Below are 71,285 nucleotides of genomic sequence, written 5' to 3'. Positions count from 1 at the left end.
CTTCCACATGATAAAGGCAGATATGAAAAACCAACCACTAACATCATACTCAATGGTGAAAAAATGAAAACTTTCCTTCTAAGATCAGTAACAAGACAAGGATGCCCACTGTCGTCACTGTTAGTCAACAATGCATTGGAAGGTACAGCTAGGGAAATTAAGCAACCCAATTTTTAAGAAATATAAGGCATCCAAAAAGAAGTGAAGTGTTCCCTATTTTCTGGTGACAAGATCATATATGGAGAAAATCCTAAAGTATCCACAACAAAGCTACTAGAACTAGTAAACAACTTCAGCAAACTGGCAGGATAGAAGTTCAACCTGCAAGTGTTTCTATACACTAGTAATGAATGACCTGAAGAAAAATTCCATTTACAACAGCAACTCAAAGAATCAAATATCTAGGAATAAATTTAACCTAGGGTGTAAAGGACCTATGTTCAGAAAACTACAAAACATTGCTAAAAGAAATAAAAGAAGACCTAAATAAATGGAATTATATTCCATGTTCATGGATTGGAAGATGAAATATTGTTAAGATGTCAATTCTACTCAAAGCAACTAACAGATTCAATACAATCCTTATCAGAATTTCATTCTTTGCAGAAATGAGAAAACCAATCATCAAATTTATATGGAAGAGTCCCCTAATAGCCAAATCCATGTTGAAAAAGAAGTGTGAGTTGGAGGACTTACACTTCCTGATTTTAAAACTTATTAATCGGTCACAGTAATCAAAATAGCATGCTACTATTACGAGAAGAAACACATAGACCAATGGAATCAAGTTGAGAGATCAGAAATCAGCACACATATATGGCCAACTGACTTTGACAAAGGGTCAAAGACCACACAATGGAGAAAGAATAGCCTCTTCAACAAATACGGCTGGAAGAACTGGATATTCATATGCAACAAGAATGAAGGTGGGCCCTATATCACACTATATATATAAATTAATTCAAAATGGATCAAAGACGTAAATATAAGAACCAGGGCTATAACTTCTAGAAGAAAACAGAGAGAAACATCTTTAGGAACTAGTGTTAGGCAATGGTTTCTTAGACTATACACTCAAAGCAAAAGCACCCAAAGTATAACCAACACAGGAAAAAATAAAGGGAACTGCATCAAAATGAAAAAAAAATTGTGCCTCAAAAGACTTTATCATGAAAGTAAAACAACAACCTATATCTGACAAAGGTTGATTATCCAGAATATAAAAAGGAATCCTTCAATTTAACCAACAAAAAGATAAACAACCTAATTTTTAAAATGGGCAAAAGACATGAATAGACATTTCTCCAAAGAAGATGTACAAACAGCCAAAAAGCACATGAAAAGAAGCTCAACATCATTAGCATCAGGGAAATGCAAATAAAAACCACAGTGAGATACCATTTCACACCCACTAGAATGGCTGCTATATAAAAAATGGAAATTAACAAGAATTGGATATGATGCTGAGAATTAGGAACATCCATGTATTGCTGGTGGTAATGTAAAATAGTTCAGCTACTGTGAAGGACAGTTTGGTGGTTTGTCTGAAAGCTATGTATAGAAATACCATAGGACCCAGTAATCCCACTACTAGGTATATACTTAAAAGAATTAAAAACAGGGACTCGAGCAGATATTTGCACACCAGTGTTCATAGTGGCTTTATTCATAATTGCCAAAAGATGAAAGTGTCCATCAACTGATGAATGAACGAAGTGTGGTATATACATACAATGAAATATTATGCAGTCATAAAAAGGAATAAAGTTCTGATACATGCAGCAATATGGACGAACCTTGAAGACATCATGTTGAGTGAAACAAGCCAGATGCAAAAGAACAATTATTGTACGAGTTCACTGATATGAAATAATTAGAATAAGCAAATTTACAGAATCAGAAACTAGAATACAGTTTAGCAGGGGCTGGAGTAGATCTAGGGAATGGGGAATTAATGGTTAAATGGTTATTTGTGTCAATGGAAAGTTTTGATAATAGATGGTGGTGTTGGTAGCCCAACATTGTGAATGCAATTAACAGCACTGAATTATGTATTTAAATGTAGCTAAAAGAGGAAATCTTAGGTTGCTATATATGTTACTAGAATGAAAATTTTTAAAAAATCAGAAAATAGGATGGAGTAACATAAACAATGAACCCTAATGTAAACCATGGACTGTAGTTAATAGTGCCATTATGTAAATATGCCTTCATTCTGGATTTTGGAATGAATATTAACATTCATTAATATTTCATTAATGTTCATTAATGACATTTTGAGTGTTAATAAAGCTGATATTTATTTCCACTGTGAAAAAATACATGCCTTCATAAATTGTAATAAATGTACCACATAATGCAAGGTGTTTTTATAGGGTGGTATGTGCAAACTCTATATTTTACATATACTTTTTCTGGAAACCTATAAACTTCTCTAATAAAAGAAAAGAAATGAAAGAGAAGACATTACTACCAGCCTTACAAGGAAAAAATATAAAGAAATACTATGGATAATTATATGCCAGTAAATTAGATAGCTTAGTTTATACCAACAAGTTCCTAAAATGACACAAACTACTGAAACTGACTCAAAGGGAAATAAAAAATTGAATAGACCTATAATAAAAGGTAATTTAAAAACTACTCATGAGGAAAATCCCAGGCAATGATGGTTTCACTGTTGAATTCTATCAAACATTTAAAGATGAATTAATATCAATCATTCATACACTCTTTCAAAAAGAGTGGGACATGACTCCCAGGGGTGTAAACCTTTCTGGCAATGTGGGACAGAAATCCTAGAATGAGCTGGGACTCAGCATCAAGGGATTGAGAAAACCTTCTCAACCAAAAGGGGGAAGAGAGAAATGAGACAAAACGAAGAGTCAATGGCTGAGAGATTTCAGAGTTGAGAGGTTATCCTGGAGGTTATTCTTGTGCATTATATAGATATCACCTTTTTAGTTAAGGCATATTGGAGAGGCTGGAGAGGAGTGCCTGAAAATGGAGAGCTGTGTTCCAGTAGGCATGTTTCTTGAAGATGATGGTATAATGATATAGCTTTCACAATGTGACTGTGTGATTGTGAAAACCTTGTGTCTGATGCTCCTTTTATTTATGGTATGGACAAATGAGTAAAGCATATTGATTAAAAATAAATAAATAATAGGGGGAACAATTGTTAAAATAAATTGAGTACGTCAAAATGTTAGTGATCAGTGAAAGGGAGTGGTAAGGGGTATAGAAAAAAATTAGGGGAAGCAAAGGCTAAAATATATTGGGTAGATGAAAATACTAGCAGTCAATGAGCGGGAGGGATAAGAGATATGATATATATGAGTTTTTTCTTTTTATTTCTTTTTCTGAATTGATGCAAAAGTTCTAAGAAATGATCATGTGATGAATATACAACTGTGTGATGATATTGTGAGTTATTGATTAAATACCAATAATGGAATGATCATATGGTAAGAATGTTTGTGTTTGTATGTTGTTAACGTTTAAAAAAATTTTTTAATTTAAAAAATAAAAGAGGAAGTTACAAGTCCAAACTCATTCTATGAAGCCAGTAGTATCCTTATATAAAAATCCAGCAAAATCATCACAAGAAAACAAAAGACCAGTATCCCTTATGAAGAGCTACACAAAAATCCTTAAGAAAATACCAGCAAATTGAATCCAGCAAAATATGAAAAGGATGAGAAACCATGATCAAGTTGGGTTTATCCCAAGCAGGAATGCAAGGTTGGTTTAATATATGACAATCAATAAATGTAATATACTATATCAATGTAATAAATAAACATCTAAAACCACATGATCATCTTAATTGACAGAAAAAAAATTTGACAAAATCCAATGTTGTATTAGAGACATAAAATATATCGAATAATTTGCCATCTTTCTCTTCTTTAAACTATTTCATATAAAATAGAGGTCATTTGTGAGAAGTTTGGAATATTTACTTTAAAAATTTCCAGGCTCTGATGATTACCCCATTTTCCAGATAAGGTTCTTGAGGTTCACAGGAAGTCATGCCTCAAAGTTACCAAGTTATTGGCAGAGCTAGGGCTACACTCCAGGACCTTCAACACCTTTCTGTGCACACTCCCTCACAGCAAATGAGTGAATAAAAAACTCTTCTGTCTCATAGGAAATGATGCTTGAAGGCCAGCATTTTTTTTGTTCTTTTTATTTGGAAATAAAGTTAAAATTTATAGAAAAATCTCAATAACTTTTAGCACAAACTTAGTACAAAGAACCCCTCTATTCCCTTTACTCAGATTCACCAATGATTAATATTTTACTCCCTTTGCTTAATCATTTTTCTCTCTTTTTCCTGGATTATTTGAGAGTAGATTAGATTGTATACGTCATATCCCTAAATACTTCTGTGTATATTTCCATTGAACAAGGTGTTATCTTATAAAACCAAAGCACAGTTATCAAATTCAGGAAATGTAGCACTGACAAAATATTAGTATATCATCAGTGGTGTATATTCCAATTTTACCAATTGTCCAACTGATGTCCCTTATAGCAATTATTTTCCCAGTCCAGAATCCAATCCAATACCGTACATTGATTTAGTTGTCATGTTTCTTCAGTCTCTTTGTCTTGAAACAGTTATTCTATCTTTATTTTTTATGACATTAGCATTTTGAAGAGCATAGACCACTTATTTTGTGGAATATCCCTGATTTTGGGCTTCTCTGGTGTATCCTCAAGGTTATGCTTGGATTATATATTTGACAAAAGTGATGTCTTCTCAGTGTGTTTTAGTTTGCTAAAACTGACTAAATGCAAATGCAAGAAATGGGCTGGCCTTTTTTTTTTTTTGCATGGGCAGGCACCAGAGAATCGAAATTGGGCTGGCTTTTAACAATGGGGATTTATTAGCTCATAAGCTTACGTTCTGTTTCTGAAGCTGTGAAAATGTTCAAACCAAGGCATCATCAGAATGATACCTTCTTCCTGAAGACAAACTGATGGTAATCTGGGACTCTTCTATCACATGGCAAGGGACATGACAATGTCTTCTGATCTCTCCCTTCTCTCTGGGTTTTGTGGCATCCAGCTTTGGCTTTGGTGACTTCCTCTCTGTTTCTGTGGCTTTCTCTTTCTCTTTTCTTCATCTGAATTTCCTCCTCTTAAAGGATACTGATAAAAGGATTAAGACCCACCTGGGGCACACCTCACCTAAAATATCTTAATCAAAAGGTTGCACCACAATAGGTCTAAACCCACAGGAATATTGTGCTGGTCTGAATCTGTGGTGGACCCCAGAAAAGCCATGTCCTTTAATCCTCATTCAATATTGCTGGCTGGGAGCATTTGGATTGTTCCCATGGAGATGTGACCCACCCAATTGTAGGTAACTTTTGATCAGATAACTTCCATGAAGTGGTGACTCCACTCATTGATCCTTTAAGAGAGGAATCATTTTGGAGAGAGTCCCTTTTTAAGCCACAAGAAAGCCACAGCAGAGCTGAGCAGAGCCACGAGGCCAAGAGGACCACAGAGTCCACCAGGCAGTGACTTTGGAAATGAAAAAGGAGAATGCTCCCATGGGAGCCTCCTGAAATAAGAAGCTGGGAGAGAAAGCTGCCAGACTTCACCATGTGCCCTTCCAGCAAAGAGAGAAACCCTGAACGTCATTGGCCTTCTTGAACCAAGGTAGCTTTCCCTGGATGCCTTAGATCGGACATTTCTATAGACGTGCTTTAATTGGGACATTTTCTTGACCTCAGGACTGTAAACTAGCAACTTATTAAATTCCCCTTTTTAAAAGCCATTCTGGGGCCGGCCACGGTGGCTCAATGGCAGAGTTCTCGCCTGCCATGCTGGAGACCCGGGTTCATTTCCCGATGCCTGCCCATGCAAAAACAAAAAGCCGTTCTGTTTCTGATATATTGCATTCTGGCAGCTAGAAAACTAGACCAAATGTATTAGCCTTAAGAACATGATCTTTCCTGGGATCCATTCAGCTTCAAACTATCACACATTGTATTACACTAAGATGCACAGAATATCAGTTGGTCTTGTTGATCATGTTTGGTTAAGGTGGTATATCATATTTCTCCACTGTAAAATTACTATTTCCCCTTGTAATTAATAATGATTTGTGGAGAGCTTCTTTGAGTCTATCCACAAATTTTAGCTTCCAATGATGACTCTTGCCTGAATCAATTATTACTACAATCATTGTAAAATGGTGATTTTCTAATTCCATAACTGTATTGTATTTTGATGGTATTTTATTGAGGATTTTGTCGTTATATTCATAAGGGATTGCCTAGTCCAGCTCAAGCAACTGTCCAAACAGGGTCAGAAGGGGCAGTGGGAGATGGAGAAAAATACAACACAGAGTTAAGAGAAAGTGGGGGGCTAGGTGGTTCATTGCCTGACTGAAAACAACGACCCCGAGAAGCCAGTACAAGTTTATTTTATGCTGTTTAACAGTAGATTCTAGATAAGGCTGTGCAGTACGTGAGAATGTGCTTGACGTAATGAACAGGGATACAGAACTTTCTTGGGAACAGAGTGAACATTACTTAGCCTGCTCGTAACTGCAGAGGCTGAACTTTCCCACAGTAAGGCCAGATTAGATAAGGCGCAGCCTAGGCTGACCTCATTCCACAGGAGACCAAGGGGCCTTGCCTCCAAGGTTATACTGATGTGGCTTTGTCAGCAGTCAGAGGCCTGCTTCATGAAAAACCTGACCTGGGCCCCAACAAGGGAAAATGGTCTGCAGAGATCATAATAAAATAATTGTTATTTTAAGCTATATTGGTTTTTTCAACTTTTTTTTTTTTTTTTGGGAAAAATAACATATATTCAAAAAAGCAATAAATGTCAAAGCATAGCACAACAATTAGTTGTAGAACAGACTTCAGAGTTTGGTATGGGTTACAATTCCACAATTTTAGGTTTTACTTCTAGCTGCCCTAAAATCCTGGAGACTAAAAGAAGTATCAATTTAATGATTCAGCAATCGTATTTGTTTGTTAAACCCTACCTTATTTATGTAACTCTACCCATCACCTTTGATATTTCTATCCCACTCTTTAAGGGTATTTGGGCTATGGTCATTCTAACTTTTTCACGTTGGAAGGGGTTGTCAATAATATGGGGTAGGGAGATGGAACTAGCTGATGCTCTGGAGAGGCTGGGCCTCTAGGTTTCAGGACTTATCTGGACCAGGGACCCATCAGGAGGTTGTAGGGTTCTGGAAAGTTACCCTAGTGCATGGAGCCTTTGTAGAATCTTATATATTGCCCTAGGTGTTTTTCAGGATTGGCTGGAATGGTTTTGGTTGGGGTTTGGCAAGTTAGTAAGACATATTGTTTTATGATGATTTGTTACTCAGCAATAGATGGCTAGAATAAGAGATGAGGGAAAGGTTGACCAAAAATGTCATCCAGATATCTATCTGGCTTAAGTAGTTGTGTGATGCTTTTGGTTGGATGTGGAATTTGGGGTGGGGTATATGATGGGGTGGGAAAGGAACAGGATTTGAAGAAAAGAACAAGAGCCTTGCTTTGGCCACTTTAAGTTTGTGCTGCCATGAGTCAATCACTTCAAATATTGAAGTGGAGATAATGCAGGTGGAGAGTTCCAGGTGATGACATAGGAGAGTTGAATGTGGTGGAAATCAATACCCCTGTGTCCTTCAAGTCCTTAGGAGTGGCAGTAATCTCTGCAATCCCTCCAGGAATCTGGTATTGCTTCTGATTGACTATTTTGCTAGGAAGGGGGCAATTCTAGTGGCTTCCACCTGGCCTTTCCTATCCTGAGTGTTTGCACCCAGTGCACATTAAGGGAGGAGGTCATTTAAGGTGAGTGGCCAGAGGGATAAACTCATCATTGACCTTTATTGAGTTTCCCTTGAGGTGTGGGGAAAGTCCATGCTACAGGGTTATACTACATGGCATAAAACTCTGGGAAGCATGCACTTTGCAGAAGGGTAAGGAAGACACATTTGAGAATGCACAGTAAGGTGGAAGGAGGACTTCTAACCTGGCTTTGCATGTGCATAGGAAGATCATGTTGTTCCCACCCTCCAAGGAGCTATGGCACAAATACAACATCTGCTCCACGCCCATTCGCAAGGACGACAAGGTCCAGGTGGTTCAAGGACACTACAAAGGTCAGCAAATTGGCAAGGTAATCCAGGTGTACAGAAAGAAGTATGTCATCAACATCGAGAGGGTGCAACATGAGAAGGCTAACAGCACAGCTACCCATGCGGGCATTCATCCGAGCAAGGTAGTTATCACCAGGCTAAAGCTGTACAAAGATTGGGAAAAAAAATCCTGAACACAAAGCTAAATCTCAACAAGTTGGAAAAGAGAGAGGCAAATATAAGGAAGAATTTACTGGGAAAATGCAGGAATGAATGCATCCTGTGGCACAACCATGGTTTAACTCTAAATTTTAGCAAACTGTTTCTGGTGGTCCTTATTAAGAGCTATTGAGAAAAAAGCATTTTCTAGATTAATAGCTGCATACTGGGTTCCAGGGGATGTGTTGATATGCTCAAGCAATGATACCGCATCTGGAACAGCAGCTGCAATTGGAGTTAACACTTGGCTAAGTTTACAATAATCCACTGTCATCCTCCAAGTCCTATCTGTTTTCTGCACAGGCCAAATAAGAGAGTTGAATGTGGTGGAAATCACCACCCCTGCATCCTTCAAGTCCTTAAGAGTGGCAGTAATCTCTGCAATCCCTCCGGGAATCTGGTATTGCTTCTGATTGACAATTTGGCTAGGAAGGGGGCAATTCTAGTGGCTTCCAACTGGCCTTTCCTACCATAATAGCCCTCATTCCATAAATCAGGGAATAATGTGGGGATTATGCTAGCTGCTGAGTATGTCTGTTCCAATTATGCATTCCAGAACTGAGGAAATAATCACAGAATGGGTCCAGTGACCCAATGGATCAACTGTGAGACAGAGCTGAGCTTAAGCTTCAATCAATCACCTGATCTCCATAAACCCGTACTCTGACTGGTGGATCAGAGTGACATTTTGGGTCTCCTGGAATTAGTGTCACTTCTGAGCCAGTGTGTTATAATCCATGAAGTATCTGATCATTTCCTTTTCCGCAGCGTACAGTCACCTTGGTACTTGTACCTCGCCTCTCAGGGCCTGTTGGGACTTTAGTCTAGTTATGTGTCTTGAAGAAAGAGGGGTGGTGTGGATGGGTCATGAGAATAATGAGAAGTGTCTTAAAAGCCAATTACCTCAGGGCAGTCTGTTGCAGTTTCATCTGATGAAGCAGGATTAATCGCTTCAGAGGAGTGAGGGCTGTTTCCATGGGGGAGGTGATTACAGGTTTAGCAGGTGCTGAAGGGTTAATCTCTTTAGGTGGAGGTTGGATGGTAGACTCCTCAGGGCAGGCTGGAGGTGGGGCAGCTATTTCCTCAAGACAGATCATTATAGGTCTATCTAGGTAAGACTCAGTAGAATCCAGGGTCTCCACGTCCCCACTGCCATTTTTATCAACCCATTTGTCCCCATCCCAAGTTTCAGGATCCCATTCTTTTCCAATAAAAGACTTACTTGAACAGCAGACATCCTGCAAAGCTGAGATTTTAGTTTATGTTGTAAATCTGCTACTCGCACAATGAGGCGCTGGGTTTGGTTTTCGGAGATCTCATGTCTGCAATCTCAAGAAATAAGATTTTCTTTCAGGACACACATGAAAATTTTTACATTTTTCATAAGGTATTTAAGTTGCAAGTTTGAAGCCTTCAGCTCATCCCTTTCCCTCAGCACGTTATCCAGCATATCTAAGAGCAACCAGATAGATATGCAACCAGCCAACAACTTTATACGTCTTAACTCCATAAAACTCCTTTAAGATGTCAAAAACGCTCTCATCCACAGCCCTGCCTTCTATAAGCATACAAGTATCAGAATCAAATGGTGGTATTTTGTTTATCTCTATTGCCAACTCACACTATGGACTGTCAGTGTCATCTTGATTATTGGAAACAGAGTCATTCATGCCTTTGATTTCCAATCTACTAATCAGAGTAGAAAACCAATTGTAAAAGCCCATTTTTAAGATTCTATTTTTCAAGAACCACTCCTGGTACCAAGCTGTCCTAGTCAGGGTTCTCTACAGAAACATTACTAATGGGAAATATCTGTAAATATAAAATTTATAAAAGTGTCTCACACAGCCATGGGGATGCAAGAGTTCAGAATCCATAGGGCAGGTTGCGAGGCTGGCAACTCTTATAAAGGGTATTGACCCACTCCACAGGAGAGGATCACTGGCTGAAGGAGCAGGAAAAATTCTCTCTCCTCCCCTAAAAGTCTCCAACAGATTGGATCAAATCCAATGGGTTGGATTGTCTCATTTGTGGAAGACACACCATTAGTTGATAGTAGATGTAGTCAGTCACAGATGTAATCAACTGACTGGTGATTTAATAAACCAGTTTTTTTTTTATTTCATTTTTTGTTTATTGCTTGCCTGACCAGACAACTGGGCTCTCTCACCTTGCCAAGTTGACACCCGACTGCAGCCATCACACGTTTTCTTTTTATCTTCCTTTGTCCGATGCATCACTCCCAATCCTCTTACTTTCAACACCTATAATTCACTTGAGTTTGATGTGTCTCCTTGTGTACAGCACAGAGCTGGGCCATGTTATTTTCTGTTAGAATCTTAAAATCTTTTTGTGTTACTCCCATCTATGCTCATTAAATTTGAAGAAGTGCTTGGTCTGAACTCTTATTATTTTATGTAAGAGTTTCTGTCTATTTTCAAGTTTTTCACTAGGTTGTCTGTAGTCTTTGCATATTTTATTTGCCTATGGTTTTTATGATGCCAGTTTTATATTATTGTTTCCAGAGTGGACCTTATAGCCATTCTCTTTCTTAATACCTGTGGCCTTTTACACCTGCAGACGTCACCTTTTAAACCTTGCCACATGTGTGGTGTCTGTGTCTTCCTTCTCCTTCGTCCCCTCCCTCTGGGCCCAACATTGAAATGTATCCAATGATATTATCTTATTGACCTTTGTTCTTATCAATAGGCTTTATTTGTAATATTTCATATATCAGCTTTAAATGATATCCTTGACTTTCAACAATTACTTATGAGCCATTAGTAAACTCACTCTACTTCTAATCTTCTCTACCCTTGTACCTAACTCACGAATATAATCACTTTAATCTCTACCCTTGTCTGAATTTCAGTTCCACTATTGAATAGATTCACTGCTCATTGCCCATGGACATTTTGTCAGTCCTTTTGTTGAAGTTTCTTCAACCATTTCTTGGTTGACTGGGCAAAAGAAGTAAAAAGCATAGGGGAAACCTCCATCTTCTTTCTTGCTCTGCTGTAGCAATCCTGGAAGCAACGTGCGTCAGAAGATCTTGTCACAAGGTATCAGAGTCTCCATCGGACTGGACCCCTGAGGGACTAGGTAGGACAGAGCTCACTGCATACTTCTGTAGAACATGCTGTTTGAGCAATAGATAACCTGTAAAAAAGGCATTGGAATTTCAGAGCTAATTTCCTCCTGTAGCATAACCTTAGCTATCCTAATTATACAAGCCTCAACCCACATCAAAACAAATCCATTAAAATATGTCTACAGAAAGATCATTTCAATAGAAGATGCCATCTACGAGCCAAGCTGAGCATCCAACATGTCAAATTTTAAGATTAAAAAATTATGAATATTTCTATTTTGAAATTTTCATAGTTTGAAGCTTACACATATTAGCAGGTATCAAACATATTTCTCTCTTTCTTTACTCCCTCTCCTTCCCATTCTTATAAAGCTGGAGTGATTTTGCACCTCCAGGATACATTTTGCAATGTGTGGTGACTTTTTTTTTTGGCATGGGCAGGAACTGGGAATCAAACCCGGGTCTCCAGCATGGCAGGTGAGAATTCTGCCACTGAGCCACCATCGCACCGCCCGTCTTGTGACATTTTGATCGTCACAACTAGGGAAGATATTACTGGCAGATATTAGTGGGTAGAGGCCAGGAATGCTGTTAAGCTTCTACAGCATACAGAAAAGGAGTATCCAGTCCAAAATATCTGAAGCTGCCCCACCTACTTATTTGACTGTCAGAATTGCTTTTTTTTTTCTTTCTTTTTGTGCATTGGTCTCATTGGTTTCTCTTATCTTAGCTTGACAAGCCATGGCATTATTAGCTTCAGTGGCAAAGTCAATTAACCATTTTGTGTGTCAGCAGATGGAGATGATTATCATATATTCCTGGAAGTGGGCATCAGGCAGTGTAAGAGGCTGAGGCTGCTGCTTCTGCATCTGTCTCAGGGCTCATAAATGACTTATTTTGGCATTTCCATATAACCAAGAGTGAGAGCAAAATGATGGGACCTGGGAAACACGTTTAATTACATTAGCCGAGTTGAGCAGAGGGTCTTACCATCATTGGTGGCCTCTTCCAGGATATTGTCTAACCCTGAAGACACCACTGCATGCCTTAGAGATGCCCAACTCATATTGAAGTACATTCCGACAGTCTCCGAGTCTTTGTGAATGTTGACATTCTTCCTGCATGTACTTTGGGTAAAGGAAAATTGATGTGGTATGAGCAGCAGCTGATATGTGAGTCATCTGAGACGGCGGGACACCAATCATAAAGTCAAACTGCTGAAACTATACAGTGGGACGTGAGACGGGACCTGTGGGGGTGGGTGAGTGTGACACAGAAGACAGTCAGGCAAGTCCATGGGGAGCGGCCCTGATGGATGGTTCAGAATCATGTGGAGGAAGAGAAGGTGCTGTACTCAATGAAACACACGATCTTCTGCCCTCTCCTAGTTAGCTTGCTTGTCTGGTCTTGTCCTAGTTTGCTAGCTGCCGGAATGCAATATACCAGAAACGGAATGGCTTTTAAAAGGGGGGAATTTAATAAGTTGCTAGTTTACAGTTCTAAGGCCGAGAAAATGTCCCAATTAAAACAAGTCTATAGAAATGTCCAATGTAAGGCATCCGGGGAAGGATACCTTGGTTCAAGAAGGCCGACGAAGTTCAACGTTTCTCTCAGCTGGAAGGCTACATGGTGAACATGGCGGCGTCTGCTGGCTTTCTCGTGGCTCTACCAAAAAAGGACTCTCTCCAAAATGTTTCCTTTTTTCAAGGATTCCAGCAAGCAACTCCTCTTTCAGTGGGTGGAAACACATCTCTATGGAAATCATCTGATCAAAAGTTACCACCCACAATTGGGTGGGTCACATCTTCATGGAAACCATCAAAATGCTCCCACCCAGCAATACTGAATGAGGATCAAAAGGCATGGCTTTTCTGGGGTCCACCACAGATTCAGACCGGCACAGGTCTTTAGGTACATGCAAGTACAAAGAAGCTACAGTAGCACCAACGTGTAATTTCATGAATCTCAATTAGATCTTTTATCATTTTTCTTAGGCGTTCTTCAGTCACATTACCCACAATATATATAACAACCTGGTTGATTCTTCAAATAAGTCTCAGTAAGGATCTCAGCTATCCTGAGAATAGTTCCACTCTCTTCTCGTGCTTGTGTGCAGGGAGCGTGATGCTGTATAAGGCAGACATGGGCACAGGTCTCTGTGTTCAAGCACACATCTGCTACACCTCTAAGAGAACACAGGCCAAATTCTCCCACGCAGACTCTCCTTACTTCTTTTCTCCACTCCGCTAGATACTTCAGGACATGCCTTCAGATTCCACAGCTCAAAAAATAGGCAGAAAGGGAATAAGCTCCACTCTCTCCACTTAAAGACGCTTAGATCTTTATGGATAATTTGCTGAAAACTGCCCTCACTTGACTTTGTAGTTATTATGGCAAACACTGTGTTCTTCCCTGAAGAACAAACTCCAGACCACAAATACCACAATCCATAAAAGACCATTGACACAGGGCTCTGACAAGTCTCCCTCTCACCTCCCCACCCCCATCACTTACCACCATCTTTTCAGACCAGAGGGGCGCAAAGAAGATTGTGGTGATGGTTCCTTAGGGATTGTTCTGCTGCTTCTGAAAAGCTCTAAGGTAAAATGTTGCTTCATTTAGCTATTGTTGCATAACAAACATCACCTCAAAGTTTAGTGACTTAAAACAGCCATCACAAATAAGAAAAAAATATATATATATAAAAACAAAAAATAACACAACACAAAACAAAAAAACAACCATCACAATGCAGTGTGTTGGATGGTTGGTTTTTCTGCTAGTTTGACCTGAGCTTACTCTTGTGACTACGTTCATTTAATGGCTCAGTTGAAGGAGTTAGGGGCCTAAAGACAAGAAGCCATTTAAAATTCAATCAAGCCTGTACAAATTTAAAAAATGTCTTTGCATGAGAAAGAACAAAGGAACATCATTACTGTAGGATGTTGAAAATAGATGGTAATTAATATTTAAAAATTTTAACTTATGTGTGAGACTAAAGCAAAAAATGTTTATTTGGTACAAAATTTATATTTTGACTAGTGCATTTCCTAATATAACTTATATAGACAGCTTAATTGAACACCATAAGTACATGGAACCTTGAGTAGGGCATGAAATTTTGTTGGTTTTGTCCAGAGTGATGCCCTGATAAATCCCAGAGTGATCTGAACAGTGAATAAAAAAATATTCGCAAAGTCCTCTTTGGGGAATGGTGAGAAAGGGGGAAAATTCAACTTCCCCAAGTTGAATTCTTGATCTTCTCACAAGCAATGGGGACAACCAAAGCAATAGGCTGAGCCCCCAGTCTTGGGATTTGTTCATATGAAACTTAACCCCACAAAGGATAGGTCAAGCCTACTTAAAATTAAGCCTAAGAGTCACCCTCAAGAGAACTTTTGTTGTTCAGATGTGGCCTCTCTCTCCAGGCAACACAACAAGCAAACTCATTGCCCTCTTCCTGACTATGTGGGACATGACTCCTAAGGGTGTGGACCTTCCTGGAAACATGGGACAGAGATCTTGGAATGAGCTGAGACTCAGCATCAAGGGATTGAGAAAACCTTCTCAACCAAAAAGGGGAAAATCTAAATGAGACAAAATAAAGTTTCAATGGCTGAAAGATTCCAAACAGAGTAGAGAGGTTATCTTGGAGGTTATTCTTACACATTAAATACATATCACCTTGTTAGTCAAGATGTAGTGGAGAAGCTGGAGGGAACTGCTTGAAAATGTAGAGCTGTGTTCCAGTAGCCATGTTTCTTGAAGATGATTGTATAATGATATAGCTTTCACAGTGTGACTGTGTGATTGTGAAAACCTTGTGTCTGATGTTCCTTTTATCTACTTTGTCAACATTTAAGTAAAACATATGGAATAAAAATAAATAATAGGGGGAACAAATGTTAAAGTAAATTTAGATTGAAATCCTAGTGATCATTGAAAGGGAGGGGTAAGGGGTATGGTGTGTATGAATTTTTTTTCTGTTGTCTTTTTATTTCTTTTTCTGAATAGATGCAAATGTTCCAAGAAATGATCATCATGATGAATATGCAACTATGTAATGATATTGTGAATTACTGATTATATATGTAGAATGGAATGATCATAAGTTAAGAATGCTTGTGTTTGTTGTTATATATATATATATTAATTAAAAATTAAAAGAAAGAAAAAAATAAAATAAAATTCAGTTAAGCTAAGGAGATGTTAAGACAGCCTTGGTCAGTAACACAGTATAGGATACACATATATCCTCAGGTTAAGGGATTTCTTAGCCTAGACTGTTTTCCAGGATCACAGTGTTCAGTTAAAATTCAATATTGTTAGACACCCCCTTTTGTTCAAGGCAAGTGATATTCATTCAATGCAGAGGAATCATAAATTTGAGCAGAGAGAGTTAGGGACTAAGAAACAGTCTCCTGAAGACTTGTGTGGGCTTTGTTCTTATAAAATCACTTGAACTACCTGCTGAGAGGTGGTGGTAAAAGCCAATTTTTTAGGGTCAGGCATCTTAAAAGAGGGGTGCCAGACTTTCTCAGCAGCTCAGTCAGGGCTTGCCAGGGAAAAATCCAGCCCATGCCTGGTCTGCTGCTGTGATGAGTCCTTCCAGATACATAGAAAATCTCACAGTGCTTCTTCAAATCCTGGGGTTTAAGGCCAGCTACAAGGCAGCCTAGAATTTGATAAGCGTAGGCAGTCAAGTTTTAGTTCTCAATGATGCTGAGTCAGGAGGGTGGGAGAAAAATTTAAAACTTTAGTTTGGAGAGTTTTAGTTGATACTGAAGGCAACTGGAAGAATTGAAAATTTGGTAAGGGTTGACAATGTGTGCAAGAGGATAGGGTCCAGTCCACTTGCCAGGTAGCAACAAACCCTGCAGTTAACAAAGGGGTACAAAATAGCTCAAAGACAATGAACAGGAACAGAATTTGATAACCCAAAAGAGTATGCTTTAGTTTTCTTCTGAAGCACAGAATTCCTCTCTACAGTCATCCCCTTTTGATCAGATAACCCCAAGGAAAGATTATTCCTGATCATAAAATGTCTGGTTTCAATAGATTTAGCCCCATCACTTACATAGGTGCAGTAAAGGTGGTGCCTTATTCTGCCTTTAAGAAACGGGATTTTGATTAAAATACGTTTTTTCCAGGGTCCATACACCCTTTCAAACCAGCACACTTACCATATGGGCCTTTAAAGGTTTGCCTTGCTGGAAGTTTTTATGAGGAATCTCAGATTGGATTTTTGAAATCCTCTCCAGGATAGGGAGCCAAGCCAAGAACTCACCATCAGATTTCACTTGCAGTAGGTATAGATTTGGGTGAATTCCTTTTTCTCAAGGTCCCCAAAGATTCATATGGTTCCTAAACCTGCCAGGAAGTGACCTTACTTATCCACCTATAAGGCTGGGAACGCTGTAAGGAGGTACCAGGCTGGGTTTTCCAGGGGTTTTGTAAGCATTGGGTTCCATAAAGTCAACTGTAGTTCCTTAAAAGTGTCTTGTCATATCAGATTAAATGAGCATCGGTCACAACATGACATTCCAGTCAAAGCCTTTGACATATAACCAACGTTTCCAATTATATCCTGTTAACAAGGAGAACAGATTCTCACTGAACTTATGCAAACAATCATATTGTCATGAAGATAAGAATATTCAATAAGAGCTTCCAAATGCTGGTGGAATCAGATAGAGAGAAAATATAAACATTTTGTGAGTTACAGGTAACCTACAGGCAAAGAGAAAGGGATTCCTTACATTGAGAAAATAGAATATTAAAACATCAGCAATATTCCATACAAAACCCATAATCATTCTTCTTCAGTTCATTCAATCCTATATAATTAATTGTTGCTCCACTCGATATTGTGTTAGCAATCTCATATACCCATCTGCTTCTCCACGAGACTTCTAGAAATCCTGGCCCAGACCTGTGCTATGGTCTCAAGGCTCTTTCAGCAATGTCCTTAGAAGCCTGTGCCCTGGAGTCCTTTGAATCTCTGAGACAATCCCTTTTTTAAAAAAATCGAATAATTTGTTCTAACAAAAATACAAAATATGGAAAACTAGTATATTTGAATAATTTCAGAGGGGAGAAAGTTGCATACTGGCAGATTTCTGTTTTTAGCCCTTTTGAAATAAATATTCAGAGGTAAGACAATTGACACTACAGGCTTCTGACCACCTATGGCGAATGACTCATCTGACTTACAGGGTGCAGTTCATGGAACAGTGTAGGTATCTTGGTGTTTTTCTCTACACTTTGAAAATGACACAAAAAGCACACGCCCAAAGAGAACAAGAAAGGCGTTCACTGAATTCATAGTTGGTGGTTAGAAAACAGAATAGAAATGTTCCGTCTTCTAGGAGAAAGGAGAAAAACCCAGAGGCTGGAAAAGGAAGTGAAGCTGACAGTTCAAAGGCACTGTCTGTGCAGCGTATGGTCTTCTCTCCCACCTCTTAGTGCAGCACCCATCGGTGGAGCTGTCCCACAAACCAGGATTGCCATGTATAATCCAGCTCCAATCTTATACAAGTCATGGCATATTTAAATAGTTTTTCCAGCTTGGTGAGTTAGCTTGAAGTTTATTCTACACCATCTGTGGTCTACCGATTCCCTTTGCTGTGTTGATAAGCATTGTCACCAACCGCACTTCCATAGCCTTTTACAATGCTGCTCTTTCAACAACCAAAGCAGTCTCCTCAAAAGTTGGTAATTTTCCATCTTTCCTCCTGCACCACATTTCCACCTAGGACACATCCTTTTTGTTGAAGATGAGGCACTCTGGCTTGTAGTTGACTGCAAGGGTTTTCAGGGCAGTATCAGAGTAAAACAAAAAACTATCTGTGGATGACAAAAGGCTTAAAATGGCCATGGTTAATTTATTACTGTTTTACAAAGTGCAAGATTACCAAAATAATGCAATTGTGAAGGAGTTTTGGTTGTTTCTGTGGCATGTAAGATTTTTAAAAGAATAACTGAAATTATGACCAATAACACTATATTGTTGTTTAATATCAGGCAGAGCAGTACTGGACATATCATGGACACTGAGGGCATTGGCAAATCTCTAGGAACTTCATAAAATATCTGAAATATTTATATTAATAGCATTTTACCCTTTTACCTAGGGAAACTTAAGTATCTCTGATCTGACAGTGCTTCCCAGGCAACTCATAACGTGTCAAATAAATTTAATTACTTCTAGCACCTTTGTTTTTTCAAGATGAAAGATCCTTTGTGATTTTCCAGGGGCCCTTTGGGAAATCCAAAGACAGTTTGAAATCAGGAAGATATCATTCAAGGCTCTCTCCATTCTCGTGGTCAGGCTGGAGATGGAGCCCACTGAGAAGCAAAGCCTCGGTCTTCAGCAGCCTGTGTGACAGACCTGAAGTGGCACCTTGAAAACATTCACAACCTCTGCTGCAGATCCCCCCCTAAAAATCAAGTGGTGTGGAGTTAGGCGTTTCTCAGTTAAAAGCTGATGGGACTAGAAAGAGATGATGTGGCTCAACATGATTCCTAGATAGAAGCTGGTCATTTGATACCAGACAAATGAAATTTCAAGCGTCCAAAACTAAAATCTGAGTCTTCTTTCCCAGCACTTCTTTGGGTGCTGTAATTCTTGGATATAAAATCGATGATGACTGACTTTTTCTTTTATGCATGAATGTAGATTATTCTTCACATTAAAGATGGAAGCTGACATTTCACACTAGAAGTGGTCTCATAGAATTAACTTGCAAAAATATAAGAGGCAGCAAAGGAAAGAATAAAATACTTTTTCTTCCATCATTCTTACCCCTCCTAGATCGTAAGCTCCATGAAAGCAAGATACTTTCCTTATCTGTAATGCCTGGCTCAGAATAAATATTCAAAAAATATTTGACATAAAGTGATTTGAATTCTTCCATTGATTTTATTTAATTTCTGGAGAATTAATTCCATTTTAGTTGTGTTTCAGCAAGACCTTTAGCTGGAATACCTGAAACTTAAGCGCTGATGAAAAACTGTTTATATGTGCATACTAAACTGTTTGGATATCCAAGATTCTACCGGGTAGAATCTGATTGTATTTGATTATAAGGCTTACCCCTTCTATGAGGCAATGGAGAATGATTACCAAAAACAACCCATACGAGGAATAGATACATAACCGTTTACTGGTGGAAGATCTTTATTGTGAACATTTTGTTCATAGTCTTACTGAATATTTAAATCTTATATTAAAACAATTACAGAGTAGAATGCTTGCCTGCTGTGTGGGAGACACAGGTTCATTTCCCAGCCCAAGCACTCACCCCCCCACCCCCCCCAAATCAAACAGACAAATCAGAAACAGCAAATGAGTTTTAGAGTAGATTCAAAGATAATAGGAGGGAAAATTACTATCTGAAACTTTTAGAGAAATGTGTACAGAAATACTCATAGGGACGTAGGTATCTATACAAGAATATTATTTTTAAATTATATGACGTTTTAAAAAATTTTTATTATAAACAATGAATAAACATACAAACATTCTTGACATGGTTACAATCAGTGACTCACAATATCATCACATAGTTGTGTATTCATCACTATGATCATTTTTTTGAACATTTGCATCTCTCCAGCAAAAGAAAGGAAAAAAAAAGAAAAAACTCATACATGCCATACCCCTTACCACTCCCTTTCATCGACCACTAATATTTCAATCTACTGAATTTATTTTAACCTTTGTTCCCCCTATTATTTGTTTATTTCTTATCCATATTTTTAACTCATCTGACATATTTTTTGAAAGGTGAAAGTAATCTGATAATTAAAGGGTATAAGGGACGTATGAGCACAAATTGTGCTTTCAGTTTAGAAAAGAAATCAAATGCCCTTTAAGTTACTTCATGGAGAATGCGCAATTCATGAGCATTCAAGGGTTGGTATAAAAACATCGAACTGCCGAGTTAAAGTATTTCAGAAATGAAAAGAAATATGACAGGACTCAAGGTGCCAGGTTTTTCTGTTGAAATTCTCAATTTTTGGCTAAAAACAAGGTATCAACCAGTGGGGAAGTTACTTTTGTTCACGTATAGCAGAATTACCACTGAAAACCCAATGCTTCTTCATTATGATACCTCTAGGCTGTTTTTGTAACTATGTTCTTGCAAAAACCTTCTCGTGTCTGTTCTAAGAAGTTTTGCCATTGAGGTAGGCAATAACATCTCCAAGTACTACTTTATAGGCAATAGTAACTATTAAATCTTATGACATACTCTATTTCTAGTATGCTGTTAACTTTCATGTTAAAAACAACGTGGAAAAGGGACTGGACTACCATTTCCATCAGAGGCTGAAGCTGTTGGAATGTCTGCTTTCTAAATGGCCACTCTTTCCTTGTGAGTCTTATTGTTACCAGGACTCCTTTTAGAAAGAATGGATTAAAGATCTCCATATATCGGGGGGTGTGAGCGTAGTTCAGTGGTAGAATTCTCGCCTGCCACGTGGGAGACCCGGGTTCAATTCCCCCCAAAACAAACGAGCAAAGCAAACAAACAAAAAACACAACCAAACAAAAATTTGACAAATGGTGCTTCAATAACGGGATACTCACATGGAAAAAGAATGCACTGTGACCCCGCCATACAGCATACAAATAATAATAATAATAATAATAATAATCTATATATATCCAAAGCAAAACTTTAAAACTAGAAAAATACAGAATATTTTAAATATTAAAATAGAATATCATGTTAAAGTACACAAGCACAAAGGGAAAGGTTGCCAAATTTGTGCACACTAGGATTTCAAATTGGGATTTCCATACCATGTAACTGACAAAGGACTCCATATAAATGGAGAAAATGAGGAAAGGATATAATAGGCGGTTCACAGATGAGAAGCCCTGAGTAGTCATTCACATGAAAAGATGCTTAATATTACTAGTAATTAGAGAATTGTGTATTAAAACATTGGGATACCATTTCAGTGCCGATCAGACAGGCAAAAGGGAAAAAGAAAACCAAAAACCCAAACTGACACTTGCACATGTTGGCGGGCCCAAGCATGGAGGCCTCTCATGCTTTGCTGATGACAGTGTAAATTTATCATCTTCGTTAACATCTTATTTATGGAGATACTTGTATTGTAGCCCAGCAATTCTGCCCAGGCTACAGGCAGTGTTATATTCTATAAGAATTCTTGCATGTGTACTCAAGGAAATGTACAGAAGGTTCATTGCAATGTTGTTGCTTTTTTTTTTTATTTTGGTTTTTGTTCGTTCTTTTTCTTTTTTCAGTACTGTTTTTAATTGCAAAAACCTGGAACTAATGTCCATTAGAAGAATGGATAAATTATCATATATATACAATATATGGCTGATAAAATGAATTGATGAGAGTGTATTAACTTGGATAAATCTCAAAAACAATGATGAGTAAAAGTGACCCAATGGGTGCTATGGTGGCTCAGTGGCAGAATTCTTGCCTGCCATACTGGAGACCCAGGTTCGATTCCCAGAGCCTGCCCACGCAAAAAAAAAAAAAAAAAAAAAGTGGTCCAATGATACTTGTTAAAATGTACTTGAGAATTTATTGCTTTTTTTTTGTATATATGTTATTTTTCACAATCAAAAGAACATTTTAAAAAGTGGCCCAGTGTATTAAGTTGTATGATAAGATATAGTAGTATTAAAACATGGAAAGTTAATACATGCATAAGTGTATCATAAAAGTGTGTGAACATGCATGAAAAGGATAAACACAAAAACTTGGTTTGTTTTTTTGCTTTGGTTTGTTTTTTTTATTAAAGGTAAAACTTTATTCCCAGAACTTACAGTTTCCTCTCTCTCCACTATTTTACTTGGTCATTTTATTATTTTTATATTACCAAGATATATAGCATCTGCATTCTACTCTGTAACTATACTTGAATCTTCTATACATTGTGTGTATAGTTCTAAAATTTTTAATTCAACAATGTCATTTACAGTCATGACTATGTGTCAATAATTTCGTATAGCAGTAAGCTGTGTAAGTAAACCCAAAAAGCCACAAATCCTTTATCACTAAAACCTTGATCGTAGAAAGGAAAGGCTCTCAGAGTCAAGGTCCAATATATCTTCTTTAATTTTTTCCCGTCTCTTTGCTTTTAGGTTATAACCAAGTTTCCTTGAATTCCAGGTCATCTTCAATACTCCTGTCTTGAGTAAAATTGGCAAAATAAAACTAACAATGGGAATACTGGATTGGACAAAGACAAGCTTGTAATGTGATTACTGATTTTGAGAAAAGTCTCCATAATTTCAAGTGAATAAGGTAACAGGACACAAAAATAAAAGGCAAGTACTATCTATAGATATGCCTAAGAGTCACCTCCAGAGGGCCTCCCCTGTTGCTCAGATGTGGCCCCTCTCTCGCTAAGCCCAACTCTGCAAGTGAAACCATTGCCTTCCCCCCAAGCGGAACATGACATCCAGGGGCGAAAGTCTCCTTGGTGATGTGGAAGAGGATTCCCAGGGATGAATCCAGACCTGGCACCATTGGATCAACAATGCCATCCTGACCATAAAGGAGGGAAAGAAGTGTAACAAACACAGTATTAGTGGCTGACAGGGTTCAAACAGAGTCGAGAGGCTACTCTGGAGGTCACCCTTATGCAAGCTTCAGTTAGACATTGTGGCTATTATAACTTGTCTGGCTTGCTCTTAATCTCTGGAGAGGTAGAAAATAAATGGAATTGAGACATACACAGAGGAAGTTCCAATTGTATTTGTAATGTGTCATTTTGGTTAAGAAATAAGCAAATGTGGGAAAGGTTTGGGTTTATTAAAGCTGAGTGATGGTCATTCACACTATGTTTTTTTTTGTATATAAAATATTTAACAATAAATCAATCTTTTAAAAAGCAAAAAAAAAGATATCATTCAGGGCTTGGATTTTTGAAAAGATAAAATGTCAAAAGTTTTCAGTTTTGAACATTTGGTTAAATAGGATCACAAACAAACAAAAAACAATACAAAAAATTTTCAAGTGAGAAGATTTGGTTCTCTTAAACAATAAGAATCTGATAAAGTCAATATAAAGTATAGTGTATCATTCTGATAAGACCCAGAATCTTTGTTTTCTAGGCAGATTACTCAGAAGGTAAAGAAAAACATTTTGCAACTTCTTATTAAGAACAGACCAATAATCCACAAAATTTTTGTCATTTTAACAGAGAAAATCAATTTCTAGTTTTTTTTATTTGAGAACAGTTACTGTTTGATACAAAAGCTCTTTTGAAATCTTACAAACTATAAAATCTTAACCAACTTTGACCTTGAGAAATAAAATTCCTTTTTGTGAACTTTCTACAATTTTCCGTATCCATTCAGGTTTGTCCTACTCTTTCCTCCTTTGCATTTGGGAAAACCAGTCATTCTACTTTATGATAAGAATACTCTTTTTTTCCTCAACGAAAACACATCCTGCATACCTTACATACTTAACTGAGCATAAATCTAGGTTACCAAATTTAAGTTACCAAAAAGAGCTCATAAACTACCTTTAAGCTGACATATTAAACATAATTACTTTTGAAGTAAAGTCAAAATAATGATTCAAATTTGGTTAAATGCAAATTTTATCTTTTTATCATTGTTCTAGTTTGCTAGCTGCTGGAATGCAATATACCAGAAACAGAATGGCTTTTAAATTTCAGCCATTCTAGTAGGTGTGTTATGGTATCTCACTGTGGGTTTAATTTGCATTTCCCTAATGACTAATGATAGTAAGTGTCCTTTCACGTGCTTACTTGACATCTGTGTATCTTCTTGAGGAAGTGTCTGTTCAAATCTTTTGTCCATTTTAAAAATTGGATTGTTTGCTTTCTTATTTTGCATTTTAAGAATTTTATATATATTTTGGATACAATTCCTTTACCAGATATACATTTTGTAAATAATTTCTCTCAGTCTGTAGCTTGTCTTTTCATTCTCTTAGTGGTGTCTTTTGAAGAGCAGACGATCTTAATTTGGTTGAAGTCCAATTTATCAATATTTTTGTCTTATGGTTTAAGCTTCTACTGTTTTATCTAAAAAATCTTTGCTACCAAAAATCACAAGAATTTGCTTCCACGTTTTCTTCTAGAAGTTTTATAGTTTTACGATTTACTTTTTAGGCTTATCATCCATTTTGAGTTAGTTTTTAAAAAATATGCAAGTTTTGTATCCAGGTTGATTTTTCTGCATATGGATAGCTTTTTAAACAAAAAAGCTATCCTATCTCTACTGCACTGCCTTTGTGCCTTTGTAAAAAACTCAATTGTCACATAAGTGTGGATTTATGTTTAGACTCTATTTTGTTCCATTGATCTATTTATCTATCTTTATATCACTGTATGCTGCTTTGATTGCTGTAGCTTTATAATTCTTGAAATTAGGTAGTTAGTGCTTCAACTTTGTTCTTATTTTTAAAAATTGTTTTCGCTATGCTAGGTCCTTTGCATTTCCATATGAATTTTAGAATCACTTACCATTTCTACACAGAGAGCCTGCTTAGATTTTGACTGATACGGATGGCACCGAATCTATAGATTAATTTGGGGAGAATTAATATCTTAATTTTGAGTCTTCCAACCCATGAATAAGGTATATTTCTCCATTTATTTGTCTTATTTAATTTTCTGCAATGTATTGTAGCTTTCAGTGAACAAATTTCTCACATCTTTTGTCATATTTATGCCAAGTTTTTAATTTCAATTTCTGATTATTTGTTGCTAGTACAGAGAACTACAATTGATTTTGTATCTTGCTCTTGTATTCTGTAACCTTGCTAAACTCACATATTGGTTCTAGTAGTTTTTTTGTCAATTCCGTCAGGTTTTCTGCATAGATAATCATGCCATCTGCAAATTAAGAGAATTTTATTTCTTCCTTTCCAATTTGGATTCCTTTTTTCCTTTTCTTTTCTTGCCTGACTGCTTTGGCTAGAACTTCCAGCAAATGGTGAATAGAAGTGGTAAGAACAAACATCACTGTCTTCTTGATCTCAAGGGTAAAACATACAGACTTTTGCCATTAAAATATTAGGTTTAAAAAAATACGTTAGGTTGGGAAAGTTCCTTTCTATTCATAGTTTGCTAAGAAATTTTATAAATAGTGGATGTTGAATTTTGTTAAATGCTTTTTTTTTTTTTTTGCATGGGCAGGCACCAGGAACCGAGCCCAGCTCTCCAGCACAGCAGGTGATAACTCTGCCTGCTGAGCCACTGTGGCCTGCTCTCAAATGCTTTTTATACATCTATTGATAGAGTTTTCTTTACGTTTATTTGCTAACATGGTGAATTACATTGATTTGTAAATGTTAAACCCAACCTGTATTCCTTAAATAATCACCACTTGATCATGATTATCCTTTTAATATGTTGTTAGATTCGATTTGCTAAGATATTTTAAGAATTTTTGCATCTTATGTTCATGAGAGATTTTGATCTGTAATTTTCTTTTTTTGGTAACATCCTTGTATTTTTGTTGTTGTTGTATGGTTTTTCTGTGATTCTATGACAGAGATGTTGATCTCAAGCTAAATTGGGCAGTATTTCTTCCTTTTCATTCTTTTTGAAAATTCTGCGCAGAACTGGTATTACATCTTTCTTTAATGTTTGGTAGATTTCTCCAGTGAAGCTACTTGGGCCTGGAGCTTTCTTTGTGGATAGGTATTTAACTACAATTTCAATTTCTTTAAAGAGAGAGAGAGGGACAGCTATTCAGGGTTTCTAAAATAAAAAGACTATTTTTTAAAGTCTCCTCCCCCCGCCCCCCCCCCCAAAAAACAACCAGAAATGTTAAAAGTTTAAAAACTTCTCAACATCTCTGATTAATTTGTAAAGGTTTTTTTTTTTTTTAAAAAAAAACAGTATTTATTGAAAAACGTGAATCTTCTTAGAACATCCAAATCCACTCTTGTTTCCCTCGCCCTTTCCCTTCTCATCTATATTCAGATAGTCTTTACATCATGCACCAATTGTGATTAAAGACTTGATCTCCTTTTTTTTTTTTATGTCCCGTCGACTTTTCGCATGTTGCTCCACTGTTTGCTTAAAGACCTACCTTAATTCTCAGGAATTCTCAGATCGGTTCATCACACTGCTTTAAGGAAAGAAAACTGTCTAAAGCTCAGGGCAGAGGGTGCCAGCGCTCAAGGTGGTGATGTCCGGAGCCACCTGCTGTCTGACTTTTATAATATGTTCTCCTTTGACAGTTTGAAGCCCACCAAGGAAGGAAGACCTGGAGGGGGGAGCCCTGGCAGTGATGGGGAGAGGACAACTAGGGGACCGGACCTCTACTTCATGCCTCAGAAGTGTCAGGAGGTGCCAGGGCAAAGCTAGCTACTTCCCCTCTGCTACCCAGCCCAGCCACTTAGAGCCATAGTTTAGAGTAAGGACCGTGGAGCCAGACAGACTGGATTTAACTCCCGTCTCTGCAACTTCTAGTTGGGTGACCTTCAGGAAGTGGTTTACCTCTTTGGGCCTCAGTCTTCTCATCTGTGAAATGGAGATAATGTCTTCTTCACAGAGTTGTCATGAGGACTGTATGAATTAACACGCATACAGTTTTAGAACAGTGCCTGGCACATATTAAGCCCAGTATAGGTGATTTTTTTTTTTTTTTTTTTTTTTTTTAAGAGAGAGGGAGGAAGGGAAGGAAAGACAGAGAAGGAAGGAAGGATGGAAGGAAGGAAGGGAGGAAGAAAGGGAAACATTTTTAAACATTTTCTTGTTTTATTATATTTTGTTTGTTTGTTTGTTTTTTTTTACATGGGCTGGGGCCGGGAATCGAACCGGGGTCCTCCGGCACGGCAGGCAAGCACTCTTGCCCGCTGAGCCACCGCGGCCCGCCAGTATAGGTGATTTTTAAAGTGTATTATTTTTAGAGATACATGCTGTTCAGTGTGTTAATTTCGTTTCCAGATGAGACATAATAAAATGAAGTTAAAAGAAAGACTTTTGCTTTGCATTTTATATCCTCCAGTCCTTTTAATTTTTTATTATCTTTTTACCCACTTTAGTGTATTGCTTTATTGAAATGAGATTTTTGAATCCCGGGAAGTTCTTTTTCTGGCAGTGGAAATATCAAACCCTCTTGGAACAAACCTTCTGTGTTCTGGAAAAGTCCTTAGGATGGTTCTTCAGTCACACAGATGTAAAGCAAATACTTATCCCAGATTGCTGAGGAGAGGAAAAGAACATCTGCTTAAGGGACAGAGGACTTCTGGGGGGGAAGGACAGGCACCCAGACCCCTTCACTTTGAGGTTCCAAAGTTTTGTGCATTTCTGTTAGATGGGGGTGGCCAGACTATAGTCAGGTTTCATGAGGGTCGAAGGATTTCTAAAAGGAAACTCACTGTAAGTGAGGGATGAGTATATTAGTAGCCACAAGTTCCTTACGTGGCTGACACTAGCTTGGGGAGAGGCCTGTGGGTTGTGTTTGCATCCTCTATGTAAAGAGCAGAACAAGTTAACTTCCAGCTAAGACTTTAAAGCAATGTTCTTCACACGAAGTGAAAAAAAATGCCTTAAACTTTCCCATAAGATGGTGTGCGTCATTGTACAGGACCGATAAGATTTTTAAGAGGACACAAACATCATCTCTTTTTACTAGAACATAGCCCAGATAGGTTTATCCTCTGACTCAACAACACGCGGCATTGAGAATGCATGGTCTGGGCACTTCTGTCTTTATCTGGCCTTGAGAGATAAGGAGAAACTATGTCTGTTTCTTGTTTTTAAACAGTTTACAGAGACATAATTTACATGCCACATAGTTCACCCACTTAAAGCATTCAAGTCAACGATTTTTAGTATACTCATGTGCAACCATCAACACAGTAAATTTTAGAACATTTTCACCACCTTAAGAAGAAATCTGTACCCTTTAGTTATTAATTCCAGATGGGATTCTGATAACAGAGTGCCTAGATTCTATAGATCACTTTTGGGAGTACTGCCATCTAAATATTAAATGTCCAATCCATAAACATGGCATGTTTTTCCATTTACCACAGTCATTTTTAGTTTCTTTCAACAGCATTTTACAGTTTTCAAAATATATATTTTGTGCTTCCTTTGTTAAATTTATTCCTAAGTATTTTATTGTTTTTGATGCTGCTATAAATGGAATTACTTTCTTGATTTCATTTTCACATTTTCATTGCTACTATATAGAAAACAATTAATTTTTGTTTGTTGACCTTGCTGAACTTATTAGTTCCAATAGTTTTTAGTGGATTCCATAGGACCGTCTATTAAAAGATAATGTCATCTGCCAATAACAATGACATCAGCTGTTCCTTTCCAATCTGGATGGCTTTTATTTCTTTCTTTTTTTTTTCTTGTCTAAGTGCCTTGGCTAGAACTTCCAGTACAAAGTTAAATAGAAGTGGCGAGTGTAGGTATCCTTGTCTCGTTCACGAACTTAGTCTTTCACTACTAAGTACAGTGTTAGCTGAGGATTTTTCTTAGATGCCCTTTATCAGGTTGAGGCAGTACCCTTCTACTCCTAGTTTGTTGAATGTCTTTATCACGGAAGGGTGTTGGATTATGCCAAATTATTTTTCTGTGTCTGTTGAAATGATCATGCAGGTTTCCCCCCCTTCATTCTATCAGTGTAGCGTATTACACTGATTTTCATAGGTTGAACCCCCTTGCATTCCTGGGATAAATCCCAATTGGTCATAATGTATAATTCTTTTATATGTTGCTAGATTTGATGTGCTACATTTTTTTGTTTGTTTGTTTGTTTGGTTGGTTTCTTTAAGTTTTTTTTTTTGTGTGTGTGTTCATATTCATTAGAGATACTGGTCTGCGGTTTTCTTTTCTTGTAATGTCTGTCTGGTTTTGGTATCAGGGTAATACTAGCCTTGTAGAATGGAAATGTTCCTTCCTTTTCTATACCTTGGACAATTTGTGAAGAATTGGTATTAATTCTTTAAATGTCTGATAGAATTCAGTGATGAAATAACCTAGGCCAGGACCTAGGTCGTTTTTTGTTTACTGATTTAATCTTTTCACCTGCTACAGTCTATTTCAATTGTCTATTTCTTCTTGAGTCAGTGCCAGTAGTTTGTGTCTTTCTAGAAATTTGTCCTCTTCCTCTAAATCTCTAATTTATTGGCCTACAATTGTTCATAGCATTTCTTTATAAACCTTTTCGTATTTCTGTAAGGTGGTAGTAATGTTGCCTCTTTCGTTTCTGATTCTAGTAATTCTGTCTTTTTTTCTTGGTCAATCTAGGTAAAGATTTGTAGATTTTATTAATCTTTTCAAAGAACTACCTTTTGGTTTCACTGATTTTCTTTTTTTCTAGTCTCTATTTCATTAATTTCTACTCTAATCTTTATGATTTATTTCTTTCTGCTTGATTTATGTTTAGTTTGCTCTTCTATTTCTAGTATTTTGAAATAGAAGTTTAGGTTATTGCTTTGAGATCTTTCTTCTTTCTTAATATAGGCATTTACATATATACATTTTCCTCTAAGCAACTGTTTTACCTAAGTCCCATAAGGTTTGGTATGTGTGTCTTCATTTTCATTCATCTCAAAGTATATTTTAATTTCCCTTTTGATTTTGTCTTCGACTAATTTATTATTAAGGAATGTGCTGTTTAATCTCCACATTTGTCAGTTTTCCAAATTTCCATCATTCATTTTAATCTATTTTTAATCCCATTGTGATAGAAGAACAATTCTCTGTATAATTTTAACCTTTTAAATTTATTGAGTTTTTTTTTTAATGGCCTAGCATATGATCTATGCTGGAGAATATTCCATGTGCATTTGAGAAGAATGTGTATTCTGCTGTTGTTGGGTAGAGTGCTTTATAGACGTCTGTTAAGTCTAGTTGGTTAAGTCTATTGCTCAAGCCTTCTATTTTGTTGTTGATCTTCTGCCTAACTCTTCTATCCACTATTGAAAATAGGCTATTGACGTTTCCAACCATTATTGTTCAACTGCCTATTTTTCCCTTCATTTTTGTCAGTTTTAAAAAACATTTTTATTGAGAAATCTTCACACACATACAGTCTAACCATATTATACAATCAGTGGCTCACAATATCATCACATGGTTGGATATTCATCACCATATGTGCCAGTTTTTGCATTTTCTATTTTGGTACTCTGTTATAAGGTGCATTTTTGTTTATAATTGTATATATTGTTTATAATCCTGATGGATTGACCCTTTTAGCATTATAAAATGTTTCATTTTATCTCTAGTAACTTTTTTTTGTTGTAAAGTCTGCTTTTTCTGGAAATAATATAGCCCTTAAGTTTTCTTGTGATTGTTGTTTGCATGACATATCCCGTCTATCCTTTTACTTTCAGTCTATTTGTATCTTTTAATCTGAACTGTGTCTCCTATAGACAGCAAATAGATATTATTTTTATCCAACTTGACAATCCCAGTGTTTTGATTGGATTATTTAATCCATTTACATTTAATGTTATTTATATAGTTAGATTTACATCTGCCTTTTACTCTTTGTTTTCTATATTTCATGTTGTTTTTGTTCCTCTATTTCTCCTTTACTGCAAGGACAGGAAGTGTCTATATCTGCACTGCTCACTATAACAGCCACTAGCCAAAAATGGCTATTAAGCACTTGAAATATGGCTAGTACAACTTAGAAACTGAATTTAAAATTTTACTTCATTTTTTATTAATTTAAGTTTAAATAGCCACATTTGGCTATTGGCTACTCTCCTGGACAGTGTAGTTCTAGACCATGCTCAGGGTACGCTATTCCCTAGAATCCCCTGCTCAAATGTTCCCAAACCTGCCTCCAACATCTTTGTGGGCTTCTTCCTCAGTCTATCCATCACCCCCAGAGGAGGCTGTGCATACCCCTAGATCCAAGGGCGATTTCGGGGACTCTAGCGTGCAGACTGGGCTGTCCACACAGATGCATGAAGGGCCTCTCAAAGGTGCAGGACAGACACAGGAACTGGAAAATAAGGTTGGGAGCTGTGGGCAGGGAGCCTCAATTAGTACCCTTAGTCCAGGATCCACAAATGTTAAGAATTGTTTTGACTGGCAGCATTCCATTCTTAACCTATGTGATGGCTACATGGGTATTCACTGCATAATTTTTATTTTGACTTTGTGTGTATAACACACACATATATACTTTTCTGCTTATATATTTCATATTAAAAATAAATGAATAAAAGATGTACTGCTATTGAGATAAAGTTCAAGCTCTTCCCATGACATATAAAGCCTTATACAACCTACCCTCTGCCTCTTTCTTTGACCTGACCTTCTGCCATCCTCACTGATCATGTTGCTGCAGCCAGCAGCGGCAAGTTACAGAGGACTTGGTTGGAGGAGGCTTAACTGGCACTGCATCTAAAGCCATTTGTATCAGCAAAGTAAAAAAAAAAAAAAAAAAAAAACCCTCTTTGTGGGGGACTGAGTGAGGACTGGAATGACGGGGCAATTGCCAAATCCCAAAGTTTAGGAGGAAAGGTGTCTGCTTATGTAAGAAAGCTGGAGACAATTCTGAAGGCTGCCAAAAAAGGAACAGTTGTGGTTGAAGGAGCCATCAATCAGGTGACCTGAACAGGTGGAGGCTGGGGCTACTCTCAGCAGAAAGCTGGGCTCAGAGCTCCAATTACCAGCCAGGGAGAATCCAACTAAGGAAACTGATTCCAGAGAGGAGGGAGAGGAGAAGCCAAAGGTCTGAGTCAGTGAAAAGAGCAATTCCAGAGCACCTGAGGTGACTGTATAGCCACTAGAGAGCTGGGGACCAGGAACGAAGATATCTAGCTCAGTAGTCCTCAAAGTGGGGAATCCCAGACCAGCAATATCAGCCTGACCTGGAAACTTGTTAAAAATGCAAGTTCTCAGGCTCCACCTAGTGAATCACGTGCTCTGAGAGAAGGTGGGACCCAGCAATCAGTTTCAACAAGCCCATCCAGGTTTGAGAACCACAGACCTAACTTACATTAAGCATGGTGTGCCAGGCACTTAATTCTGTTTTACCTCTATTAATGTATCGATCCACATAAAAGCACTTCAAGATAGGAGATGCTATAATAGCACCCATTTTAAAGGTGGGAAATGGGAGTTAGGATAATTTATGTGACACCTAAAATCAGAAAGCCGGATAGTGGTATATACATGATGTGAGCCTCAGTTGGCTCCAGAGTCCATATTTTTTCTGCTCTAGTAGGTCGTACTGTAATAATGTTATGATTTTAGTTCACAGCCCCTAGAGGGCTTCTTAAAATACTGCTGCTTGGACTTATCCCCAGATTTTGTGATTCATAAGGTCTGGGTATGGGTCCAAAAATGTGCATTTCTCAGAAGGTCCCAGGTGATTCTGATGTTCAGCATTCCTCAGGGCATCATACTCCAGCCAGCAGGTTACAGGGGAGTTTGCTGGAGGAGGCTTAACAGTGACTCTGATGCCCTAATCTGGGTTTCTTACTTTGAGAACCACTGTACCATGTTATACTGCCTTTCCCACCTGAAGGTTTAAGGCCAGCAAAAAAAAAAAAGCAATGATATATTTGAGACTCTTTTGGCTACAAATGATAGAACACCCAATTCAAAGTGACTTATGCTAAAAAAAAAAAAAAGGTATTTATAGGCTCATCTAATTGAAACAGGTTAAGTCTGTCTTCAGGTACCCAGGGACCAAGGAGGTGGTCCAGATTTTCTCTCTCTCCAAATCTCAGTCCTGCTTTCCTCTTCATGTTGTCTTTCTTCATTCTCAGGCAGGCTCTTCTCTCACAGCGGCCCCCAGCAACTGTGGCTTTATGTTCCCAGCTGGGCAGCCACATCATAAAGGGAGTTCTCCTTCCCAATTATCCCAGCAGACGCCCACCTTGCCTCTTGTTGGCCTCACTCAGGTCACAGACACATTTCTGAAATATCACTGTGGTCAAGGAGATGGAACAGCTAGGCCTGGGTTATGGGTTCACCCCTGAGAGCCAGCACTCAGAGCATACAAACCAAGAGTGTGGGAGAAGAATCAGGGTGCTATAACCAGGAAAGGGAATGGATGTGGGATAGACCAACATAACCAGTGTCCACTGAACCATCCTCAAAGGGCAAAGCATCAGAAAGCCAAATGTGTACCCTCTCAATAAGTTCTCTTAAGATGGGCCCAAGTACACAGCTCACAGTCAAAAAGAAAACTCAGACGTCTATGTATTTTGTTATTCAATTGAGATATAATGCAAAACCAGGTATTCTAGTCTAAGTATTACAAGTCTCTTGGGAAGACAAAGTGTGCCAGCTATCTATTGCTGCATAACAAACAACCCTAAACATAGTGGCATAAAACAACAAAGACAACTTATTATTATTATTATTATTGCTTATGTTTGTGGGGGTTGACTGGGCTAAGCTAAGTGGTTTTTGCTCAGGGTCTTTCATGTGGTTATAGCCAAATGGTGTGTGGAGCTGGAGTCATCTTGAGAGCTTCCTCACTCACGTCTGCCAGTTAATGCTGGCTGTTGGCAAGAATAATTCCACATTCTGGCCTGGACAACCCACATAGCTTCGGTATCCTCACAGCATAGCATCTGGATTTTAAGAGTGAGCCTTCCAAGACACAGAGCTGTATCATCTGTTATGACCTCGCCTCAAGTCACGGAGTGTCACTTCTGCCATATTCTGTTGGTCATAAAGGTCATGGATTCCACCTACTGATGGGGGAATGGCACATTGTCAGAAAAGCATGTGTAATGGGAGACCTTGTTTCATCATATTTGGAGAATTCAATATGCTACAGGGAGGTAATGACAGGGAGGGGGCATGTCAAGGGGTTTCAGGGGGGCTATAAATATGCTATGTATTGATCTGGGTGCTGCTTAATGGTTGCATAACTTTTTAACTACATCAAATATCATTTCTGTGGTTTCTGCACATGCAAGCTCCCTATTTCAGAATCACTTTCTACCTCTTCACTCCACACCTTCAACAGTCAGACATCTACTTACCCTTCAATGTCCCTCCCTCCACAAAACCGCTAATGATATCCCCCACTCCCTCCCAAGCTTTAGTCCCACAGGGCCTTCTACTATGCCACACATGCCTTTTCTTACAATTATCCTGTTTCGGTGTCTATCCCCCCACTCTAGACCAGAGGTCCCCAAACCTTTTGACCACACACCACATTCGAAAAAAGTTCTTAAGCACTGCACCTCCAATGTATGTACATCTGCTTATTTATATATAATTTACAAGTTGTGCTGTGTTAACATGTACAGTTTAACACAGAGATACTAAAACAGAAATGCTTAAAGATGAGATAGAAGTGATGATGAATAGAGTTTCTATTATTTTCCTGTATCTTTTAGGTTTGTCTTGAAAACACCTAGAGAACCGGAGTCCTGTTTAGACACCGTTACTATGACTATGACTTCCCCAAGGACAGCAAACAATTTGTCTTGCTCACTTCAATATCCCTAGTTGCCAAACTGGATATGAAGATTTAGCTGTACATCGCCCTTGAGATCTTGTGATCTTGTGATCTGTGACTCTTCGGTATGTAGTATTATCCTCAAAAAAAAAAAGGTTTTCTTAACAACAACTAAAAGAAAGGCAAGATTTTTCTAGGCTAAAGGACATCCAAGAAAAGTCAGGATATAGTGAAGGAGCATGAAACTTACACCATGGAGAGAGGGAGAAGCAAGGAAAGAAGGGGTTTGATGCTAGATAGTTTCTTGGCGATGACTCATTATTGACCTTAAAAAGTCAATGTGGTACACACCCGCTGGGGAACACACACTGCTCCTCCCATCAAGAGATAGTCTGCCCTTAGTAGCTGCTTGACCAAAACAACACAGAGGAAGTGGCAGCTTGGGTATTTCAAGGCCAGATCCTAAGAAGCCTGGCAGATTCTGATTGGGCTCTTGGAATGTTCCCTCTTCAGAACCCAGCTACCATACCATGAGAAACCCAAACCCCGTGGAGAACCCATGTTTAGGCACTCTAGCTGACAGCCCAAGGCCACAACCAGCATCAGCGGCCGGCCATGGGCGTGAGCCATTTTCACATCCAGCCAGGAAAGCGTGCAGATATCTATAGTTCCAGCTGATGCCTAACTGCTATGATATGGGTATCCCCAAGCAAGAAGCACCTAACTGAGCCCAACCAACTCACAGAACCATAAGAGATAATAATTTGCTGTTTTAAGCCACTGAGATTTGGGGTGCTGCGTTATGTAGGAATAGGTCATTGGAGCCTGGGCTGCTTCCAGTGACTTCTGTAAGGTGAACATAAAAAACTTGTCCCTGATCTTAAATGTGTGACTGCAATGCTGGGATTCCCTGAAGGTGATGGGTGGATGTAACAATGTGTCAAGATCCCAGAAGCTTCTCACAAATGGCAAGACCAAGTAGGACAATCTCTTTTTAGGCAGTCTCTTTTAGGCCCGTTCAGTGGAAAAAGCTGAAACCAAGCTCACAAGGGTGTTGTGACAATTCAAAGAAATTATGGAGGCAAAGCTCTTAACACAAGGCTGAGCACATAGCAGGTGTCCTAAAAATCTTAGCTCTAATTCACTCATGTGGGTCCCCAGTAAAGACCCTCTTGGCTGCAGATAAGAGGGCTCAAATCAAACAGGCGTGAATCATGGGAAATGCACTATTCCAAACAGAAAGAAATCCAGAGATAGGGTAGGTCTATAGGTATTAAATTAATTTACCCACTTTTTAAAAAAGATTTTATATTTCAATTTAAAATTTTACTTAAAAAGACATACATTTATTGAGTACCAACTGTTTTAGGAGTTGGAGATATAGCAGTGAACAAAACAAAGTCCCTTGTTTAGGTGGCTCAGTGACATTAACAAGAACTTAGGTGCTTTCCCTTTTCTGCCCTGCCAACCTCAGCATGACAGCCGAGTCATTAGCTAGTGGCATCTGCCCCTATTATCACTTCCTTATGTGGCCTACACAGAGGCAGAACAAGTTCTTTAAGTTCAACTTTACTGAGGTATAATTTACATGTAATAAAATACACCCATTTTGGGCAGGCCACAGTGGCTCAGCAGGCAAGAATGCTTGCCTGCCATGCCAGAGGACCTGGGTTCGATTCCCGGTGCCTGCCCATGTTAAAAAAAAAAAATACACCCATTTTAAGTATACTATACAACAAGTCCCCAAAGGTTCCCTTGTCCTTGCTTTTAAAAAATAGTTTTATCATATTTTCCTATACATAAGGAATTGTTCCCTTTTGCTTTGAGCCTTTTCAAAATTGTATCATCCTATGTGGAGTCTTCTGAATTTTGCTTTATTCATTAAGCATTGTTTCTAAGATTCATCCATTTCTCGTGTGGTGAGAAAATGCCAGTTCATTTTCATTGCTGTATAATATTCTATCATGTGAATATTTTCTATTATTTTATTGGGCATCAAGGTTTCTGTGTTACTATGAACTTTCCTGGAAATCCCACCTTGTGCACATGGTCCGGTGCTGCTTCTCAGGTAAGTAGCTAGGAATGGAGATACTGAGTGTAACATACTGAAATTTTCAACTTGGTTGAATTTTTCTCAATAGCACGAAACTGTTCTCCAGAGGGTTGATCTAGCCTTTGCTCCCAGCAGCAGTGTATGAGATGTCTGCTAATCACTCCTATCCACCCCTATCTTAATTTTTGTTGATTTGAGGATGTAAACAGACTTTGTCTGGCTCCTCCCCTATCTTAATTTTTGTTGATTTGAGGATGTAAACAGACTTTGTCTGGCCTTTGCCTTCTTTCTTTCTTTAGATGTTTACATAATTCAGATGGGTGGGACCAGAAAATAGAGAAGGAAGGGAATTTTGGTTGTTTGCAAGCAAGTGATTACAATTATGACCCTATGAGGGGCAGACCAGGGGGATGTTAAAAGGGAGGATGTGACTGACTGGGAGAGAGGGTTGACCATGGCCTGGAGGTTCTAGGGTAAACAAAGATGGTGGGGTGGGGGAGTGGGGGTGGAGGCTTGAGCAGGTGAGCTGGACTGATCTCAGGATGACCTTAATTCATCTTTTGCTGATGAATGATGAGGCTAGGCAACTTTTCTGATCAAATGAATGAATTGTAAAACTATTGAGACAATAGCAGAATCTCAAAAGAAAGGAATAACAACTATTTTTTAATGGCAATAATGTTTCTATGGAATTAGAAAAAAATGAATAAGGGAAATCTCAGACTGGGAAAAATCGCTTAATCGAAAGCTATGTTGTACCAAAATCTGATACGAAATAACAACAAAAAATCAAGTTCCCATTCAGAAATGTGCCATTGACAAAGGATAGATGCTAAGCGAAGAGCTACAGGCAGTTCACAGACAGGCAGGCAGAAGGACAGTTCTGCCAAGAGGCAGATGAGGTCACAGCCTGTCACGGAGGTCAAGCAGTCCCAACTCTGCGCCTGCACACGGCACATCAGGGCAGGACCTCAGGGCAGGACCTCCAAAGGTGGGGTCACAGGCCAGGGTAAGAGTCGTAAAATGTGCATGGCCCACATCTTGTCATTTATTAATTCAGTTAACTAATATTTATTGACTGTGTGTCAGGTTCTGAAGATAAAGTGGTAACCAAGAAAGACTTTGACCCCATCCTCACCAACTTAGCAGTCTGAAGGAGATAAAACATAGATGCTGACATTGCAGATGATGGCCAGGCTGGTGTGGGGAGGCCCCGGTAGTGGGGTCAGGGCTGGAATGGGGGAAACCCAAGGAGCTGCGGAAGCCCCACACAGGCACCTGACCATCCTGGAGAGGGAAACACCGAAGGAGCGACCTGAAATATATTTGGAATTAGTTGTGGAGAGGGGGATAAGAAAAAGAAGGCTTCTCCATAAAGACGAACTAGCATGTGAAAATGTTTAGAGGTGAGAGAAGTCTGGAGGGTTCTAGACTAGCACTATCCAAGAGGAACATAATACAGGCCACAGCTGTAGGACACGTACATGGTTCTAAATTTTCCAGTAGCCATATTAGAAAAAAAAAGGAACAGGTGAAATTAATTTTAATAATATATTTAACCCATTATATCCAAAATATTACCATGATCAACATATAAAGAATATATATATTAATGAGTTATTTAAATTCTTTTCTTATCCAGTCTTTAAAGTCTGGTGGGTATTTTATACTCACAGCACATTATCAGTGCACACCACCAGATTTCAAGTGCTCAGTAGCCACATGTGGTTAGCAGCTACTGCCGATCAGCACAGAAAGACTACTCAAAGCACTCGCATCACTTGGGGGTAGATGCCAGTTAGAAATGCAGCATCTCAGGCCCCTCTCCAGACCTACTGAATCGGAATCTGCATTTCAATAAGGTGGCAGGGGATTCTCACATCTCAGTTCTGTGACTTTCTGTTGCCCTCACGATAAAAGCCGAGCTATCGTGCTTGGCATACGTTCATTTATTCATTCATCAGTTACTGAGCGCCAGGCCCTATGCTGGTGATGCTGGGGGCATAGCAGGAATACAGACAGACCCAATTCCTGCCCTCACATAGCCCCAGGCACTTAAGTGCCCACATCACTGTTTTAGTTTCAACCACAATAAAGCTAACTGTGCTTTGAAGAAAGTTACAGTGGACAAGGAGTGTGTATACAGGAGGTTTGGCAGGGAGGGAGGATCCAGAAAATAAGCCAAATAAGGGAAGAGGCCACGATCATGGCAAAAAGCCACGAGCAGATTAAATGTCCTTCTGCGGGGACAGGCTTGCCAAGACAACCCCAGCCGGCCATGGTCATTAAGAGGGATCGTTTTCAGGCTTCAGAGCACCGTGGAGAAACGCCGGGTGTGTAGGGTTACAGGAAACAGGCCAGGGACAGAGCTGGGTGATAATATCACACCATGCACAGACCTGACCGCATTTGGAAAACGAGGGGAAAGGGAAGGGAGAATTAGGAAGGAAGCCAATTTGCCAGCAGGGGAAGGCTTCTTTTCTTTTAAAAATTTCCGTCAATAAACATCTGGATTTACTTTAAATAACTGAGTAGGGTAGGAAACTGCAGGACATAGAGGAAACAAGAATGGCCGCATGCTGGTAACTGTTGAAGCTAGGTGGTGGGGACAAAGGTCTACTTCAGACTTTCCCCTCTGCTTTTGTAGATGTTTGAAGTTTCCCCTGAACAAAAAGATTAAAATGTTTCTTTACAAATAACTGGGGATGTTGAAAAGGATTTTTGGTAGCTGGAAAATAAAGTGATTTAAGCCCCTCTTCCAAAATGAGGAAACTGCCAAGATCTGAAAGACGTGAGTCCTTCGCTTTTAAAAATAGAATCAAAGAGGAAGGTACAGCGCACAGTAGGGTTAAAGCAGGGAGCCTGGAACTGGGACTCCTGGATTCAAACCCTGGTGCTATCACTTTACTTACTGTGGAAACTGAAGCAATTTAAATTTTAGCTGCCTCAGTTTCCTCACTGGGAAAAAAAAAAGGGACAATAACAGTAGTGACATCCTAAGGGCTGTGTGAGGATTGCTGAATTAATGCACAGAAAGGGTTAGAACAGTATCTGGCATGAAGGCACCGTAACTTCAGCACTTATTAGTAAAGCACTTGCTAACTAGATTTAAAACTGAAAAATGGCTCAGAGCAGATGCACTTATAGTTCCTTTATGCTGCATTCGTTGTCCCAACAGCCACTGACGTCAGAGTGGAAGATAAGAATTCTTCCAATGCCAATAAACTTAGTAACCTTCCTTTAACTTGCATAAAATCCAGTGAGTTGTTTCAAATACCTGGTTGACCCTATCGAGATAAATTACATATGTCATGGTTACAATTGTGAAAATTCATGATAGTTTGAAAATTCCTTCAGTTGATGAGATTCAAAAGGAAGCTTACAACCTCTCCTTAAATGTTCATTCTGGTGCGACCGTTCTAGTGTAAAGAGAAACACCCCTCTTCTCTCCCTATTGTACAGAATTTTTAAGTTAATAAGGTGAGCCCAGAAAATTTTGTTGCCCTTAAGCTCAAACACAATGTGAATTTTTTTGTTGTCATTTAGCTAACTTTTTCACCCACAACAGCCTTTATGTTAATATTTAGTTAAAACACAGTCATTGGAAGAAAAAAAAGAAAAGCTTGCCCCTACTTTTCCATTTTAGTCTTTATACTTACAGGTGGTGATATATGAGATTTGCTTCAAAATAACCTGAGTGGGGAGAAAATGGGAGGGAGTGTGGATGGGGCAGGATGCACTGGGGTGAGGGTTGCTGGGGCTGGGTGGGGATCCACACAGGGAGCCAGGTGGGGGCACTGCTTATACTCAAGGCAATAAACTAAGTTACACAGCCAGTAGGGCGAGACCACGGTAAAGGTCAGGGGCCAGACGACACCAAACCTTCTGTGTCAGGCTAAGGAGTCTGGACCTTTTCCTAAGGACACTGGGGAAACAAGGAAGGCTTCAAGCAGAAGGTCATGGTCAGATTTGTGCTTCACAAAGTCCCCTCTTAACTGTGGAGGTGGTTAAAGGGTGAGATGGGAGGCTGAGAACTGAGGGAAAAGGGCAGACACAAGGCAGGATAGGACAGAGCTGGCCCAAGGCAGAGCTGTGAAAGGGGGAAAGGGTGGGTGTGAGGGCTGTCCAAGAGTCCCAGTGGACAAGCCATGAAGGGTTGGGGGGGGTGGGGATGGAGAGGGAGACATCAGGATAAGGTCCAGGGCTGGGTCTGGGGGCTTAAGGAACAGAGGGGCCACCCCTGGGACGGGGACCGAGAGGAGGGGCAGGGTTAGGGTTTGGGACACAGTGGGTTTCAGGGGTCTGGGGAGCACCCAGGAGGCGTTCATGAAGTCACAGGATCCCTAGGTCAGGGGCTCAGGAAAGAGGTCAGGGCTAGAGACAGAGAATGGGCATCCTCAGCAGAGACAGGAAAGAAGCCACAGATGAAGGAAAGGTGGACCAGGGAGCGCGTGAGAGGTAGCAAAGCCCTGAGGACACACCATTTAAGGGTCAGGTGAAAACAGAGGAACTTCTTGCAAGGAGGTTAAGATGTAGGAGAACAGTCAGGGGAGAGGAGCATCACAGAAAGGGGACAGTATGCCAGAAAAGAGAAGGGGCAAGCCTGCCAATTCATGCCAAGGTGGCAATAAGACAAGTACTAAGAAGTATCCACTTCTTAGCGGTTTCTGAGTGTCACAAAGAGAAATGACACAGTATAGCAGGGTGGGGGAAGGCAAAAATGAACCTCGTGGTGCTGGATGAGTTTGAGATGTCAGTAGGAGCCTATGTTTATTTTTATACACAGACATAGAAATATAGATATGTGTATACATGGGTTGGTATACCCACCTTTATCTCCTAGGTCTGTCACCTGAGAGAGACCAGAGGCAGAGACACCTCAGCAGCACTGAGCACTCAGTGCCCAGGTCACTGTTCTCCACTGAAAGGAACCTGGGCTCCTTAGATCAATAGCAGGGAAAATACAAGACGAGCCTGCAGCATCCCACGGTACCAGAAAGCAAGGAAGTGCTTTAGAAAAAAGAGAGAAAGAGGAAGGAACACAGGAGCCAGCCTGAAAGAGCACCTGTTAGCCAAAGTTGGACCAATCTGAACAGCAAAATTAATTATGATGAGTCTATACTAAATACCCATGAGTCTATACTAAGATAAACAAATGATTGAATAAACAAAATAAATAGGGTCAAAGGGACAAATTTTCCACATAGAAAAACGCCAAATAATAAATGTAGAAGAAATGAGGGAAATAGGAAATCATGATCATAACATCATAGAAATATTTTGCCGATTAAGATTCAAAGAAAAATGCTAAAAATGCGAGTAAAACTTTAAGGAAAAATGGAAATGCATAGCCTCAAAGGATCTTCCTGCTAATATTTATTAATTACTGTGACGGTTTTAACATATGAAGACAAATTCTTTGATATGTTTCCCTTTAGGAGATGGAGCTTAATTCTCTGAGTGTGTGGGCTGGACTGATTTGCTTCCCCTGAAGAGGGCATGAAGAGGGGAAAATCATCACAGGGCAGGTGGGAAACCTGGCAGACCTCACCTTAAAACTAGGCCAAGGTGAACATCACCTCAGGGGTATTTATCCCCAAACCCACAATCCCAGGCTAACAGTAAGGAAAAGAGCAGCCACCTGGGCTGGAACGCCTCAAAATACCAAGGTCATGAAAATAAGGAAAGACTGAGAAACTGTCACAGATTAGAAACAAGACAACTAAATGCAACGTGGTATCATGTGTTGGATCCTGAAACAGAAAAAGAACATTAGTTGAAAAACAGGAAAAATATGAACAATGTCTGGTGTTTGGTGAATAGAACACAAATCAGTTAATTTCTGAGTTTTGACAAATGAACCATAATTATGTCAGATACTAACATCAGGGGAAGCTGGCTGTAGGGCATACGGGAAGTCTCTATACTATCTTTGCAACTTTTCTGTAAATGTAAAATCATTCAAGTAAAAAAGTTAGAAAAAAAATTTTAGTGTTCACCAACTTGGCTGCTGTTTGTTGAAGTTATCCTTCAACAAACACTTCCTTCAGATCTCATCCTGTGCGTTGTGCTCCCTACTCCAGAAAGTCCTCCTTGATTCCCCAGGCTGGGTGTGCCTTCCTCTGTGCTCCCACAGGCCTCCAGACATCCCCCCTCCAGGCCCCAACCGTTCTGCCCTTGTCTCCCCATTCCAAGCCCAACCTCCTCTACCTGGGCCTCCCCTGATCACCAGTTGGTGATGGGTTTGTCTTCCCCACTGGACTGTGTGCTCTGGGAGGGTGGAAGAGGCTGTCTTAGTCACTGCTATGTCTCTGTTGGGTGAGGAGCGTTGAGTATCTCCCTGTACATTCATAGAATACCTCAAGGGCCAGCAGGAGCTGTGCCTACATCCCCTTTACTTTTCCTAACCTCAGTCCTTAAGACTTCTGAGTCCAGAACCTTCCAGATCCCACCTTCCTGGCAACTCCTACCCCATTCTCCTAATATAGGATACATCTAAGGCTACATAAATGATCTGCCCCACTCAACTTAAATGGGTAAAATCACACACACATATACTGGCACCCTCCCCCACCCCAACAAGCTTCCAAATCATTATCAGAAAGACATTACAACTGTGAATATTTGGGGTTTCTGCTCAGCCCATGGCAAGATTCCCAAGAGACACATATCATGGTGGGAACCTTCTAGCTACAATGGGTTGAGTAGGCGTGGATACCCGAACTCGGGAGTCCAAGTGCTGTCCAGAGTGTTTGAAATGGGGGCAGAGTGGCTCTGGGAAACTAAGCTGGAAGGTCATATAGAGTCGGGGAAGGAATCTGGCCAGAGGCAGCCCAGCTGCCCATAAACAGCAGACAGAGAAGAGACAAAGAAAGGCAGAGACACAGGCCCAGGAGAAGAAGTAAGGCAGCCACTTCTCCGCAATCTGACTCTAGCTCGTTTTCATGAGGCCCCCTGTCCATATCTCCACTTGCCCTTGACTCCTTTAAACCGCCACCCCTCAACCGCACCCCCAACCAATCCATCAGCAAGCTCCATGGGCCCTGCCTTCTCCACGCATCCAGAGACCAACAACAACAGCTCACTTCTCCTGCCCCTGTTGTGGTCCAGGCCTCCCTGCTCTCACTCTCAGATTCCTTAGCATCCACAGGCCCTCCCTCAATGATCTCATCCCAGGCTTTAATGCCACAGCTATGCCAGTGACTCCTAGAGTGACATCTCTAGCCCAGATCTTGTCCCTAAACACCAGGCTTTTATACCCTGGTGTTTGTTCAGCAAGCCCACTAGGCTGAACATGCCCAAAGCCTCTGACTCTTAGTCTTCCCAACACATTTATGGCAACTCCCTCCTCCTTCCGCTCAGGCTAAAATCCTTAGTTTCTTTTTGACAGCTTTTTCTCTTCCCACACCCATACCCCAAAGTCTGTCAACTCTGCCTTCAAGTTATTTCCAAAATATGATCACATGGAGCCTCTTCTGCTTCAACCACCTTGGCCGAGCAAGCCCCAGTCTCTCGGATGGACCACAGCAGTAGCCTCCTCACTGGGGACACCTCCTCACCCCCAATCCTGGTTTCTACATGGCAGCCAGAGGAATCCTATTAAAGTGCTAGATGGCATCACTCTTTAGCTCAGTTATGCTCTGAGTGCTTCCCAGTGTACCAATCAAATTCAAGCCCTCACCAAGGCCCAGTGAGCCCTGCACACCCTTCTCCTTGTCTCCTCTCCTCCCCAACCCACCCTCCCCCTTATTCACTCTGGTCCTGCTCACTGGCTTTTCAGCTGCTCTGACACACCCTGCATGCCTCGGGACTTTTGAATTTGCTGTACATACATTCACAGCTGCCATCCTCACCTTTATCAGTCCCTCCTCCATCAACAGGTCCACTAAGCCAGCTTTTTTATTCCACCCTCACCCCCCACACACACACCTAAAACAGCACCTTCTGCCACAAACCATCCCTCCAACCTTTTCACAGATCTTATTCCCAACGGCTGTTTATCACCCATCTTCCCCACTAACACATAAGCTCCATGACAACTGGGGTGTTGAGAGTCTTCTTTTCTATTATAATATCAGTACTTAAACTGTAGGTTTTTTTTTTTTTTTTTTTAACATGGGCAGGCACCGGGAATCGAACCCAGGTCCTCGGGCATGGCAGGCGAGCGTTCTTACCTGCTGAGCCACTGTGGCCCGCCTAAAACTGTAGGTTTTTAAGTATTTGTTGAATGAATGAATAGGTGATTAAAACCCTGAGTCAGGATGCTGTTGGTTACAAGTAATTGGAAGCCCAATTCAACTTGGGTTCCAACAATAAAGGCAGACTTGCTGCATCTCTTAATGGAGAAGTACACAGTTAATCTCAGCTTCAGATGAGGCTTGGTCCAGCACTTCAACAGTATCACCAAGGACTTGACAGTAGGCCTTCTAAGGCAATGGCTTCATCTTTGTGGGCCACTGTCCTCCACAACGTCCACCACATAGCCTCGTGGGCACTCTCCACCACAACCTTGGCTGCATGCTTCACAATAATTAGCATGCCTGCCATATGGTGGGTATGTGCCCCTGTGCTCCTCACAGTATGTGAGATGAATGTTATTACAACCTCTCCATTCCAGTGAAGAAATTGAGCCTCACAGAGATGAAGTTATTCATCTAAAATCACACCGTTACTGAGTGGAACAATAATGCTTTTAATTCATCTTATTAGCACTTCTTTAACAATTAAAGGAACTTTAATGATGATGAACATGATACTAATAATAAAAGCCTTCATATACTCTTTACCATTAGATGCCAGGCACCTTGCTAATACTTTATTAACTTCTCTATGCCATAGTTTCCTCATCTGTAGATTGGGAGGAGTAATAATATTACCCCATAGTGTAACTGTGAGGATTCAATAATTAATACATAAAATGGTAAGAGCTCAAAAAAAAATACATACTTGTTTCAGTTAGTTATTGCTGTGTAACAAATCACCCCAAACAAGAGTGGCTTAAAATAGCAACCATTTACTTCTTAACGATTTTGCAGTTTGCTCAAGGTTTAGAGGCTCATCTTTATTCCATGTGGTGTAAGCTGGGAGCTGAATGGGGCAGAATCTCTAAAGAGACATCATTCTGTCATATCAGCTGGAATCAATGGAACAGTTGAGGGCTGGCTCGGCCTTTCTCTTTCCACATCTCTCTCCAGCCGAGTGGTGGATGGACCTCTTTAGACGGCGGTTCAGTTCCCCAAGAGATTGAAAGAGGAAGCAGCCAGGTTTCTTAAGGCCCAGGGCCCCCCAAGTGGAATAGAGTCACTTTCACTGCATTCTATTGATCAAAACAAATCACAGAGTCAGCCCAGAGTCAAGGTGAGGGGAAGGGGACTCCATCCCTTGAAGGGAGAATCACCAAAAAACTTGTGACCTTTTAAAATTGCAGCTGTTTTAATCTCACAGTATCAGCCACTTCATTGGCCACTCCAATTCCTTAATTCAGTATCATCAATTCCCCACATAACAGACACTCAACATCTTTCAAAGTAAATATCAAAAACTGTGCCTCCTTTCACTGCTTAAATTCTTCTACAACACATGGGGTAAGAACCTAAACTCCTTACAATATCTACATAATCTGACCTCTCTTCCCTTTCAGCCTCTGGGTTCTAACCATCACCTGCAAACACACTACTTCCCTCTTAATTAATATCTACTTCTTTGTCACCTCAAACTGCACTTCTTGGGGAACAGATTAGATTTCCTGTCACATGCTCTTAATAGGATTTCCTGCCTTCCTTTTTATTTTCATATTTGTATGATTATTTGATGGTCTGAACCTCACAACCTGAACTGTGAGGTCTTTGGGGCAGGTAAACTTTTTGGTTCTCTATTGTGTCCCACTGACACGGCAGGTTTTGGGGAAAAGACCATGAGTTCAATTTGGCCATTTCTCTCCGGACACCTCTAAACATTCATGAGGAGAAGAGATCAAGTAGACAGGAATTCTGGGCACAGGTTGTGAGCTGGAAAGAGCAATGTGGAATATACAATTCCAAGCCTCCCCAAAACTCCTCATAGGACCTTGCTGATGTCTCTGGGTTCATCTTGCACCTTGCTAAGTCACTGGTTCACACCAGCACAATCAGAGCCCTCTGCTTCCTAGCAAGTGATCTTGGGCAAGTTAATCTTTTTCTCTCCTCAGTATCCTCATCTGCAAAATGGAACCCATAATTGTACTTGCCTCACAGGACTGTTCATTCAAAAACATTTTATTGAGCATGTACAATATGGCAGGCACTGTGGTTCCTTGGGCCGGAGACATCCCTCCCGATTTCCCCCTCCCACTCAGCTTGTCAGCCACACCAGCTGTCAGTCCCACGGCCTGTCCACTCAGCCTCTAGACATCTCTCCCACTCTCCCCTTGCTTGTCATGGCCCCTGCCCTGATCCAGCCCCAACCTAGTTTGTTCCGCTTCCTGCACAGCAGCAGACTCCCAGACCCCAGTCTCCTTCCCGTCGTGATCCCCCATGTCCTTTCCCTTCCAAAAACTATCATGGCTCCTCGCTGTCCTCAGGACAAAGTCCAAGCTACTTAAGTGACCAAAAATATCTATCACGATCTAATTCATACAGAACTTTCAATATCCTCTTCACCAACACCAAACTACCTGCAGTTCACACTCACGCACTGAGTTGTTTCTCAATGCTGCCTTCGCACCAGCCATCTCACCTCACCATCGTCACCCCCATCATCCTTCCGTCTTCAGGCCCCAGCTCGGGAGGTTTTCCCACCCGTGCCTCCCCACGGTTCCCGCCGCATTCGGCGCTGCTCCATTAAACACATAGATGCCCGTACGGGTACCGGCTGGTCTCTCCTGCCGACCGAGGCTTCCCGTGAGCCGGGCCAGGCACAGCGGGGCGTTCCGCACGACAGGGCCACTCAGGGAGCAGCGCCCACTGCCAGCTCCGAAACTGCAAAGGCTTAACCTACGTCTTGCCCCAGCATCGCGCAGCAACCCACCTTCCGCACACCTCGGTGAACTCAATACCTACAGCCAAGGTGGCCAAAGTCACCCAATCACGGCCTCCTCCTCACCTCCTGGCGACCTTCAATATCCGGGTCCCACCCCCCTCCGACTGCCAATTGGCTGTCTAAAGGGCCGCCTCTAAACATGTTGGCGAAAAGATTCCTGGCCTTTGTAGTTCCCCAATGGAAAAAAGTGTGAAAAGATTGCTAAGTAGAACTCCATTTCCCAGTAAGCGCCAGGGGTGGGAGGCTGTGAAACCCTTCAAATCACAGTTCTCGACTGGCCAGCCTGGAAACTTGTTTCTAAGTTGTCATGGAAACAGGCCCACTTACCTGGAACCCCAAGAACACCTTTCGTCTGGGAATCTCAAGAAACTTTGCTCCCACTGGCTTCCAGCAGGGTCTATACAGAAGTAAAGTCTGTATCCATTGCTTGCCTAAGATGGTATCAATTATTGATACTAAGATGATACTAAGATGGTATCAATAAGGCATGCTGCTTGCACTGAGCACCTAAGGAACACCTTCCTGGCATAAGGAGCCATTCCTGCACAGGTTCAAGAAGCCTCAACTTATCAGATCATACCTGATGTTTCCCAGAGAGAAGTCAGAGCTGAGCCCTTCCCCTTTCATGCTCTGAGTTTACTGGATGGAAAAGGCAAATGTGGACCAGAGTTTCCAGGATCCCCATCTAGGGTTCTGTATTTCCAGACCTCTTGCAGCTCCCGTGTCTGTGCCAACAGCCACGACTTCCACAGAAGGGATATATCCAGCACCACAAAGCTCCTTTGGCACCCCTCCCCAAACACCTATCCCCACCATGCCTCTGCAGGCTGGGTAAGGGGACCTGAGGCCCTGCAAACGCTCAGGCAGACATGTGAGAAAGCTCTTTACTGCGGGGTACAGCAAGGAGGAGCAAGGCCATCTCCCCCTACCTGCCCCCACCCCCTCCTAGGGCCCTGAGGTGAGGGGGGTCTCCTTCCCCTGCCCCCACCAGACCACCACTGTCTTTGGTACAATAAATAGAAAACAAGGGGGGGGGAGGGAGAGGGCCAAGGGTCCAGTCTTTAGTGGGGAGGGTACGGCAAACCCCTCTCTTCGACCCCCTGCCCCAGGCCCCATCAGTGCAGGCCTCACCCACCCCAGCTGGGTAGCAGCAATTCCAGTCGAGGGGAGAGATGAGGATGGGAGCCCAGGGCCCCCAGATGGGGGGTATGGCTTCGGGGGGGGGGGGCCCAGGGAAGGGGCAGGGTCATGAGCTGGCTGCCGTGCCCTGGGGTACGCCACGGAGGCCCAGGCGAGGCCCCAGAGTGGCAGGGTCATCAGACGGTGGGAGGGGTGGACGACCTCCTGTCATCCGAGTCCGGAGGGCTGAGGCAGCCGGGTGCTGGGGAGCAGGTGCTGGGTGAGGTGGGGAGCAGTCTGCAGGGCCGCCCACCAGGCTCACATCCATCAGCTCCGGGGGTGGTGGTGAAGTTGGTGATGGGGGACGGCCAAGGCATCGGGGTTGTGGGGGTAACTGGGCTCCGGCTCCCGGCAGTGATGAGGCAGAGACAGGGGCCTGGTGTGTCTTGTGGGGCACATCACCCCCTGCCCAGGGGCGCAGCGGCTGGGAGGGTAGGACCTAAAGAAGCAAAGGAACAGTGGGTGATGGCAATCTGGGTCCCCAGTTACAGGGCCCTGTTACCCACCTCCAAAGCCTCTAAGACCCTAGTACCTGGGGGCTATTCATCTCACAGTCAGAGATCGGGGGCCCAGGGCCCCCGCAGTATCGGTTGCTGTAGCGGTAGGTCCGGTTGTCACTGGAGGAGCCACTGGAGCCTCCTGGAAGTACCAGGGAGGAAAGGAGATGAAGCTTTAGGTAAGAGGAGGTGGAAGCTGGGTTTTGAGTAGCTGAACCGAGTTCATGGCCAAGGCCCAGCTTCAAGCTTTGGGATCAGGGTCCACTTGAAGGGTCAGGCCCAGATTTGACATTCAGGGTATGAATTCGATTTTGGGTGTCCAAGTCAGAACCAGTTTTAATGGTCTGAGTTCAAGCCCAGTCTCAGATATCAAGTTGGGACTTATCAAAGTCTTCCTGCTCTATCCCATTTTAGAGTTCAGAATCAGGCCATTTCAACGTACTGGGTGAAGTCCTAGTGGCAAGGTCTCCTAGTTAAGGCTGAGCCCAGAGCTGCCCCCCACCCCTGTTCTACCCTTTCCAAGCACTGGGCACCCACCAGAGCTGGATATGGAGCTGGCAGTGCTGGAGGAGGGGCAGGTGTCGAGGGGCGCGGGCGAGGTGGAGGCACTGCTGCCTGCCGGGCCCGTGTTGGTGGCCTCGTCGGCCGTGCGGCGGAAGAAGCCGTGCTGCAGAGCCCCCAGTGGGCTGATGCGGGCGGCCGGCTCATACTCCAGCATGCGCAGCACCAGGTCCTGGAAGCGGAGGTAGTCGGCGGGGCTGTGGCCCGGCTCCCCCGCCCGCCGGCCCCCGGGCCCGCCCGTCTGCACGCCCAGCACCTCCTGCAGCCGCCGTGTCCCGGGGCCCTGGTAATCCTGGCAGGGAGGGGGTGGGAGGGGGGGCAAGAGAGTGGCCGTCAGTGGGCAGGAGGGGCAGGGAGACACACACGGGGAAACAGAGGCACAGGAGAGAAGGTGGAAAGAGAAAAGCTAAGAAAAGCTGTGGGGTGGGCAGAAAAGATGGGGTGGGTAGGGGAGGAAGGAAAGTACAGACAAAGGGGAAAAGAAGAAAGGGAAAGACACAAGGGAACGGAAACAAGGAGAGAGGGAGCCCCAAGTGTGAGAGAGTGAGGGGCCAGCCGGGGTGGGAGGAAGGGTGCAGGGCAGGGGCCGCACCTTCCTGAGTTCCTTTGTCCTTCGTAGGGTCCAGCCACCCCCAGGCAGCCGTTCAAAGTACTTGCGAGCCTTGGGGGCCTGGTCCAACATGGGGGCGGGCGGGATGCCCAGCACCTCCACAATCCGGTTCATCTGGTCCACCTGAGAAGAGGCAGGCGTCAGGCCCATCGGGCAGCTGGGCTTCCCCCCTTCCACCTCTGGGACTCTCCTCCCCAATGCCCACCTCATTGGAGCCACTGAAGAGAGGCTCTCCAGTGTGCATCTCTACAAGGATGCAGCCCAGGGACCACATGTCAATGGCCAGGTCATAGGGTGTGCCCAGGAGCACCTCAGGCGAGCGGTAGAAGCGGCTCTGAATGTACTGGTAGATCTGGTGGGGAGGGGGAAGCTAAGATCAGAGACCCCAGCCTCCCTTGCTGGTCCTGTTGACACCCTCAAGGCTAAGAAGATCTGACGGAGAACAAGCCTCCTACTCCTTTAAGCAGAAGAATGGAGGCTCCAAACCCTGAGGTTATGCTCACAAGCTTAGCAGGCACTACAGCTCCTTCATTAGCTCCATGAATCTCAGCTGGCCTCGTCTGACGCTAGACCCCTCTCCGTACCCATCAGAGGGTGGTAGTCCCCAGGCCCATCCCTATTTAACACTCCTGTTCCAGCCCGTCTGCTGCTCTCACATTAAGTGCCTGAACACCCAAGGTTCTTGCCCATCTCTGACTTTAAAAACATCAGGACAATGTAATCTACTAGAAGACTCACCCCAGCTTCATTCAACCCAGGTCTGGCCTCTACATAACCGGCCCTATACCCTCAGGCCTCACCCCTCCCTTCCTAACAGGCTGCTAAACCCTGGGGTAGACCACTTCTGCCCCTCTCCATCAGCCCCACACTCCAAGACAGTATCCACTGATACCCCCAACTGCCAGCACAAACACTCAGGCATCAGCCACTTCTGGCTGCACCGGATAGGCCCATCTCAGCCTAGCTCAGCCCCTTGGCACTGGGCCATCAGGCTGGCCCCACCCCTGCCACACCCAGCCATTGGCCCCGCCCCCACCTCCCTATAGGGTCTGGACGCACCCGCTGGCCAAGCTGGCAGGAGCTGCCGAAGTCCACAATCTTGATGGCGCTGCGCTTGGGGTTGCAGAGCAGGATGTTCTCGGGCTTGAGGTCGCAGTGGATGATGCTGAGCTCGGGCGTGGCCAGGAAGAGCAGTGCCGTGCAGAGCTGCTGCGCCAGCTTCCGGGTCAGGTTCAGCGAGACACCTCGGAAGTGTGTGTTGCGCAGGAGGTCGTACAGGTTGTAGGAGAGCAGCTCGAACACCAGGCACAGATGGTTCCGGAACATGAAGTGTCGCTTCAGGTGCACTGTGTGAGAGGGGACAGAAAAGGGGCCGAAGAGAAGAAACAGGCTTAGAGAGGGCTGGTGTTGCTCGGGTCTGGCAGTCATCAGAGGGAGGCTGGAGGCAGATCGGTGCCCCTGCTTCTCCAGCGTTAGCCAAACTGTAGTGTGACCATGGGTACCATCTGCTAGACAGGAGGTTTTTATATGATATGTTACTGGAGTCACAGTAAGTTAATTCCCTTTGCAAGTCAAGTCACTTGTCAAACCTTCTGATTAAAGCACAGAGAAAGTATCCATTAGGTGTGGAGAAGTCTTTACCATTCGACATGCCCTCCTTTAATTTTATAACATGGTTTTACCCTAAACTATTTATTTTTTGTGGCAAGGGCTACATTATCCATTTACTGGTGAGATGTAAAGCTTCCTCTTTTAAAAATCCACTTGCTCTTTCTAAAAGAACAGTGTTAAGTGAAAGAGAAAGACACCTGGCCCACATGTTAAGAGCAAGGGCTCTGGAGCAGACTGCCTAGTCACATCATAGCTCTGCTGAGTATAAACTCTGTGATCTCACACAAATGCTAGTACCAGTACGCTTAGCTTATTCATCTCCAAAATGTGGGCAATGATTGCCCCTTCCTTCATGGGGTTATAATGAGAAATGAGTTAATTAATGTAAAGTGCTTAGAGCCTGGCTCTTAGTGAACATTAACTCTGGCCATTGTTATCATGTGACCAGGTGAAAAATCATGGGGAGCAGAAGAATCCCTGATGTCAAGCAAACACAGACCAAACCCTGGCCAAAGGACACCAGACCCCTCCTATTTTGGGGGTGACCCATCCCTAGCTAGTTCCCTTTATCCCAGGCATTGATGGCCCTACTGGCCCCAGGTCTCACCGATATAATACTTCATTTCCGTATCATGCTGGTTCATCAGCTCCAGCAGCCGCAACTCAATCTGGGCCTGGTTCAGGAAGGCCTTTTTGTTCTTGATGATCTTGATGGCCACCAACTCCTGAGTCTGATGGTCATAGGCTTTCACCACCTGCCAGGGCAGGGCACATCACAAGGTGGGGGAGGTAGGGGAGAGCCAGGTAACTCTCTTCCTCTTCTCCCTCTGGCCTCCCTCAGCTCAGCAAAGGGGACCCAACCCCAAAAATTGACAGTAATAAAAATACACACTTGAATGCTCACCATGACTGAGGCAGTGGTGGAAACACCTGTCAACTACCTTATGTGGGGAGTCCTGTTATTTGTACTATTTTACAGAAAAGGAACCTGAGGTATAGCAAACTAAGTGACTGGGTGAGGGGGTCAATGTCAGTGGGTTCCCATGCCTCCCAATCCCTGGCTTCAGGGTTGGTTGTCCCGCACCTGGCCAAAAGAGCCCTTGCCAATGAGTGAGTCAATCTCGTAGCGTTCCAGCCAGCGCTCGCCACTGCGCACTATGTAGTCGTGGTTGTCGTCATCGTAACCGTGGTTCAAGACCTTCTTCTCCTTCTTGGTGCTCGAGTCCTGGGGCGGCGCCTGCTGGGCCCGCCGCTTCTTCTTCGCATAGTATACCTATCCAGTTGGCCAAGCAGGAGGTGAGGACCAGTGAGCGACCCATGCCTGCAGTGAGAACCCCCCAGACCCCAGCCCAGGTTGCCCCGGCCCCTGCCTACCTCATTGATGTGCTTGTAGGTCTTGATGAGGTCCACAGAGAGTTTGCGCAGTGGGGCTGAGGTCGCATCCCGGAAGGCCAGGGGCAGCCTCCGCGGCAGTAGCCGCACATCAGGCAATACCTGCTGGGCAGGGCGGGGGTGCCTCACTGAGGACAGGCAAGACCCATCATGTCTGACCTCAAGGGGGAGAATCATATGGACATCTGGCTCATTATTACCCCACGCAATCACCTATTTATATGGTCATTCTGTCTACCCAATTAGAAATGAACTCTACAAGGTCTGTCTTGTTCTTACTATGTCTCCAGGGCCTTGAGCAGGGTCTAGTATGTAGCGGATGTTCAACAGAAGCAATGGGTGTTGACTAAATAAGGGAACTCTTTCCCCCTGGGCCTTTAGCCAGCATTCTGACCCACACCTTCACTCCTTTCTGAACTTCAGTGGGAGAGATCATAGGGGAAACCTTCCTAACCTTTTAGCAGGAGAGACAGCCCTGCCCTAGCCCCCACTCCATTCTGGGTGTCCCACCTCTATGCACCCCCATCTCACTTTACCCTTATCCCTTAGGGTGTTGCTTCTCACCTCGCTCCCCCCTCCCTTGCCCCAAGCATCTTTGCCCTGTTCTTTCATTTGAAAGGTCTTGAGAACCTGGATCCTATACCCTGGACCTCCCATTCCATCCTGTTTCAAGATCTACATGTTAGAACCTCCACCATCTCTACCATTGGAGTGCTTTACCCTATACCACTCAGGCCCTGTTGGTCCCAAGACCCTTAGGTCTCAACCCTCCTCTCCATCCACTCCCTCCAGATCCTTCACTCTAACGTTTTCTTAGTAAGCATTATTAGGTGTTTCCTAGGTACCAGGCACTATTCTCGGCATTTTACATGCATTTCATTAACTTCTTTAATCCTCACAACAACTCTGTGAGGTAGGTTTTGATATTGGCTCCATTTCACAGATAAGAAAACGGAAGCATAGAGAACTTAGTAATTTAATCACCATGCCAGGATTTGAACCCAGGCTCTCCAAACCCTGACTGCCAGCACCTTTTCTGTTATCTTCTACAACTCAGGGGCCCTTCACACCCCTGGATACTGTCTGGGGCAGCCACATTCCATCTCTTGGCCCTGAAACCCTTCTATTCCCAGCCTCCCTTGACCCCAGGCAGATGAGGAGCTGGGTGAACGCATACCTGCGTGTGCTCCTGGGGCCCTGGAAAGCCAGAGAAGGGACCATGGCCTGGTGGGACGGCCATGGTGGGCTCAGAGGGCCACAAGGGAGTGAGGCCTGGAGCGGGAGCCCGGCCGGGGGGCGCCTTCTCGCATCCTGCACCTCGGCTGCCACCGCCGCTGAGACCTGAGAGCAGGCAGGGAGGCGGGGGAACAACATGGAACAGGGGGATATGTGGGACAGTGCCAAGCAGGGAACAAATGGATATGACAGAGAAAGCAGGGGCACAGAAGGAGGTGGAAAAGGGTGCAACAGGTGGCAATAAAAAGAGGGAAGAGAAGTGGCAAGCCAGGTGGGGGGGCAAAGCAAAGTACCTCGACAAATGATCATTAAAAAAATGAATGAGGCGGAATAAAGACAGGGATGCATGAAAGGGGATGAAGAAAGAGGCAGGCAAGAGCAGGGGATTTGGGTCATGACAGGAAAGGAGGACAGAAAGACACCAATAATTGGAGGGAGGAAAGAGAAGAAAATGATAGAAACCACAGGCAGCATGGGAAGTAGGGTTCATTCTTTTCTTCCCATTTCTACTCGTGGCTCTCCCCAGGACCCCTCACCTAAGATCCCACCCTCCTGCAGTCTTCCTGAACATCAGGATCTCATCCTCTATCACCAAGACCCCTCTACTTCAAGGCCTACCCTTCCCAACACATCCCCAAATGCAGAGAACCCTAGAAACAAGAGCTCTCTGGAACCTCCCCCAAGCCATAGCAGGGTCTTCTATAGGACCCCTAAACCACATCAGGTTCCTCTGAGGACCACCCAGCCACCCCAAGATTATCTGAGATCCCCTACAGACCAGAGTCCTATTCTATGGCAACCTCATTAACCAGGGCACACCCTTCCTACGGGACCCGCCTCCCACTGTTCTCCCAATTTATCATGCCAGGATTTCTTCCCTTTATCGGGTCCTCCTTCCTCAGAGACCACCCTCTAGGTAGTCTCCCAACCAAAGCCCCATTCCCCCATGCCATATCTGCAGTATTTCTCATGGTACTCCAATGTTCCCCTTCCAAAGCCCATTTCTGATGGAACCAAGGGGGGGGGAGCCTCTTCCCATGGCTTACAGTGATCTTCCTTCTTATTTCCTCTACATTGGATCCTACGTCCACTACCCAACATTTCCCCCACAGCTCCCCTTTATCAGGGTCACTACACAGCCGCGCCCATTCTTAGGAGGCCCACATAGCCAAATTCCTCAAATATCACATAGGGTTCTCTCTCTCAGAACACTGAACCACACTAAAGTCCCTCTCCCAAGGGCTTCCACCCGCACCCACACAACCCCCCTATGTCAGATTCTTTGCTCCTAAGCAAGGTTTTGCCACTCCAGGCCCCACCACTCTTGGAGTTCCACTCCCTGGAAGATCGCCCCTCACCCCCAAAACAACCTATAACCCAGGGCCCTCCCACAACAGGACCGTCTCTCTCAGCCCCCACCCCATACCCGGGTCAGGGCTGGCGCGGAGCCCACTGGGGGCTGGGGCGCGGTGGGGCCCCCAGTGGGGCGGGTGAGCGGCCAGCATGGCGGCAGTGGCGGCAGCGAGGAGGCGGCCGTCTGTCCCCAGCCCGGCCGGCCCGGCAAGCCCCGCGGCGGGGAGGGCAAGCGGGACAGACGGCCCGGTGGGTGAAAACAGCAGCCACCGCCACCGCCACCGCCGGGGGCGGGGAGAGCAGGGAACGAGGGTCAACCCGGGGCACGCGGGGGAAGGGCAAGCAGGTGGACGGGGGAGGGGCGAGCTAACTCTCGCACCACTGGCCCCCCGCCTCTGGGGACCCAGGCGTCCCGCCCCCCACCCTGGAGGCCCGCCCCGGCCTGCGGAGAACCGGCGGGCGGGGCCCGACTGAGCTTGGCAGTCCGCACCCTGCCATGGCAACAACCGTGCAATTGGTCGTCGCTGCCAAGAACTCGGCCAATCATAGTCCAAGATGGCTGTTGCTAGGCAACGACGATGCGGCCGGCGGAGCCAAGCCCAAACAAAGGGCGGGAGCCAGGCCTGGCTACCCCCTCCCAACTTTCCTCCCAAGATCGCTCCCTCGGGCTTGGCCCCTTCCAGGAATCCGACTATGAATAGCCAGGCTGGGCCTGCACCTGCCCGCCCTCCTCACCCCCATGCCGGGGCCTTGTGCTCATTCTCGCTGCGACGCGGCCAGGGCGAATTCCGCCCTCCCCTCCACTCCCTGCGAGCGCATGCCACCCCACTCATCTTCGTTTCGTTACCTGAGAGCGCAGGCAAGGGGACTCAAACTGCTCGGGAGGCCCGAGCTCTGACCTGCCCACGGGCGGAAGGTATCCGGCGGACGCAGCAAGCCAGAGCCACGATTACCCAGTAATGCAACCAGCAAAATGGCGACCACAACAAACCAACCCCTCCACCCCGCCCCAGACTCCGCCCTCGCCCCGGACTCCGCCCTCACCCCGCCTCCCCACCCCCGCCCCTTCACGTGACCCAAGGAAGCAATCCGCGCCTGCGTTTAGTGGGCACTACTACCAATCATGCGCAGCGAGTCACTAACCCCGCCTAGGCGCCGAAAACCGGATTACGGCTGCGCAGGAGACCGCTGAAAACAGAGCATGCGCCATGTAACAAGATGAGACTTTCCACCCCCACTCAAGAGCACCAAGGGCGCATGCGCCAGGTGGACAACAGCGGTGGCAGAGCAATCAGCTGCAGACAACGGTGACAGAAGAGTCTTTTAATAGAAAAACACACGTGCAACAGCAACCACACAATCTCTCGCAATCCTGACAGCGGTGAACTTCACTCAGTTCTTCACTTTAGGAGGTGGCCTGTGAGAGGAAGAGAGGAGATGAGGGGAATCTCCAAGACCATGGGCATTCCCAACAAGAACTGACCCACACAGCTCTGAGTTTAAGGGACAGACATCTATCCTGGTAGATTACTGGCTGCCTGCTCACCTGTACACACCCACAACCACAGCATGGTCTCTTTCGTAAGGCTCTAAGGTCAACTGCTCTTGGGGCTTCATGTTCTCCTGTTGCATCTTTTTCACTTCAGAGGCAAATACGGCCTCGGCGGAGGCTGTAGAGTCAATGCAGTTGGCCTATAGAAGGAGAGATTTTAAGTCCGCAGCAAGGCTTTGACTTCTGGTTTCCCTTTTTTTGTGCTCTTTAAACCAGAAGTATTTGTTTTCTTTGGAAAGTAAGTGACCCTCAGGCTGAAGAGGCCAACAACAATCATTACTGTCTCTTCTATGGCAGGGTTTCAGAAATGTGGGGAAATGCTTCATTAAAAAAGCTTTCAGTTTCGTTTGGATTTGAACTAGGAAGCTTTAATCACAGCCCCTAAATTTTACATATAAAACAGAGTTTGTCTGTTTTTTCTTCTTCCTCTTTTTCTTTACTAAATTGTAATAGTAATAAGCCAGCTAAGAATAACAAAGCAAATGTAGCAAAAGGCTGGCAAATAGTCAATCTGGGTGAAGAGCATACAGGACTAAGTTCTCTGTATTTCAAAGTTTAAAAAATGCATCTAATATTTATCTTATATTTAATTTTATGCCAGAATGTTCTGAACACTTCACATATGTTAATTCTTCACGTATACCCTAGAGATAGAACTAATATTTCCATTCTACAAATGAAGAAACTGAGGTACACAGAGGTTAAGTAACTTGCTCAAACTCACAGAGCAAACTGGGATTTAAGATTCAGTCAGGATCAGTGACCATGCATTTGACCACCACATATTAATCTCTAAATCCAAAGCTTTTAGTTTTGCTGACATTTTGGTATCACGTGTTATATGAATGGAGTTGGAGAACAAATGGTAGGGGGCTGGAGTAGGGACAGAGGCTGGGAGTAGACTGACTGGAGTAAGGAAGATGGTGACCCCCTTGTTTCACCTGGCTGGCTGTCACACCCTGACAGAGAAGAAGCCATCCTGGGACAGTCCCATCCCATCTTACACACCATCAAGTCCCCCACCTTAATGGAAATCACAAAGTGTCCTCCATTACGCAAGAAAGTGTGGGCATTCAGGGCCACGATCCGGGTCTGGTCTGGCTGGGCAACGTCAGCAAAGATCACATCCACCATTGCTAGGGAGAGAGGGGTGGCGTTTAGAAGTCGAGCCCACCAGAGATCTTCCCAGCTCCCCCCCTTGGGCTTGTGCCCCATCATGAGCAGATGCTTGGCAGTTTCCCTGCCTCCAATCCAACTTCCCCCACTGATCCCCCATTCCTCCACAGCATCCCCAACATGGTTGCCACCTACTCTGTGGCCAGCCCTGGTGACACAGAGACAAGTCAAACCCGGACCCTGCCCTCAAGATGCTCCCAGGCCTGGCGGGGGAGACAACCAGGTCATCAAAAAGGCAACTAAAGGTGAGCACTAATAGGCAAGAACGTCTTCGGGGTTGTCAAATGAAAACAAGTCGCAGGACAAATATATATGAGAATACGGGAAAAAAACTCAGAAAGAAAAACAAGTGGAATGACAAAGTAATGTTTAAAGCCAGTGTGAGTAAGGAGTGGGGGTAGGGGAGGAAGGAAACTTTAACAATTGAAAAGATGGTGTAGGGCGGTACAACAGTGGATCAGCAGGCAGAGTTTTCGCCTGCCATGCCAGAGAACCAGGTTTGATTCCCGGTGTCTGCTCATGCGGGGCGGGCATGGGGTGGTATGATGAAAACTGACTTTTTAAAATTCACAACAAGTAGCCATCAAATTGTTTACGTCAATTACCTCTGGGGATGTTTAAAAGGCTTTCCATTTTTACATCATGCTTTTGATTTTTTACAAAACAAAATCATATGTTACATTTCCAATTAGAGAACAAAAAAAAATACAGGCATTAAAATATCTACAATGGCCCCCTGAGGGTCAGAGCCAGCTCAGTTTGTGCCTCCTGGGCTAGGATCATCAGATAATGAACAGCATCTTGGAGGGGGTTCTACACACAAGTCAGGAGCAGTGTAGAAAGTACTGTGTTTTGGGGGGGAGGCTAGAAGCACAGGGGTCTAAGGAAAGATTTCAAAAGAGAGGAGGCTGGCTCTTCAAGGGTGCCAGACACCTGAGACCATGGAATGGGGCCCCCACCTCCATAATCTCAACTGATTCCCCCATCCCTTCTCACTCCTACAGACTCTGAGGGACTGCTCATTCATTCCAATTCAGTCCGATTCAGGGCTTAGATAGGCTCTTCCAGGAAACCTGTTTCTAGGAGTGGCCTATCCCACCCTACCTGGGCCGACGCCCAGGGCCCCTCACCAATGAGCATGCGGTATTTGTGTGGGTGCCGAGCATCTTCAATGACAGGAATTATATTGGTCCTCTTCTTGGCCAGGTTAATGAGGTCACGGCCAGAACGGTGGGAGAACTCAACTGCATAGACCAGACCATCCTAAAACAAGGCAAGTAATAACAGTGATGGTATCAGTGCTCATATGGAGCCACTACTTACTAATGGGCCTACGCTCTGCATGCAGCATTTCTTCCAACCTCCAAATCAAAATCCTATCATTTAACAGCCATTGTTATCAAGTCTACTTCATAGATTAATAAACTGAGGTCCTGGGATGTGAAATTATCAACCAAGGATTATTCAGCAAGCAAGTGAGCCTTCCAAACACCAAGTTACCTAATCTGAGAGCCCAGGCTCTCAATAAAGGCTTAAAAACAGGAAGCCAAGGCACAGAATGATGAAGCACAACAGCTAACAAGCATTTGCCACATGCCAGGTACTGTTCAGAAACACTGTGTAGAAATTAACTTGTCTAATTTTCACAAGTCTGTTTTCCAGGGGGTAAAGTGAGCCCCGGAGAGATAAATAATCTGTCCAAAACGACATCACTGTTAAATGGCTAAGCTGGGATTTGAATCCAAAGAGCCTGGCATCAGAGCCTAGGGTCTGTAACTACTAAATTACACAGCCAGCAATCACATAAACGAGAAAGGGGTCACAAAGGGAGATGTACAGCCTCCCTCTACAGATGGTATAAATTGAAATGCAGGCCCAGAAACTCTGAGATCTCCTGTTCTTTCAAGATAAACCAGAAGCCTGGATTTTGGGGACATGAATTTTTAACAAGGGCAACCAATTCAAATAGTCTGATACCGATACTCCTAGCTCTGGGCCCCTCTAATGCCTATGCCCCTTTCCCTCAGGTCCAGAAACCCAGAAGCGAGCTTTGGAGGGGCCTCCTATCCCCTTCTAGAAGGCAGAGCCCGGTTCTGTGCCACAGTGAATGGAAGCAGACAGGACTCTGACTCGAGGCTGGCAAAGGAAGGCATCTTTTCTTTCCCACTCACCTCACCACCACTCTTACATTTTGTCACAGATTCTCACCCCCACCCCCACTCACCGGTCCTACAATGTCAGAGACGTGGGAGACAGTGGTCCCCGAAGCAGCCCCAAGGTAGAGCACCTTGGCCCCCGGCCTAATGTGGATCTGGTCTACGCCGCCCAGGATTGCTGCTGCCAGTTTTGAGCGGAAGGGGTTCCATGCACGGTACTCAATTTTGTCATCTCCTTCCTAGGCCGGGAGAGATGGGGAAATAAGTGCTGGGCTCTTCTCCAACAGCCCATATCCCTTACCCTAGGGCCCTCGAAAAGAACTGGGCATTTTGTTGTTGTACAAGAAATGAATTGTGGACGAAGAGCATGAACCAGGACAGATGCAGTCCTGCCTGACTGGAAGTCACTGACTCAAGGGGAGAAGACAGCAAGAGACAATAAACACAGAGAGACACAGACTGGATCGAGTAACATCAAGTCCTATGCATTCATTCAACAAGCACCTGCTTGTGCCAAACCTTGTGAATAAGAAAAAGACCCCTGCCCCCAAAGAGTACATAACACTATAATTAACTAAATAAAATATGTTATACTAGATGGTGATATGTCAAGAGACAGGTGAAAATGAGAAAAGGTGGCAAGAGACGAGCCGAGAAGGAGCTACCTGAAGTAGATGAGCGCTATCTGGGGAAGAGCATGACAGGCAGAGGAAAAGCAAGCAAGAAGGCCCTGAGGCAAGAGTGTACCTGCCCATAAAGAAAATAACATGGGGCAGTAAGGGCCAGTGACCAGGACTGAGGGCAGGGGGTGGGGGTTGATTTTGACAGGCAGGGTGGGGAGACAGAAGGAGTCAGACTCACACAGAAGTTACTGACAAAAACTCCAGGCAGAGGGAATAGCAAGGAGATCAGTGCAGCCTGGTTAGGGAGAAAGCAGGGGGGAGATGAGGCCGGGGTGGAGAAGGGGACTAGAGCGTGGAGGGCTGTCAGGGCCAGTAAGGACTCCGGACCAAGCTGAAGGCAACAGGGAATCACAGAAGGCATGTGAGGAGGGAAGTTACCGTGATCCCTGGCCAGCATCTGCAGGACATATGAAGGGGGAAGGGGGAGGTAAGGGTGGCAGCAGGGAGATCAGACTGCTGGATATACCATCAGCTGGGGTCCCACTAGCTTAGACAGGGCCCCAGGTCTCACCGAGATCGAGACTCTCTTCTCTCCATAAACTGATTCTCCAGGGACCAGATTCTTGGTGACAAGTGCATCTTCCTTTCCTCGGCAAATGAAGACACCTGGGTGAGGGTTTCAGAGCAGGGGTGAGGACATTGGCCCCCCGACCCCACCCCACCCCAACCCTCAGCCAGTTCCTGCCCTTCACCTTCATGCCGATGGGGTTCCACCATCACATTCTTCCCCGACTGGTTTCCTCTTTTTCCTCCTCGGCCACGACCCCGGTTGCCACCAGGAGACTGGAACCCTCCACCTACAGGAGAGATGCAGTAAGAAGAAGCCCCCAAATTTCTTCCCTTGCTACTACCCAAGCATAGGGGACGCCTCACTTACCACCTCTTCCTCCTCCTCCTCGCCCGCGGCCCCTGAAGCCTCCGCCACGGCCTCGGCCTCCGCCGAAGCCCCCTCGGCCACCACCAAAGCCGCCTCGGCCTCCACCTCGACCGCCACGGTCACCAAAGCCGCCTCGGCCTCCGAAGCTGCCCCCACGGGGACTGAAACCTACAGGGAAACAGAAACAGCAGTCAAGGCAATGCAGCCTGAAACAATAAAAAATCTGATACCCGGCAATTGCACTCAGGACAGAAATGGGAGAAATGTGCCTACGTGCAGACACGGCCAAGAATATTCGCATACATTTGACAAACTCAAATGCCCCTCGGTAGAATGGATAAATAAAATGGGGAATATTCACAATCAACAGTGAAAGATATCTACAGCTACACACAACAGTAAAAGTAAATCTTAAGAGTCACCATGCTAAGCGAAAAAATCAAGTCCCTCCATCCCCACCCAAAAGAAAAAAGCAAGTTCCAGAAAACCACATTCAACATTATATCCTTTTTATAAAGTTCACCAAACTAAGCTTAAACAATGATATGCTGTATTGGAGTACATATATATGTTGTAATCAGAAGTAAAGATAAAAGAAGCAAAGGAATGATTTAAGACAAAAATTCATGTTAGTGGTTGTTGGGAGGGAGATATTAGGATAGGGGGAAAATCTATACATGGTATGTAGGTTACTGCTAAAATTCTGGTTTTCTTGCTTGGATAGTGGATTCACAGAATTCATTATCTTAACAATATTAGTTTGAAAAAGAGCAAACTCCAGGTGTGCGTGCACCGTGGCAGCAGGGTCCCTTAACCCTGGAAACACTTTTGTGCTCTCCCAAGTCCTGTCCTTGTATTGGGAAGTAAAGCTCTAACCCCCAAAGCAGAGGGGGTGTCCTGCATAACTGATCTGCTTCCAAGCTTGCAGAAATCCCTCCCAACAAAGAAGAAAAAAACAAGATTAAAAGCAGAATTGTCCATTGTGGATGGACAGGAGCTTATAAGCAGTTTAGGGCTTACCAGGAAGACTGAAAGTTTAAGAAATGTTTCAGAGGCTTTATTTTCCTCACTTATGATATAGTCAATGGTTCACTGAACTACAATATTTGAAGCAGAGGGGATTCTTCTGGTACCAACAGATTCAGTATTTGGCTTTGCATTTTTTTAAAATCTGACTTTTTGTTGTTTCAAAAGCTCTGAAGTACTATTCACGAGGTGTAAAATAATGTGCAAATCAGTTTTTTTTAAAAAATGATCTCAGTTGATGTAAGCCATTCAATAAGCTCAGTAACTTCTCATAAAACTGCATTATATCCCCACGTTTTATGTTTCTTTAATGCTGTTAAAGATGAACATGTGGATTTTTAAATAGTTTTTTAAATAGTTATTTTCCTAACTTAATTTTTAAAAAAAAAAACCATTTACTTTTCAGAACTCCTAAACATAACTAAGGGAACGAGTTACTTTTTATCTTCTACTCCCTCTACAGTCTACTTTCCATACAGCAGCTCAAGTGGTCTTTTCAAAACAGCAAAGCAGATCTCATTTCCCTGCCCAAATCCCCCAGGCCGTTTCCCATCACATAAAAAATGAAATCAAAAGTCCTTTCTTCAATTTATAAAGCCAATGGTTCCCAACCATCGCTAATCCCTTGGAATCACCCAGGTCCCACAGCTACGATTCTGATTTAATTTGTCTGGGGTGGAGCCCAAATTGAGAACACTGCCCTAAGGATCTGGCCTCTAACAACTTCTCTGACCTCCCTCTATGTCCAGACTGTCAAGTCCACTCCAATTCCTAGGCTTGTACCATCAGCGGCGGCTGCTGCTGCCTGGCTCCTGCAGGCATCTGCTCGGTTGCTTCACTCCATTCAGGTCCCTGAATGTAGGGCCTTCCCTGACCACCCTACCCTTATTTACCCGGCTTCATTTTTTACCCTATCAGTGCATGCACACAGCATTTTAAATATATTTACTTGCTACTACCTGTCTCTTCCCAAAATGAGAGAGGCTTTGAATTGTTTTGGACACTCCTGCACCCCTAGTACCTTCGCACAATTGCTGGCACCAAGTTTGGACTCTATAAATCTTAAATGAACTGATGACTGCTGATGATCTAGGATCCTGCTCAGGTGACTGGGTAGTAAGGAGAGCCCTGGCCCCTCCCCTCAAGCAGCTCAGGTGTCCCATACAGGGAGACAGAGGTCATGCCAGGGAAGGTTTGCAGGAGTCTTAAAACCTTCATCTGTAAATCAGACACATGGAGATAATATGGAGCCCACCTCATCAAGCTGTAAAGATTACATGACTTGATAGATAGGAAGTACAGTCTGGCACACAATTTGAATATTATTCATATTCAGGTGAACGAGTTCCCTCTCTCCATTACTCAGAGGCCTATGAGACTCTCAACCAGGCCTGAAAGAAGGAAAGCAGAGACCTGGGAACTGTGGACGTTCTGGATGCAGTGACACCAGTATTATCTTTTAGTCCCAGACACTCCAAACACATCTTAGTCCATTTCAGGTCCTAGGGCTCTTAGGAAGCTGTACTAAAAGCATTCACTCCTCAGAAAAACTTATATTTACTCATTTCTGGAAGGTTTTCGTGTTTTTTTAGGGGAGGGGGATCTCCTACATAGGTCCCCGATTTAAAATTGGCTCTCTTACCACAATCTTCCAATCTTAACAAATGGCAACTTCATCCTTCCAGTTACACAATTCAACCGTCAGTATCCTTGATGCCTCTCTCACAAGCCATAACTATCTGTTGGCTCTTCCCCCACCCCAATGTGCCTGCCTCTGCTTTTGCTCCAAGTCTCTTTTCTACACAGAAGAAAGATCCCTTTCAAAAATGTCGGATAAAAAAGAGTCACACTGCATCATGCTCAACATTTCCCAAAGACTTTCCCCTCTCTCTCAGACTAAAATCTTTACTGAAGTGCTGGCTCTTAACAACTTCTCCAACTTCACATCCTCCATTCCTGGGGGAAGCATAGACTATAGGATGCCTGCAGGCATGCCAGGGCCTAAATATACACAACCTACCACTCCCCACCCCAGTTCAGGAGATCTGCAAACATAGAAGAGAAAGGGAGCTTGGAAGGAGGGCATGGATCCAAATCCTCCCAGATGACTTCATCTTCTCTCCAACACCCCCTCTCGCCCCCCAAAAAGGGAAGAAAACAGAAAAAACTGTAATAGGAAAAGCCCCTTCTGGTTCAACAGTGAAGGGATGAGGGGCAACTTGGGCACAAGAAGAGCTGAGAAACCAAAAAAAGACCCTGATTTTGTTTCCCTTGAAAATGCTAACAATTGGTGCCAACACCAAGTAATAATATGTCAAACTCTATGCTAATCTCACTTAATCTTGACTGGGTGCCATTTTATTGAGGCTCAGAGAAGTAAAGCTACTTGCCCGAGGTCACACAGTAGGTTAAGTAGCAGAGCCGGGATTGAAACTTTGAGCGAATCCCTTCAGCTGTCAAAGCCAGGACTCTCTTCTACCACGAGAAGCAGGGGTGTGTCCATCAGAATCTCTGGGAAAAGCAAATGAATGAAACCACTCCTGCGCTGTCACTACCCTACGCCGGCCCACCAATCCTGGACTTATCGAGCTCCATCTCACCGCTAAAATGGGAATCGCGATACCTATAATCTCCATTCCATTGCCGGGACCGGCTCCCAAGAACAGGAGAGAGCAGGAAAGTTGGACCAGAGAGAACCGCACACTATCAAGCAGGGAATCCTCACCCACTCTCGGCCTTCTCTGAGAAACTGGGTTTGGGGACCAAGAAGATAGGGCGGCGGAGACAGAGGAGGTAAATGGAGGACCTCCCAGACCAGCTAAAGGACCGAAGATCAAGGTCTCTTCATGCCCAATCCAAAACAGATTCCGCAAACCAACGTCCAGACATTTAAAACCCCAGGTACCTGGGTCCAAACTTTAGCTAAGGACCTCGACTACCGCCTCTGGCCCAATAATACCCAAGACCCATAAAGATCTCAAACCAAAAACAAATTCCATGCAGGAATTCCCAATGTCTGGTCCAAGACCCTCGACTCACAACTTTGACCTCCGAAGCCAGTCCCAAATTTCCCGACCAGAAACTCGACTTCCGCCTCACAATCGACCCTAGGGAGAAATCAATACCCTCGCTTCACGCAAGACCCGAACCACGACCCCCGACCCTCAACAGACTAGTCCAGGGCTCAGAATTCCTGCCCCCAGGCCAAAGCCCCGCCCCTCAGATTCCGGCCTGGCACCCGGGTACCCGGCCTGGCCCCGGTCCCGGACCCCAACCACAATCCCGGTCTGAACCTGGCTTCATGGCGAGCCCTAAGCTGCTCGAGTCTGGGGTGTGCAGCTGCTCCCACTCCCCGCGTTTGGGGCTTTCGCACGTGGAAAAGGAACGCAGGCGCACGGCGACGCACGGCGCATGACGCATTCACGCAGCCCCGCCCCTAGAAGCCCCAGCCCCGCCCCTTCGAAGTCCCAGCCCAGCCCCGAGACGCGCGCGCGCGCGCGCGCGTAGTGGGCGGGCTCCCCGGCACTCTAACGACACCGCCTCCTTTCGGGCTTCATGCCCTCTTGTCTTTTACCGTTCTGTGATCTCTATCCTAAACGTGCTTCCCTCGTCGCCTTAGTCCCCGCTAATCGGGGCTCATACCCAAACCTTGGCATGGACTGTTCTCTCTGTCCCTCTGCTCTACTCCTAGGTAATTACTAAAATCCCCCTCCATCCCCAAAGCCTTCCCTTGGCCTGTTTCCTCTCGCTGAGACGCATAGGACCGACTCTGGGCTCCCGCTCATACAGTCAAAAAACATTTATTGTGATTCTTGTATATACCAGGTATTGTGCTAGGCGCTGGGAGTACAGCAGTGAACAAAACATAGAAGCTCCACACTCCCGAAGCCCATCTTCTAATAGGGGAGACGATGCCAAACAAGTTAGTAAGACGTGTTGAATGTTAGAAGGCAATGAGTGCTTTGGAGAAAATAACGGAAAATAAGTAGTGGATAGGGACTGTTGGTGACATTTTTTTAATAGGGTGGTTAAGGAATATATCTAGTGACTAGCAAAGAACTGAAGAAGGTGAGGAGTGAGACTTGTACCTATGTGAGGTAAGAATGCCAACAGGGACTACTGCAGGTGCGAAGGCAGGAAAGGTATGGGATGTTGGAGGAACGATGAAGAGGCCAGTGTGTTGAGCAGGGTGAGCAAGAGGGTGAGTGGGAGGCGATGCGGGCAGGGAGGTGACGGGCAGATTGTGTGGGGCCTCGTGTGCCACGGGGAAGACTTTGGCTTTTACCTTGAGTGAGACTGAGCCACAAGAAGGCTCTAGGCAAAGGAAGGTTATGATCTTACACGGGGGCGGGCTCCGGTTGCAGTGGGAAACAGACTGGAAGTAGGATGGAAGTGAAAGAGTAGAGACAGGCCGGCTGCAATGGTCCAGGTAGAAGCAAGGATGAACGGCTTTGGAGTGGGGGCCAAGGATTCTGCATAAGTATTGAGAATGGTGTTCGGTCATTTTCTGCTGTTTATGTTTATCCCTTGTATCCATTCCACCAAGTAAAATGGAAATGCTACTCTGAGAAGTTACTGACAACCTCCAGGAGAGCCCGCTAACCTGTAGGCTCCTGGGTAATGAGTGTTTCATTCACTGCTGTGCCGCTCAGGGCCTGAAACAGTCCTGGCACAGAGTAGGTGCTCAGTAAATGCTTTTGAATGAATGAGTGAACTTAGGTTGTTTTGAGTTCTCAGGAGGAGGGTGTTTCAGCTGTGCAATGCCACCAATTTGCACGGAAATGTTCCTGAAAATTTTTTAATTTTTTAAGCTTTTCAGAACTACAGGATAATATTGCTAAGTCTATTCTGGATTTCTAGGAGTGGTACAATAATTCAAATGCTTCTAATTCAGGATTGCATTCATCTCCTTTCCCACTACTTTCCTGCACCCCGGCCACACCTGCCTCCTTGCTTCAATTCAGGTCCACCTCAGGGCCTTTGCAGTTGCTGTTTGGTCTGCATAGAATCTTCTTTCCCCAGATTTTTGTTTCTTTTTCCCATTCAGGACTCAGCTCCATGGTCACCTCCTCAAAGAGGCTTTCCTGGTCACCTAGCCTAAGATCCCTCCAGCACATCACAGCCCTTATCACCATCTTAATGATTTGGAGTACAATATCAGCTCCTAAAGGACATTTCTGTCTTCTTCCCCACCATGTCTCTAGTGCCCAGAACAAGACCTTGGCACATAGTAGGTGCTCAAACATATTTATTGAAGTAAGCAAAGAAAGGCCATGGTAGGGTCATAAGGGCTGGTGTTGGGGACACATTTCAAATTTGAAAACCCAAACTAGAACCAGTGTGCAGAACTCTTCAGAGGCTATTGAATTGGGACCCTGGAGACTTGATGGATTTAAAGAAAAATTTATAACAAAAATTAGAAGTCCCCCATGAAACTTCCAGAGGTGCAAATCTCCCTGGGTTGAGCCAGGACCTGGCATCACTGGATTGAGAAAGACTTCTTGACCAAAAGGGGGAAGAGAGCAATGAGAGAAAATAAAGTGTCAGTGACTGAGAGATTTCAAATAGAGGCGAGAGGTTATCCTGGAGGTTATTCCTATACATTACATTGATATCTCTTTTTAGTTTATGGTATATTGGAGAGGCTAGAGAGAAGTATCTGAAACTGTTGAACTGTATACCAGAGGATTGTATAGTTATATTGCTTTTACAATGTGATTGTGATTGTGAAAACTTTTGTCTGATGCTCCTATCCAGGATATGGACAGATGAGTGAAAAAAAAATAAAGATAATAAATAAATAATCAGGGAGATAAAGGGTAAAAATTGGGTAGACTGAAATACTGTGTGTTCTAGTTTGCTAGCTGCCGGAATGCAACACACCAGAAATGGATTGGCTTTTAATAAATTTATTTTGTTAGTTCTTCAGAGGAAAGGCAGCTAACTTTCCACTGAGGTTCTTTCTTATGTGGGAAGGCACGGGATGGTCTCTGCTGGCCTTCTCTCCAGGTCTCTGGGTTCCAACAACTTTCCCCAGGATGACTTCTTTCTGCATCTCCAAAGGCCTGGGCTGAGCTGTGAGGGCTGAGATGAGGAATGCTGAGCTGCTTAGGCTGTGCTATGTTGTGCTCTCTCATTTAAGCACCAGCCAATTTAGTCAAACATCATTCATTGCAGCAGGCATGCCTCCTAGCCGACTGCAGATGTAATCAGCAACAGATGACGTTCACGTACCATTAGCTCATGTCCACAGCGACAGAACTAGGTGCCTTCACCTGGCCAAGTTGACAACTGAATCTAACTACCACACTGTGGGTCAATGAGAGGGAGGGGTAAGGGGTATGAGATGCATGTGCTCTTTTTTTTCTTTCTCTGGAGTGATGCAAATAGTCTAAAAATGATCATAGTGAAGAGTACACAACTATGTGATGACACTGTGAGTCACTGATTGTATAATATGGTTGGACTGTACGTGTGTGGATATTTCTCAATAAAAATATATTTTTAAAAAGTACCCCATGTATTCATCACCCAGCCTCAACAACCATCAATATGTTGTCACCCACCCCCATATACTTAAGTATGCATCTCTTTAAAAAAGAGGACACTTTCTTACATTGTCACCCCTAACTAAATTAACAATAATGCCTTCATGTAATCTAATAAACAGTTCATATTCAGATTTCCTCAATTGTCTAAAAAAATGTGATTTTAATAAATTTTTGATTTGTTCAAATCAAGATCCAGACAAGTTCCCCTCCTTGTATTTGGTTGTTTTTTCTCTCTCACACGTACACATGCAAATTCACGCACATTTTTTTGGTCAAGAATCTTCAGAAATTATAATTTATATATTAAAAATTTTTTTTTCTCTGTATGGCATTCACAGAGAAAAGTGCATGTAACTGCCTGGAAAATGCATGCAGCTCTATGAGTTACCACAAAAAGAAACCCACCTGCCCACCACAGGTCAACAAATAGAACATCACCCATAATTGGCACCCCCAAAGTCTCCCTCCTGGCCATTCAGTCACTTTTATTCCAAAACTGTCCCCAATTCATTTTTTTTTTAATGCCATTGAGCTGTTGAATAAACTGAATCATTTGTCCTATCATATGTTCTGCAGTCTGGATGTGGCCAATTGCTTCTTCATGTTTTCATTTAACCTGTTCCTTTTCCCCTGGTATTTCCTGCAGACCAGAACTCAAAACCAAAGGTTTGATTCTAGTCAAGTTCAATTTATTTTTGGAGGGTGGGTGGGCGTGGGGAGTGGAGAAGCAAGAATATTTCATGGGTAATGCCATGTACTGCTGTTGTAGTTTGTTAGCTGCTGAATGCAACACACCAGAGACGAATTGGCTTTCAATAAAAGGGAATTTATGTAGTTAATGTATAATTCTTCAGAGGAAAGGCAGCTAAATTTCAACTGAGGTTCTTTCTTATGTGAGAAGGCACAGGGCTATCTCTGCTTCTTCTCTC

The 71,285-nt window shown here is 43.4% G+C and overlaps 2 protein-coding genes and 2 long non-coding RNA genes across 13 annotated transcripts; 1 reads left to right on the top strand and 3 right to left on the bottom strand.

The window, feature by feature from the left end:
- Positions 1-33,739: 33,739 nt before the first annotated feature.
- LOC143659187 (uncharacterized) lies at positions 33,740-35,755 on the bottom strand. The gene is made up of 2 exons (XR_013163475.1): positions 35,078-35,755; positions 33,740-34,111 (listed from the first exon to the last, which is right to left on the bottom strand). It is a non-coding gene; the product is annotated as an uncharacterized LOC143659187 (long non-coding RNA).
- Positions 34,028-42,859, top strand: LOC143659183 (uncharacterized). 2 transcript variants are annotated; one of them, XR_013163468.1, is made up of 4 exons: positions 34,028-34,201; positions 34,766-34,952; positions 36,828-36,895; positions 41,724-42,859. It is a non-coding gene; the product is annotated as an uncharacterized LOC143659183 (long non-coding RNA). The 2 variants fall into 2 exon arrangements; XR_013163467.1 differs by having other exon boundaries at positions 34,030-34,201; positions 42,319-42,851.
- A 3,018-nt stretch (positions 42,860-45,877) lies between these two features.
- Positions 45,878-57,563, bottom strand: DYRK1B (dual specificity tyrosine phosphorylation regulated kinase 1B). 9 transcript variants are annotated; one of them, XM_077131873.1, is made up of 13 exons: positions 56,409-56,817; positions 54,924-55,087; positions 53,729-53,851; positions 53,439-53,627; positions 52,962-53,109; positions 51,803-52,089; positions 50,949-51,095; positions 50,726-50,866; positions 50,390-50,425; positions 50,110-50,305; positions 49,608-49,714; positions 47,885-49,514; positions 45,878-46,196 (listed from the first exon to the last, which is right to left on the bottom strand). In XM_077131873.1, exons 1-12 carry the CDS (start codon positions 56,485-56,487, stop codon positions 49,143-49,145), a joined length of 1,989 nt encoding a protein of 662 aa, XP_076987988.1. In that variant the 5' UTR covers positions 56,488-56,817; the 3' UTR covers positions 45,878-46,196; positions 47,885-49,142. The 9 variants fall into 9 exon arrangements, with proteins under 9 accessions (XP_076987988.1, XP_076987989.1, XP_076987987.1 ...); XM_077131874.1 differs by having other exon boundaries at positions 53,729-53,848; XM_077131872.1 differs by lacking the exon at positions 56,409-56,817 and adding an exon at positions 57,479-57,563 and having other exon boundaries at positions 50,110-50,425.
- Positions 57,564-57,643: 80 nt separating this feature from the next.
- FBL (fibrillarin) lies at positions 57,644-67,225 on the bottom strand. Its single transcript, XM_077131879.1, has 9 exons — positions 67,099-67,225; positions 62,780-62,947; positions 62,595-62,699; positions 62,414-62,508; positions 61,288-61,458; positions 60,194-60,326; positions 58,911-59,023; positions 57,882-58,027; positions 57,644-57,752 (listed from the first exon to the last, which is right to left on the bottom strand). The coding sequence occupies exons 1-9, from the start codon at positions 67,223-67,225 to the stop codon at positions 57,728-57,730; spliced, it is 1,083 nt and encodes a 360-aa protein (XP_076987994.1). The 3' UTR covers positions 57,644-57,727.
- Positions 67,226-71,285: the final 4,060 nt, after the last annotated feature.

Source organism: Tamandua tetradactyla, chromosome 16, assembly GCF_023851605.1.
Source record: "Tamandua tetradactyla isolate mTamTet1 chromosome 16, mTamTet1.pri, whole genome shotgun sequence".
In the NCBI taxonomy this organism is placed as follows: Eukaryota; Metazoa; Chordata; class Mammalia; order Pilosa; family Myrmecophagidae; genus Tamandua; species Tamandua tetradactyla.
The sequence above is the reverse complement of the archived record's forward strand: the minus strand, read 5'-3'. Positions and strand labels throughout refer to the sequence as shown.

Bases quoted from the DNA above. Each gene is read 5' to 3' on its own strand.
- DYRK1B (XM_077131869.1), bottom strand. From the start codon at position 56,487: ATGCTGGCCGCTCACCCGCCCCACTGGGGGCCCCACCGCGCCCCAGCC. The intron at 53,852-54,923 runs GTATGCGTTCAC...CGCCCTGCCCAG, and splicing joins GGCCCCAGGAGCACACGCAG to CAGGTATTGCCTGATGTGCG. The intron at 53,110-53,438 runs GTGCGGGACAAC...CTGCCCTGGCAG, and splicing joins GCAAGGGCTCTTTTGGCCAG to GTGGTGAAAGCCTATGACCA.
- FBL (XM_077131879.1), bottom strand. From the start codon at position 67,225: ATGCGTCATGCGCCGTGCGTCGCCGTGCGCCTGCGTTCCTTTTCCACG. The intron at 62,948-67,098 runs GTTCAGACCGGG...GTTTCCCTGTAG, and splicing joins AGGGCTCGCCATGAAGCCAG to GTTTCAGTCCCCGTGGGGGC. The intron at 57,753-57,881 runs GTGAGCAGGCAG...TTCCTCTCACAG, and splicing joins GTGGTTGTGGGTGTGTACAG to GCCACCTCCTAAAGTGAAGA.